This window comes from Nelumbo nucifera, chromosome 3, assembly GCF_055504915.1.
Source record: "Nelumbo nucifera cultivar China Antique chromosome 3, China Antique-T2T, whole genome shotgun sequence".
Classification (NCBI taxonomy): Eukaryota; Viridiplantae; Streptophyta; class Magnoliopsida; order Proteales; family Nelumbonaceae; genus Nelumbo; species Nelumbo nucifera.
Window position 1 is genome coordinate 9,813,783 of NC_142651.1, and position 66,218 is coordinate 9,880,000.

A 66,218-nucleotide genomic window follows, 5' to 3' on the forward strand; every position below is an offset into this window, starting at 1 on the left:
CACTAATTATATATTTATTAAATTACAGTAATTAATTACTGTAATAATCAGTAGATTCCATTAATTACTGTAATTACTGGGTTGTGAGCTCTCAAGTGGGAATCTACTCGCACAAATAAATTCCATTTATTGCACAGACAGAGAATCCATTTTCTATATATATATATAAGGTTTATACATAGTTAATATTTTTATTTAAATAAAATATTTACAAATTAGAAGTTCAGAAATAGTTCATATTTTGATACTTTTTAAAGCTTACTTTATTTTAAAAGAACAATTAGAATGGATTCGGTTTTGAAGTTTCAATAATTGGCTTGGATTCGAATGCCATTAATTCATCGAGCATGTATCCGACCCGATTAGAGCCCTACGTAGAAGACCTTGTTTGGTCAGCCATGTAAGCTCTGGTCCACATTGCCTTGTGGCCCATCTTCTATTCATTTCTTCTACAAGTAATATTGACCATTGGAACTACAAAATGGACTTTAATCATAGCCAATTTGTCACATTGAGATTTGGCCTCCGTCCATTGTTGCAGTTGGGCTCTTATTTAATTTCACACTTCAATTGAAGACGAGGATTTTAAGTGATAAATCTTAGCAAATTTCAGTTTGTACAAAAATGAGTAGAAATATATAAATAAATGTAAGGGTAAATTTTTCAAACTATTCTTATGGTTTAGTTATTGATTAACTCTATCCTTACTATTTACATATTTTCTTAAAGTATTCCTACTATTTATGACAATTGACATTATCATTAAATGTTCACAGTAAAAAGGAAATATCTAATCTGTCCATTATTCCTCAAACTTTCGAAATAAAACCCAATTGATAAAATTTTTGAAGAAAACTGATTCATTATGAGTTTCTTGTAGAAGATGCTTTTTCAATGGGTTTGACCTCTGATGCTGGAGCATCAGCTTCTGGCTGCCATTAATGCACCCTGACTAAAGTGGAAACGGATCTCATCTACTTAGGCCGAAGATCCCGGAACCGTTTCATGAGACCCACGGCAGCTCAACTATATAAGGGTATCAACCCCTCCAGGACCCAAGTACGCATGATTATTTGCTCACTAGTACACTTATCATTCAACATTCAGCTCGCAATACTAACTTAAGCATTGAAGCGACCTCGTCGTGTTAGCCACCCCGGGTTCTCTGAGCTTCACTGTTTTGCAGACCGAACCAACTTGTCACGTAGCCAAGTTCTAGATCATCCTCCAGTTAGGAGCATCCCGATCGCGCACCATCAATACTCTCTCTCGATCCCTCATCTTCTCACTTGGCAACATACATAGGTTTCGCTCCTAGTCTCCATGCCCTGAGTTATCTATGATAAAAGGGTATTTTTGAGATTTTAAAAAAATTATTAGTCAGAAGGTGTCACATATTAATGGTCTATAACAAAGAGTTAATGGTAGGGGAGATTTTAGACAATTGTCAGAAATAATAGGGATACTTTAAAACAATATGTAAACAATAAGGATATAATTAGTCAATTAATTAAATATAAGGGTAGTTTAAGAAATTATCCCTAAATCTAAAAGCAAATTTCAAGACTAAAATCTACATTGACCTTAGGTTTGCTTCAATTTTAAATATAAAAACATCGGAAGAAAAATTAATTTCACTTTGGTTTTTCAATATAAGGAAACAACTGCAAAACCAAACCCCGTTACAAATTAGACTCAATAGTCAATTCTGCATTCACACTCTTACCAAATGCATCCTTATTTATTTGCACAAAACTTCAATTTTTTTTTATTCCACACACACACGTATATAAAGCTCTTGCATGTACATATTTATTTGCACTCTTCCCAAACTAAGCCGTAGGATGAATGGGTCTGTGGGGTTGATCTTTGTAGAAGTGAACCCTAGCGTGATTAATAATGTGATATAAAAAAAAATTAAAAAGAGAACAAAAAACTGAAACAGTAATATTAAATTTTACTTATGTTTGGTTTGAAGGAAAATGCTGGGAAAAGAAAGGAAAGGTAGGAAATTTTTTACAAACCTTGTATAGATTTTCTTGTTTGTCCCTTTCTTTCGCTTTGCCATTCCATATTTTGCTGGAGAACTAGTCGTAGAGTCGATTTTGCTGGATACAAAGTCAGCTAGGCGTAAATACAATGGTATTGAAATTTGCTGGACACAAAGTAGCCGGAGAACCGGAGACGTAGAGTCGATTTTTATACATAAAGGTGGTCGGTGAAAGCGCGGTCTATAACAGTGACAGTCAGTTTAGGCGCCTCTCATATCCTTACGTGGGGTTGCTGTCTCTCTTATTGCGAGCGAACACAAGGTCAAAATGTGGTGTGGGCCAATTCCGGTCCTTTCCCCTCCTCATTCGCTTTGCCATTCCATATTTTGCTGGTGCGCGCTGGTAGTCTGAAGCCTGTTTCTTTCTCAATCTTAGTCAAGCCTTTCAACCTCCTCCGTTTTGTTTTTTTCTGCCTCTTCTTCATTCCTTTTTTTTTTCTATTTAAATAGAAGGCTTGTTAGTAATGTTGATCTTGTTCTTGTCGTTGTTGTTGTTCTTCGTCTTCTTCATCTATCTTCCTGTTTATTGTTTACCAGTTGCTTAATTTCTTCTTTTCGGTGTTCCTGTAAGTCTGCTACTGGATAGATAAAAGATTTTGGCCAGAAGAACGTTAACAGAGGGAAGAAATGAATACTTGTGGTGGATCAACTAAACCCGACCGTAAGACTATTGAGAGGAATAGAAGAATTCACATGAAACGCCTCTGCTTCAAGCTTGATGCTCTCATCCCCAAGCACCAGAACGTCTATAGGGTACTCTCTCTCTCTCTCTCTCTCTCTCAGCAAATTAAAGAGCATACATGATACACCATTGTAACAGCCCAAAAAACAAGAAAGATGGATCGAATTAAAAATTGGCTATAACTCGCGTAATTTAATTTCGTTTTAATTAGTTCTTCTTTTGGATTCATCAGAGTTGTATTTGTCATCACCCCCTGTGGAGATCTTCTTCGATGAAGGTTTGAGAACTACTGGGTTTCAAAACTCTTTTTTCTATTACTATTATATTCCGTAACTACTTAATCCTCTTTCAATGTTTTCTCCCCCGGTGAGAAGCCCGGCTGGGGGTGGGGGGTATTATCTTCCACACCAATTCTATTGCAATTACAGCCAATTTTCAGAAATCACAATCCAACTTCTTTTAATGCGACATAAGATATTTAGTAGTTATTAATTGATTAATGCAATGGATGAGTTCCACAAGAGCAATCATGCTTAAATCCATCCGGTATTTTGTGTTTCAGGATGCAACCAATCAAAGAGATCGGTTGGATCGTGCCGCCAGTTATATAATGCAATTACGTGAAAGAATAGAAGAACTGAAAGAAAGGAGGCAATTAGTAATGTGTATAAAAGGAATTAATAGAAATATGAGAGATTCCATGAAAATCGATGATGTGGGATTGCCTGTGCTTGAACTTAGAGACTCGGGTCCTAATCTTGAGGTAGTTTTGATTAGCGGGTTGAATAAAAGCTTCACGTTTTATGAAATAATTTGTGTTCTTGAGGAAGAAGGAGCTGAAGTCGTCAATGCCAGTTTCGCTTGTGTGGGAGATAGGATCTTCCACACAATTCATGCTCAGGTAGTTTTTTGAAGTTTAACAGATAAATAGATATTGAGAGCTAACAAACTAACGAGGTTGTTTTTTGATTGTATCTTGTAATTCAGGTCAAGTGCTCTAGAGTTGGTATCGAAACTTCAACAGTAAGTGAAAGGTTGAAGGAGGTGGTTCATTCCATGAATCCAACATCATTTGCCTCTGGTAGCAGGATGGGAGGAGAGTCGGGAGACATACAAGATGATCAACCAATACGAATTAACTAGCAAGTTTGATGTGATTATGGAGCTAATTAAGTAGCATGGCGATTACAGACTGTACTGAGTTTCTTCCCCGTTAGAAAGTTGTTCAGGAACCGTATCAGTGTCAGTCGTCTGGTCTTTCAGATGATTGTCAACAACTTTAGTAATATAGAATATATACCAAACGGGTCAAAGTCGTCGCCTGGATTAAATGATAAATGAATAAAAACAACATATAATCGATTTCTGATTTCTCCCCTTGCCAACAACTTATGGGAATGTTATTGGATCACGGCAGTGGATTCGCAATTGAATATATTCCAATGTTAAAATTCCTTGGGAGTTCAGCTGACTACCTGGGCTGACCATTTCTAACCCCACTAATTAAATATGCATGCACAATTCGATCATTATCATCCGTGTTTTCCATGCTCAAATACAATTTTATTTGTACAGTGCTACTGAGCCATACACAACCTAAGGCTGCATGTGTTTGGAGTGTGGATAGTGCAGCAAAAGGATAAGTGAAAGCAGTGGAGCCAGGAATTTTCTCTTGGGGGCTATAGTGGTTTTTTTTTTTTTATATTAAGCTAATTATATATTCTTTTAAACTTGTCCTTTTTATACGTACACACCCCCGTGCCAAAACGAAAGGCATCTGCAAGATTACAATAATACCCCTCTGTTCAACTTTTTCCCTCGAATCAGAATTTGAAAATAGGCATATATATATATCCATCGATTGATGGTCGAACAAAACTATCGGTGGGTCATGGGATAAATCAACATGTGAGAGGAGAGAGAAATAAACCAAGGTGTTTCTATCGTACAAAAACAGATAATAGAGTAAATGGTCGGTCATGTTTAATTTTGTCGTAGAAAACAAAAATGATGCATGGGGATTACTTCACTTTGTTCTCTACAGTTGACTTGACCGAATATATTCATGTTATAAATAAATGTGTCTGATGGGAGAAAATCCGTGGAAAAAAAACAAAAGTTTTCAAAAGAGTGTTTTTGATAATGATAGAGAACAATTAATTAGGGTGAACCAGTCTTGAACCAACCCTACCCAATCTGTTACAGGGTAGGGTCTGGTTCCAAGTCTTGGAACTAACTCCCACCCAGGCTGGTTCTAAGGCTTAGGGGTTTATCCTATTCAAACCAACCCAATGGACTAGCCTTGGTGGAACCGATCTTGTCGGAACCTGTCTTGAAATAAACCCCATAATGCTTTTAGAGATGTGAAGATTTGAATCTAAGCATTCATGGTTACAAAAGTCATCATCTCACTTGACCATTGAGTTATTTAAGTGATTTGATTATTTGTTTTCATTTTAATATTTGAATGTATACAATAAATAGTGTAAAAGGTAATATTTACAAAATTTAAATTTAATTTATAAGTTTTTTACCATATAATGATAATCTAAATACTAAGTTATCAAATTTAATTAATATAGATAATATAAATTTTAAACTATATATTTATTTAAAATCAAATTTTTAAAGAATATGCTTTTTTCTATGAAGGGGGAGAATAAAAAAAGTACAAGTGCCACGGATAGACCCTGGAATGTAATTGACCTCAAAACCACCAATAAAAGAACCGACTCTCAAACCAACCTTCAAAAACCTGAAACCAACCCTTATAATATAGGTTCCAGTTTCTGCCATAAAATCAAACCGAATCGGCCATGTTCACCCGTAATAGAGAATAAGATTGAATTACATATAAAATGGAAACAGAAATTGAGGGTAAGTTTACGATGGAGAAAACCTTTGGATCTTAATATAAATTTGCCAAATATATATGGTTCTGCCTTACCTTTTTTTTTCCTTTAATGTTGCATTAAAATTAAACAAGCAGTGTGTGATAGATAAGTATTCACTTGGCATCCTCCTTTTGACACTTGTTAGAGACGTATTGCTTAGTTCAACAAGTACGGAAAAAAATATGTTGCAAATCCCAATTCAAATACGTTACATGTAAGCTAGGCGTTTTTGGTACTGATAAGGGCGAATTTGGCCCTCCAATGATATTGTGACACATGGCACCTAAGAACAAATAGGTGACACCCGAAACTGTTTTGGAAACAACTTGCCTTAGCCAAGTTGATGGTATCCCACCTGGCGGCTTGAGCGCGGCCTGGCACATGCATGGCCTAGTGGCCTGACCCTGGTGCGGCCTGGCACAGGCACGACCTAGCGGCTTGGCCCTGGCGCAAGCTGGCAGCCTAGCACAGGCACGAGTTGGTGACCTGGCACAAGTGCGACCTGGTAACCTAGCCCTGGCGCGAGCTAGCAGCCTGGCACAGGCATGAGCTGGCAGCCTAGCACAAGCACGAGCTAGCAGCCTGGCACAGGCGCGACCTGGCGACCTGGCCCTGGCACGTGCTGGTAGCCTGGCACAGGCATGAGTTGGCACAGGCACGACCTGGCACAGGCAGGACCTGGCACAGGCACGACCTGGCACAAGCACGAGCTGGCAGCCTGGCCCAGGCGCGACTTGGCGGCTTGGCACAGGCACTGACCTGGCGACATGCGAGACGTGCTCATCGACAAATTTGGCATGCATATCCTAACTCTCCCATGATCCTTGGAAGTTGGCCCACATGTCGAACGATCCGGAGGGTGGTCAACGTGCATGGCGGTTACCTCCAGGAATCTTGAACCACTTAGACGACCTCGTAGAAATCTCGGATATTGTGCGTTAAGCCCATGCCAAACAATGCCTATATAAAGGCACCAACCCCAAGGGCAAGGGGAGAGAGCAAATAAGCAAATAAGCATATTCTAACTCTCATACTTCATGATTTTTAGCTCACAATCTACTATGAGAGTACTGACTTAAGCATCGGAGCGACCTCACCGGGTTAGCCACTCCGGGTCCTCTGACATTTGGTTCCTTGTAGGACTTTAAAGAGCAAGGAAGCTCGTCACCTAACTTGCCCAGCTTGGCACCTGGTCAGTTCGGCACCTGCCCGACACCTCACAGGCAGCTCACCACTAGGTAGTTCACCACAAGGTAGCTCACCATAAGGCAGTTCGCCACAAGGTAGCTCACCACAAGGCAGTTCGCCACTAGGTAGCTCGCCACTAGGTAGTTCGCCACCAGGTAGCTCACCACCAAGTAACTCATCAAGGTAGCCCACCACAAGGTAGTTCGCCACTAGGCAATTTGCCACAAGGTAGCTCACCACAAGGCAGTTCGCCACTAGGTAGCTCGCCACTAGGCAGTTCGCCACCAGGTAGCTCACCACCAAGTAACTCATCAAGGTAGCCCGCCACAAGGTAGTTCGCCACCAGGTAGCTCACCACCAAGTAGCTCATCAAGGTAGCCCGCCACAAGGTAATTCGCCACCAAGTAGCTCATCAAGGTAGCCTGCCACAAGGTAGTTTGCCACCAAGTAGCTCATCAAGGTAGTTTGCCACCAGGTAGCTCACCACCAGGTAGTTCGCCACTAGGTAGCTCGCCACCAGACAGCTCGCCACTAGAGAGCTCCACTTCAGGTACAATTATCAGATGTAGAATTAATTGACATGTTTACCGCGTGTTCTTTTTTTTTACTTGGTTTTGTTTTCAATTATATGGAGATATTAATAAAATATGTAATTCTATAAGGAAAATTATAAATATTTTTTAACAAATAAAGCTAGGAGAATAAAGAGTTTTAGTTAGACTTTACCCACCCATGTAGGAGTGATCATTTACAATCTGGTCTAGTTGCAAACATATTTCAAACTTAATATATAAATTTGGGTGTTTTTTATTTTTATTTTCTTATATTTGAATTTGAGTTGAGATATTTAAATTTTGTATTTAATTTCCATCATCAATAAAAATAGGATTAATAGAAAATATTAAAAATGTGCCTAAATTTTTCTATAAATTTTTTGTATTTATTTTTATTTAAAACTTTTTGTTGTTTAATTATAACAAAATGAGTTGATCCGTTTTACCCAAATGTTTGAATTTCTTATGGACCACTTGGATGAAAGAATAGTTGTGTTCATGGGTCATTTGAAAAAACATGGATATTGTTAAAAGTATTGGATTTAGGTCTAATTAATTGATTTTATTGATGAAAAAATACCTTAAATATAGGATTTAATAAGAGAAAATAGCAGTTAATACCTTAAACATAAGGTTTAACGAGAGAGAATTCAATGAAGTGAAAAGTAATAGTTCAAATGACCTTACAATTAGAGAGTGACCAAATTTTAAGATAGAGGTATTTTAGTCAAAAAGAAAATTTCCACATTATCCTACTTTTAATAGTAGTATATATAGTATAATAAAAAACAAAATCCAACTACCATTCATATTTTTGTTCTTACTAATAATTAGGCACATGTGTTGAATGTGAGAAATTTTTCTTCATATTAATTAATTGAATTTTAGGTATGTCATAGTTAAGATAGAAATTGAAAATTAACAAAGGTAACAATATGATTAATAATAAACTTAAATGCTTATAGAAAATAACAATTATTATTATTATTGATGTAACCGTTTTTGGTCACGTACCATTTTTTGGGATGTGTAAAATTTTTTTTTGGCTAAGTACCTCGTGTTTGACCTGGTGGTGACGTGCCTTGGTGATGAGCTACTTGGTGGCGAACTTCCTGGGGGAGAACTGCCTGGTGGCGAACTGCCTGGTGATGCTCCCTGGTGGCGAACTGCCTAGGGGCGAACTGCCTGGTGGCGGACTGCCCGGTGGCGAACTGTCTGGTAGTGCTCCCTGGTGGCAAACTGCCTGATGGCGAACTGCCTGGTGGCGCTGCCTGATGGCGAACTGCCTAGTGACGAACTGCCTGATGGCGAACTGCCTGGTGGCGAACTGCCTGGTGGCGAACTGCCCGGTAGTGCTCCCTGGAGGCGAACTGCCTGATGGCGAACTGCCTGGTGGCGAACTGCCTAGGGGCGAACTTCCTGGTGGCGAACTACCCGACAGTGCTCCCTGGTGGCGAACTGCCTGATGGCGAACTGCCTGGTGGTGAACTGCCTGATGGCGAACTGCCTGGTGGCGCTGCCTGATGGCAAACTGCCTGGTGACGAACCGCCTGATGGCGAACTGCCCGGCAGTGCTCCCTGGTGGCGAACTGCCCGGCAGTGCTCCCTGGTGGCGAACTGCCCGACAGTGCTCCCTGGTGGCGAACTGCCTGGTGGCGAACTGCCTGGTGACGAACTGCCTTATGGCGAACTGCCTAGTGGCGAACTGCCCGGCAGTGCTCCCTGGTGGCGAACTCATCACTTGACTTGCTCCTAGGCGGTCAGCAACTCAGAGGATGGTGGAGCTCCCTGGTGCAGCGCTACCCGACTACCCCCCACGTGAGGTGATTTTCTCTCCTTTGTAGACGGCGGGAGCTGAGGGACCTGCGGGAACTGAATCAGAGGACCCGGGGGCATTTTCCCGGCGGGGACTCTCCGATGCCTAAGTTAGCGTTCTGATTACAGAGGGCTTGGAGAGAAATGAGAGAGCTAGAGAGCGGGGGTTACCATACCCTTTTTCTCCCCCCTGGCTTTGGGGGTCGGAGTCCTTATATAGTGGTGCCCTCGCGGGTTAGGTGGGTGAAAAGCCTTCAAATGGTAAGACGTCATATCCCGTCAGAACCGGGGTACGGTGATGAACTCCTCGAGGTTGTCAGGCTGGCGCTTGTGCCAGGCGGCCAAGTCGGCGCCCGGGCCAGGTTGTCAGGTCGGCGCCTATCAGTCGACGGGTCGGTGTCCGGGCCAGGTTGCCAGGCCGGCGCCTGTGTCTGTCAGCGGGTCGGTGTCCGGGCCAGGTTGCCAGGTTGGCGCCTGTGTCAGTCGGCGGGTCGGTGTCCGGGCCAGTTTGCCAGGTCCGCGCCTGTGTTAGTCGGCGGGTCGGTGTCCGGTCAGGTTGCCAGGTCGGCGCCTGTGTCTGGGTCAGGTCATCAGGTCGGCGCCTGTTTCCGGGCCAGATTGCCAGGTCGGCGCCTGTGTCCGGGCCAGGTTGCCAGGTCGGCGCATGTGGCAGGCTCATCCGGCCAGGTCGCGTAGGTTGCGCCAGGCCAGCCAGACCGGTGCCCGGGGGGGGGACCAACTTGGTAAGTTGTTGCCTGGGGGCTTGACTAGTTGTCACGAGGTGCCACGTGTCGCAATTTCACTGGAGGGCCAAATCTGCCCTCATCAATTATTATTAAATTTGTATTCCATTTCTATCATAAATAAAAATAACTTTTATTTTAACAATTATTTTTATTTAATATGATGAATATATAACATTAGAAATGTTTTTGACAAAATTTTGTACTTTTTCATTTTTAGTGTTTTATCGTTTTTAAATATTTAATATTCAATTATGACATAATGGGTTTCTTTGAAAAGTTGGATCATTAACCCACCATCTAGATAAGAAATAAGCTTTGCTTTTAGATTAGGGCAAACTATAGTCAAAGTGCGCTATATATTTAAAATTAGGCTACAAGTTGGTCCAAAAACCAACAAAACTCTAACAACTGGCTCTACATTTCTAATTATAAAACCCCCATCATGTCAGCAAAGGCTTATATGACTATTGCCAACATGAGACTCTTAATCCATGTTGGACACAACAAAAAGCTTATACCGAAATTGCCCTTAATGTTGGGTGATATGGAAAATAAAAAAGGGTTTTTAGTTTATCTCTCTCTCTCTCTCTCATTCCCACGGTCATCTCTCTTTACTCAATGATTGTGTGATTTAAAAATAAATAAAAATGGTTATTGGTTTCTTTATTTACATTCTTTCTATCAATTTCTCTTATTTTCTCTCTACCTATGGTTTTTCCTCAATCTCTCATTTTCTTTCTCTTCCGCTCCCTCTCTTGTTCTTTTATTTTATTTTTTTATCTTTCTTACACACTTATATGGTATTAATCAAATCATATAAAAGAACATGAGACCAATTTGATATGGTTCAAAAATCATTACATCAATTTAATAAAAATTCACAAGAAACTCTTGGCTATGAATTTTACACCAACTTAATAGAAATTTATAACTTGATCATGGGTAAATGTGTTTAAAGTTATTGTAGGTAGAAGATCGGAATCACTATTTACACCATATATGATGCATTTACTCCAATACAAATGAAATTTGCACAAGTAATTGGAGCAATAAGTATTGACTGCCCCCTTGTGCTATATGAAAGAGATAAATAAATAAATAAATAAATAAACTGAAAGAGATGGTGTGACTCGCTCCAATCTTTATTCAATGTTCAAGACAGTATATAACCATAGCGTGGCTCCAATCCAATCTACAATAATTCTTCCCACCGTAAACACAGAAAATATTCTCAATTAAAATGGTTGTAATCTTAGTGGCTAAGAGATCCAATATGCTATTCATGTAATTTCCAATTATAGGTATATATTTCAATTCTCATTTCCATCCTTGTCCATTATCTCCTCTTACTCTCTTATACATTGCAGTCAGCCAGTCATTCAACTAGTATAGTAAAAAAATAAATTCAACGCCATTTTTGCTTTTGGAATAAGGAATGAGGGGAGGCTTGGCCTTTCTTTCCAATCGCACATAAACATGCTTTATGATTTAATTCACTGGTCGGTGAACGCGGAGATAACAGTGGCCGGAGTCAACTCGGTAAAACTCGGTAAGCGTCTCACGTGCGGTTAATAGTATAATTTTATATATTGAACGGTTGACCAAGAACAACAATGTTTCGTAAACGAGTTGGTTTGGTCCAACCCGTCTTTGAATACGGCATGCCTGACATATCTGTTGCATCATGCAGGCCCCTCCCTCCATACTTGCCATTTCCCAAAGTGAAAGAGAAAGACGGGTCTGCTCAACCACTGTGACCCAAATAGAAGAAAATGTTTGTGTTGTGCGGCTATAAGATTTGTGACTAGCGTCTTGTTTCATTATTTGTGGTCAGCAGATACAGAGTCGCCGGGCTTCAGCAGGCTTCTTCCTTTTCTCCCGCAGTCTGAGACTCTGAGGGGCCGTATGAAACATAACGAATGCTGTGGGCCAGTTCTCACTTCTCTCACTCGCTTTTGAGCTCTTGACCTTTTATAAGTGGCCACTGCCCACTGGCCAGTCCTCACCAGATCTACTCTTCTTATCCTTCTCCTGTTCCTCGTTAAATAAGTGGACTTAGGAAAGTTCATCGTCCCACTCGCTCACCGCCTTACCACTTAATTAATTCAGACCTCGTTCCGTTTCTTCTTCACTTCTTGTTCTTTTGTTCAATACTTCAATTGATGCTTCTGGTGTGAGAGAACTTGGAGGAACAAAAACAGGAAGAGATGAAGCAGCGTCGTCGAAGTGAATCGGCCAAGCTCGATCGGAAGATTATTGAGAGAAATAGAAGAATCCACATGAAGGGTCTCTGTTTCAAACTTGCCTCTCTCATCGCTAAGCACCATAACGCCTCTAAGGTACAATTACTTTCCTCTTGCCTCTTGCCTCTCCGACTGGCTGTACAAAGTATATAAGACTGATAATTTCTTAAACCCGGCCCTTTTGTATTTCTCAGGATGCATCGTCGGAAGGAGACAAATTAGACTTAGATCATGCTATCAGCTATATAAAGCAATTGCGAGAAAGAGTAGAAGAACTCAAGGGAAGGAAGCAATTCACAATGAGCATCAAAGGGATAAACACTGACTTCAGAGACACAATGAAAATCGAGTTTACATTGCCCATACTCGAACTTCGAGACTTGGGTCCCAATCTAGAGGTCCTTCTGGTTAGTGGGTTCGACAAAAATTTCCTATTTTATGAAGTAATTAGTCTTCTTGAGGAAGAAGGAGCTGAAGTCGTGAATGCCAGTTTCTCCTGTATTGGTGATAAGATCTTCCACACAATTCATGCCCAGGTAATTAACTTCTAAATTCGAATTGCTTATCATACTTTTTTTTTTCTGAAGATAGTTAAAGAAATTCAAGCTTAGGACACTTTTGATACTTTCAGGTCACTAGTTCTGGAGTTGGCATGGAGATTTCAAGGGTACGTGAGAGGTTGAAGGATTTGGTTCTTTCAATGTTGTCTACATCTTTTATTAATTAAATCCGACTATAGAAACTGCCTTACATAGCAGCATAAAATAGGGGTGTGATAATCTTGGGCAAGGCGATGGGCAGAAGTAACCGATTGTGATACGGTTGTAATTAGTTGATTTGGGTCCTATATATAGCCCACCCATGAAGCCCGAAAAAAAAAACGAGGATTATTCATCCCATATTACTAGGACAGTTGAACAGGACAAGCAAAGACCTGATCAATTAATCAAATTTATGAACGTTTAGAGAGAGATCTTGTAAACATTTAGGGGCGTTCATCAAACATGTATGATTTTATTTTTCAAAAATATAAACAACTGCAGCTTCAGCAAAATTATATATTATCTATGCTGAATTGATTTGTTTATTTATTGTCTTTTAGTGGATAAAATAGTGATATGATATGATATATCTAGATTCACATCTATCAAAATAGTGTAGACTTTTTTATTGATTTTAAAATATGCAATAAAGGTTCAAATTTTCAATAGGATGGGGTATTTCAGTTTGGCCACTTTCAGGGGTAGGCATGCCTAAAGCCGACCCCTGAAACAATTTTGAAAAAAAAAAGACTAAAAAATTATAAAGTACTGAAACACCAGAAATTTGCATCCCAAGCCTAGGCCAATTACTATATTCCAAGCCTGGCCTGTAATATATCTACATAACGTGGGTATTATACAAAGGCCCAAAGGGTCGAGTCCAAGGCAGTGCAAAATACTAATTCGGGCCAATCTGAGATGCACCCCTAGTTGTAGGCCCAAAAGCTCGCCCCAGATTCATGTACAGCCAGAGCCAGACTATGCCCCCCTGTATATTACGGCCTATTTCATTATTACCCCTTGTTTCAGTCACACCATGGTGGGACTCAATTTGCACCGTACATGTATATATATATATTTACTTTTTTCAAATTGAGCCTAAAAATAAACAAATAAACAATTCAATTCTGCCAATTCAGTGTTTATCAAATGACCCCTAAAACTTATCAGCTGATCTGAAATGGTTAAACATGCCTCCAAACAGGAAGCTTGGACTAAGTTTTTAGAAATGCATTCTGAAAATGTGAAGTTTCGCAAAGAAAATAAACAATAGTGTCATCATAATGTTATCCTAGCTGATCCCAAGGGTTATTTGCACATTCCACAAAAATATAGGACCATTTAAACCTTCAACTCTTTCATATTTTTGTAGTTATAGCTTGATTTCTTTCACCTTTGCACTCCAAGCTCATATATGTCCAAACAACACTTAAACAGATTTCCCTGAAAAAATATTGAATGGAAATATTCAATATACATTTTAAATGTAAGTGACTAAATGCATGCATGATCTATTAACCATTTGAAAAATAAATAAATATAACTATATTTTTTTTTGGGGGTTACAAACATAACTGTATTAAACTATTATAAAAATATACAATGCAAAACCTTATATTTTGTATGTATTTTGTGTTTGTACTCTTTTCAAACTGACCCGTGACGTTGACACTTGATACAATATTTTTGAAGATCTATTTCACTTTTTCAACACCTGTATTATTCATGCACTACATTTTTATTCGTCTTGGTGCAGGTCGTAAAAGTTATTTTTAATTTTGTGATGTCAAAATTATACTTTACAACTTTGCACATGTACATAGCACAAGTCAGTATTTTAGTTTTATAAAAGTCCAAGAATTAACCTTTGAAAATTATGCTATTTTTAGTGAGTTCGGATTTCTTGCACACACAAATTCTGCCCATATTTATGATATTTACACATGGAGAACATCTCATCCTCTGCATAGTATTATGCAAGGGGAGATGTTTTCAATTCATAGGGGTAGTGTGTTATGAGTAGAGGTGGGCAGGAGATCCGAGTCGTTTTTACTACAGTTTAACTATATATATTGGGAGATATTCTAAATGTAGTACTGTAGTGAGACATGAATTGGTGTGGGTAGGACTCAAAGCAGGATATGTATAATGAACTGGCCCTGCCAGAGTGCCAGGGAAAGCTTGTGGTTATGCGAGTTTGATCTAACGCCTCCTTTATTTTAGGGACAGAAATGACTACTACCAAATGGTACAGTTTAACTATTGTCCGAACCTTGAGTTCTAAGTTAAAGCCTTACACTTTTCCTTTCCTTCTCTTAGGCATGTATACTTTTTTTTGACAGGTCTTAAGCATGTATACTTTTGTCTCTCTTTTGATGGGGTTGGGAGAAATAACCTGGGGCTTGTAGATTTACATCTCATTGACATTGTAATAAGTTTACTAAGATTATGTCTAATTTATGCTGCTTACGTCAAGTTTGGCCCCAGACCATGTTGTCAAGGCTAAATTTGAAAAGAGTACTAATACAAATATGTAGAGTGCAAAATTTTGTATTTTGTATGTATTTTCACTATAAATACTTGTATTTGTACTCTTTCCAAGCTGAGTTTAATTGTTCAATTCAACCACAATTCATGGGTGGAATAAGGAGGATTAAACACAAGATTGAAAAGGCTGTATAAGACCACCGGCTTATGAAAGACCATAAACCCAGTTGGTCCAATTTAAATCAAATTGGACCACTTCAGTCCAGCCCAAGATGGTAAGCCAAGTCCTTAAAAATCTCATTAAGAACCGAGAAAAGAAAATAGTATACATAAGGGCCCCATGTCCAAATGGGGACTTAGGGCCTGGATGCACCACAAATCCACAATCCAATCTCTCTCTCTCTCCACCAACATTCCGTGTCATTTCCATCTCCTCAAACCTTCAGAGGCTCAACTATTGCCTCTTGAGATCCACTTGCTTGAAGTTTGTATAAATTATTGTAAAAATAAAGGGAAAAGAATGTATTATTTATCTATACTATATAAAGTAGATACTTAGTTTGGTTCAATACAAATTATAAAAGTTAAATTCAAACATCTTATATTATATAAAATAGATGTGGGTCATTAAAGCTAAATCCAAATGCCATATGTTATACATGCTTAATAATTTTACACATGCATGCCTAGCAAGTGTTCTTACACACTATTGAGTCTTTTTTTTTTGGAATCAAAAGGTATCCATTCATTTACAAGATATTTTGCAAACCACTTTGACATATATAGTTACTCAAATTCTTTGAAATGGGTGACTTTGATGGCCGATGCTATTTTGTCAAATTCTTGACTTTGTTTGGGAAGAATGTAAATACAAAAAGGTGTCCAATGCAAAAACAAAAAGGTGTTCAATGCAAATACAAGGTTTAAAAGTACCATATATAAAATGCTCCACTGGAACATTTTTATATTTGCACTCTTTCTAAACTGAACGTCTGAACCTAGACTCAACAGCTTTCCCTCAACTTCTTTCCTTTTTCTATCAAAACAAAACTTTGTATATTTGCATTCTTTCCAAACGATCCCTCTGTAATTCTCTACCAAGTTCTTGCCCTCATGGCCTGGGCTCAAGAGATTGTATGGGACTTGTTGAGATCTCATGTTTTTCACATACTTTACAATTCTTAGCCTCATGGAATATAAACCACCCAACCAAAGAATCAGAGCTTCCTGAAAGTAAAACCTTTAATAAGTAAGAACACAACATCCAGCCACATATTAGGCATATTTTCTGTATATGTATATATATTAAATTCAAAGAGAGATATTTCCAATGTAACAGATTGGATGTATGTACTTTCAGAGCATTTACAAAGTTTTTGCATTTTTGGAGATCTTGTTTCCCAATAGGATGGTTTCATTCAATGAATGGTTCTGATTGATCATATGGAATGCACTTCAATGGTGCCATGGTGTTTACATTGGAGACCAAAATGCAACCAGATGGGCCGGAGACGAAATCATTCACTGGGCTGGCATGTTACTATGATGATAGGCTGCCCAGCCCACACTACGTGATTTTGTCTCGGGCAGGCCAGTTGACTCAACTAAAATGTATACGTTAAACGGTTAAAGTTCTATATGTTAAGTTGATCGTGTAGACCAATGAAGTGATAGACTGCGACTGGGGCCGCCTACTATTAATGAATAAATGATATGCTCTCTTTTCTTGAGATTTTACTTCCAAATCTAATTAAATATCCAAATTAATAAAAGACCATTTAGTAGCAATTAATTAGGAAAAATGCTAAATGTTTTTATAAAGTTTTAAATAAATATCATTTAGGGGACCAGATCTGCTCCTCACAACTGGCGCCTCACACGCACATCCTACTATGCATTGGGAACATCTCCCGTACTTATCAGTAAATATTCACAGGAGATGTTCCCAATGCACAATTCATGTGCATGTGAGGCACCCATTTGTGAGGAGCAGATTCCGTCACCATTTAGGGAGCGCTTTCCTCCTCACACCACTTGTAGTCATGCATTGGTAACATCTCTCTATTTGTATATTTTAATTCATCAAAGATGTTTTTTAATGTATCACTCTAGTGTTGTGAGGTGGGGATGTGAGGACCAATTTTGTGAGAAGGAAATCTGAATTCTCAGTTAGGTCAATAAACAAAACCTATGCGAGAGGTTGTCATCTCGGTTTCCCTCTCAAGGTTTTATTGAGTCTTCATCCTCCGGTGATCCCCTCTCTTTACTCCTCCAGGAGTTGGAAGACTCCCCACACCTCTGTTTCTATCTCTTTGCTTTCCATTTATATTGAGTTGTGTTGTATATTTAGAGTTAGGACGCCAACAAAATATGTTTAATACATCATCTTACACCACACATCTCATACATGGCGGGTCTCACTTTTATTGCAGGAAATCCAACTCCGTATGTCATTTGATTACAAGGATCATTTTGTCCTGCTTGCACATTCAAATTGTTCTCAATCTTGCATGGACCATGGGTGCACTATGCAGTATGCTTTATTGCTTGGTCGTGTTACTTGGCGTGTTCTCTTATAGTCTCAACAGAGTTTAGATTATGATATTTGGATGGAGGTGGTATCTTTTTTGCAGGCTAATCACCATTGATGTTGGTCAATAATGGCAAAGGCAATTACCATCGTTTTCTCAGTAGGTGTTTGGCATCAATTCCATTTCTTTATAAAATAACATTACATCAGCGTTACATCAAAAATCCATTTTTTGGAAAAAATGTCTACTGTTTGGTTAGTCATTTTTTCAAAAAACATTTTTCTAAATCATGTCTTAAAAACCAAAAAAGGTATGATCTTTTGGTATTTTCCCATTTTTTCTATTTTTACTAATAATAGTGGCATTGAAAAAACGCCCATGTAATGGCAATAGCAATGGTACCAAATAAAAACCCTAAGAAAACATTTTCCCAAAAAACATCATATTTATACAAGATGTTTGATTCTATGGGCATTTATTCAATAAACATTGTCACATAGGCTTCACTTCATCAGTTCCTCTTTTTTGTTATCCTGTATGCATTGATAATGGAAAAAGTGGACTTCAGTTTTTATGTACGTCTACCATTTGAGAAAGTTATTTTTTAAAACTTCTACAAACAGTTAAACATTTTTTCACTATTACATTAATATGAAGACTAATGGTGCCTAGTGGTGCTTAATTGTTATAAACAGTTGTAATTATTACCTTTCTCAATTTTACACACAAATAAAATATAAACGTGGAATAAAAAAATGTAAACGAAACCAAACACATACACAAATCATTTGTAAAAAAATACCTATGAAACATTGATTACAAGCACCACTTCATCAAATGTCAAACCAAATAAGTGTTTCGACCGTTATTTTGGAAAAGGGGCAACGGTGTCAAACAGCCCCATGGTTGTTAGGTAATCATGGTGGCATTTCATGCGCTGTAATTTGAATTTCATTTGGGTGGTTGTCTTGGATTAGATAAGGTATTAATTACATTTTTCTTCCCGTTTTATCGTTGTACATATAATTCCAATGGCCGTTATGGGATTTTGTTGACTATCATTAAAGTCATATGTGGGTTGGTCGGTTGCTGTTTCCATTGTAGACCCAACTATTTAGGTCACTGCTATTGGGCAATGCGCATACACGTAACAGAAATTTAATTATAACTAACTATAAATCTATAATAACTACTTATCAGAATCATTTTTATTATCAAAAATATCAGAAGCATCTAAATCCCCACCCTTCTTTCTTTGCCTGTCAAGGCGAAAATATTCTACTATGGAGCACGGGGAGAGATTAGGGGTGATCAAGAAAAACTGAAGAATCGAAAATTTTGATTAATCGAATCGAGCGATATATATATATATATATAATATATAATATATTATTTATTATTTATTATATAATATTTTATATGTATTTTTTATTATATTTATATATTTATTTATAATATATTATAAAAATAAAAAACCAATAAACTGAACTGACAATGAATCGACCGGCTTCAATTCAATTTTGATTATCGATTTTTTAAACATCGGTATTTATATTGATGCCATGTGACATCTTAATGTAATCAATGGCATGTATACGTCACATGGTAGCATAATATTAGACCTGTTCATGGGCCGGGCAGGGTTGGGCTCGGCCTGGGCTTTTACTCATCATTAATGGAAATATGCTAGGCCCAAGCCCGAGCCCGGCCCGACCAATGGGCCTATAACTTGGGTCCGAGCCCGGCCCTGATAAAAAGCCCGAAGCCCGAGCCCGAAGTCCGACCTAATAAAAAAAATTATAATTTTCCCTATTCAAATTAGAATTAAAAATTCATATGGTTTTTTTTCCTATTTAAATGAACAATGGGCCTACAAAATGGTTTTTTTTCCTTTCTTTTACGTTTTAAAACACAGTTTTACATTCTTAAATCAAAAAAATTATTCAAATGGACATAATCACATAACCCATTTTAAGTCTAATTTTAGGTCGGGCCAAGCCGGGCTATTTTGACAAAACCCAAGCCTGATTTGAATTTATTGCGGGCCGGGCTTTTTGGCCCGAATTTAAACCCGCGGGCCTATAAACATGTTCAAGCCTGTTCGACGGCCGGGTCAGTCTATCGGGCCACCCGGCCCATGAACATATCTATAGCATATATAAATTACCCATACATTTGAATGTAGTCATTGACAAATATATATATATATATATAACACATATCATTTGATTGTAAGTTAAAAAGAATAAAAATCTAGGCAAAAAATCATTTGCACTCGCATACTTTTGCATTTAGTGTAAATGAAATTGTATTGCAATCAAACAGGTATAGTAAGATTTTTGAAAGAGGTCAAAGTCATCTCCAAGAACAAAAGTGGCATTTACATAACTTTTTGAACATAGAGAGGTCACTAAGTTTATCCTAAAATGATTAAAAACAATTTAAATGTAAGGAGGTCTCCATTTCACCAAGGTCAAATTAGCCTTGATGTCCAAATTCAATCGGTTTATAATTGGTTAAGTTAATACAATATATATTCACATATTTAAAGTTTATACTATATATTAATATAGTTGATTATATATCATTAATGTAATAGCACATGCTATGATGACTAGTGTAATGAATTCTGATGAAGGTGCATATGGCATCCTCAAATGGCAACATGTGGCGCAGGGTAGATCATATCTTTGCCGTTCATTTGTAACTAATTCCAGGTAGGTTCAAGTATAAATAAATGGTGTCACTCCTTAGGTAAGCTATCTTGGCATTTTATTGTTCTTAGTTCTTTAACTTCCTAGTGATCTCGTCTTAGCTATCTTACTCAGGCTTTGTCCCACCTTACTTATTGCACCCTTGCTAATTTGATCGTCGGAGTCTCCGCTCCTGGAATAACACCCAGGGCCTCTGTTGTGTTTCTTCCTACATAGGTTGGACTTACAGGCCCTCAACCCATTCCAAGCAGCAACAAATTCCAATACTTTGATCTATCTTTTATCTCTCTAACACAATGAAGACAAACATCCTCATAGATATTAAGATATAATGAATATATGTTTTTACTACCATATTTTCAAGTTTCATTTAAGTTATTTTAGTTTATTTTGTTAATAATATTTAATATATTTGATTTTTTAATTTCATTTAATAATACTATTTCATGTGTGATTACAAATTTACTAAGAGAATATTTTATTTGAATTTGAAATTTTGAATATAAACGAATCAACTGATTTGATTTGATCCATTTCTTATAGCATTACATCATTTCATGGTCCCTCCCCCATGCATAGAGGTGTAAATCGGGTTGTGCCATCTATATCCTAGCACGCGAGCTATGCCAGGCATGGCACGATTGTGTGGGCTGTACTGGGCCAAGGGTTTTAGGTCCGTGGGTCGTGCATACTGTGCCACCCACAACATATATATTTATATACTATATATTATAATTATATAATAATACATAGTTTATAATAATATAAATAAACAATTGTATACATGAAAATTCATATAAAAAAATTTGAGATTTATTTTTCAATTTTTTTAAATAATTTTTTTGTAGTTTTGGTCCCATCCACGGTCCCATCTAGCCCCAAGGCTTAGCCATGAATTAGCCCTGTCCGTGGCACAGCACTGACACGTATGAGCTCGGGCCGTAAACCGTACCGGGCTGACCCCAAAATATCTAGGGGAGGAAGGCAGGCCCAGGACGGCCTGCGGTTCACATACTCCAAATTTCCGGTAAAGTTGCTTTTCCAACTTCTTCCTCTCTCATCTCTTTCCTTCGGTTCACAACTGACAACTCTAATCGCCCGCGCTCTTTATATACAGCGCTTCAACTTCCTCAATCCCCTGAGCCAACGCTCGTTTCACTGTTGTTTTCGAACTTCATCCTTCTCGCAGTATTCCCTCCGTCTGAAAAAGAGTAATCAAGCATGGAAGCTTTTTGCAGGAAAGAGTTGCCGCTCTCGGAGGAGCTCAGCTTTGCATCCCAGTACGATAGAAGATTTTCGAAGAACGTTCTTGATAACGTCCATGGAACCATCAATCTTGATCCGGTATCAGCATCTGAGTCCATCATCGGATTTAAATTCTTGATTATACGTTACATTTGTTTCACGGCTGCTTGTTTTTGCCTTCTTTATCCTTTTTTTTTCCCCTCATTTTGGCAGGATTGGAGTGTTTTTGTTTACGGTGCATTTAGATGGAATTTATATGTAGAGTTAGAAGATTTTCAAAGAAATGGAGTCTAATAAGTGACTGAAGGAGAAAAATAAACTTATAGGAATTAAAGCAGACTGTGAAAAAAATGAAATGATTCAGTCATGAACTTCAAGACTAGATGGAAGTACTCCATGAAAAAGAGTATTTAATAAAAAAAATAGAAGAACCCAAGACTGGAGAGTTATAGGTAGTTGCGACGTTGCGATCTATATATAAATGCTTTTGTGAATGAGATCTAGCGTTTGGCTTTTCATGGCAGTCTAAATATACTTCAGCTCATATGTTTAACCGAATCTAGTTCACTCTCCTTTTTCTTGGTAAGTTAGCTTCATGATATTTCATCCCTCCGTTTTCTTCTGACTGTTCATCATCCCTCTGTTCAATTCTGTCAGTAGTAACTTAGGTAATTCTGATATATTTCCCGTCGCTTTACCTCAATTAAATTGGGCGATCAACTTCACAAGTCTGGCTGCCTTCCTACGACCTTTCAGTTTAGATTTACATCTGTGGGTTGATGATGGACATGATTATGTCTGAATAGTATTGCTGTACTTCTGGTTTTTTATATAAATCTACACCTACATTCTTTTTATTCATTTATCAACAAGTACTCTTAACCTGGATTTCCAGATAGTTGGATAATTGAATTTGAGTACTATTTTCTGGATGGTTGCAGCTCTCTTTGAAGTTTATTGACACTGAACAGTTTCAGAGGCAAGTGTAATTACTAAAGTAATTTCTGATTGTTTTTCGTTTCTGTTTATTGTCTCAGTCAGTTATTTTAATTATACTATACCAAGTTACCAACCATCTGATGTGGTTTTGTTCCAAAATTGCAGGCTTCGTGATCTAAAACAACTTGGTAAGTTTGACTATCTTCTTTTAAGTCAACCGTTAGGAGAGAAGGTTTAATTTAGGTATGAATGCTTCTGCCACAGTTTTCTTACGTTTGATAAAATAGCATGATAGCAATCAAATTTGTCGTTGGAGGTTGAATGGGTTCAGCAACTGGAGAATTTTTGTCTTTACATTTATTTAACTTTGAATCACATTATTACTAGTTTAATTTAGGTATGAAGTTCCACACAGATAACTTCTGATTTTATATAGTACCATCTTGGTCAAAGGATCATTGTAGCACTATTTTGGTTATTTTGCAATAAGAAACAAACTTCTTTTATCTAATTGTTCCAATTAGTTTTGATGCTGGACCCAAACAATACCAAAGTAGGTGGTTCAGTAACTTAAGTTGGTAAAAAGCAGGCTATAATACCTGGATACTTGTACATGCCTAGCATACCGGTGTTGGATATGATACTGGATACTGTATAAATACTTCTAGATGTACTCTACAGCATTAACACTTTCAAAATATATAAAATGGTATGTTTAAACAAATTATACTATAAAAATCTGCACATTTTAGAAATTTAAATAAATTTGGCAAGGCATAAGTCTTTGGCAAATGACATTTACAGCTTCAAAAACTAGATATAAATGCATGATATAAGCATATTAAATTGGACACCCATACTTGCATCTGTGTCTAAGATTTTATGAAACGGAGCGTTGTATCTTCTTTTCCTGCACCTGCATCTGTGTTTGTGTCTGAATTTGGGCATCATAGACCACAAGGCCCTCAATCTTTTTAGCTTTAACACTTACCTTAATTGTAATTGAAAAAGGGGGGTGGACAAAATTTAAGAATGTTTAAACATGTAAGAATAATAGCAAAGCAAACATGAAACTGATAAAAAAGATCCAATAAAGAATAAAGTAAAACTCAACTAGTGCACAAGGTGTCTATTGTTGAATAAAGATTGAGCCTAATGGAGTCAATATCATTAAGTTTCTATAGAAGTCAGCACCTAGAGATGGAGTATTGGAGTCAATACCATCAAAATCTTAGAGTCAGCACCAAATAACCAAACTGCAATGAACACAGTTCATATTCCACCCATCTCCCCAAAACAGTGTTTACTAGGATTTAGTATCTTTTTAAGATCTATAGATATTTATTTTCCTAATAAGCATAGCTGCATGGAAATACTTGTTAACAAAGAAATTATTCAAATCTAAATTTTTAAGGTCTTGTCTATTAAAATTTGAAGATGCAATCAATCTCTTTAATTGATTTGATTGAGAGAATCTCCTACTTAGCACACTTGATTTGGACAATTTTTCTAAAACATGCCCAAGTTCATGGGATATGGCTTCATTCACGAGCTGCTTGGGTGGGCCTACAATTATGGGCTTTGGGGCCCATGGGTCTAAGGGTTGGACCTTCTTCTGTCCCATCAGCCCATGTCTTCATGGGATATGGCTTCATTCATGAGCTGCTGGAGTGAGTAAAACTTTATAACATGTTAGGTTTTCATCAACTAAGGTGGCGTTTAGTTTGTGGTTCTAAAAAAGAGTGGTATGGTTAAAAAAATGTGCAATTTTTTTTTTCAGAAAATGACAATGCATTTTTTTGAATCGAGTAGAACAAAAGAAGCCGTGCTTTTCATGGTTTATTTCTTGAACTATTATGTGAGTATCAATTGTTGACTCATGTGCAAATGTAGTTTCACCACCATTTACTTTTGATCATACTATATTGCTGAGTAGGAAAATTATAACTAGCTATGTTGTTTTGTGAGACACACCATATAACTGCCACTGCAACCTGGGTGACCAGGGTTCAAATCTTGGAAATAGCTTCTCTGTATGTGCAGGGGTAAGGCTGTGTACATCTGTCCCTCCCCAGACCCTGCATTGGTGGGAGCCTCGTGCACTGGGCTGCCCTTTACCATATAACTGCCATGTCATGCTTACATCAATAAACCATGTTCCATGCTGAGAAAGCCATAAAATCTTGTGATAAAAGAATGCTTATTTTTTTTTGGTCCTGGAACCATGAATTGCTGGCTCCAGATCCGGCAACAACTTACAAAACAACAATTCCACTTGTGGTGTGTTCTAGAACAAGATGAAATGCGAAAGTGACCACAAATCGAAAATGCCCTAATCTATTCTTTTATCAACACATCGCCTACTTTCATATTTTTTTTGTTAGGCTCCGCCTACTTAATTCATGTCATGCATTCTGGGACCACTTGACCAATTTAGAGCTTAGGCTTTTGCATTGGGATTTAGGAAGATTGAAACTCAAAAAAGACAACTGTGCATGCTGGAAGTCATGTTTTGCAATCATTTCTGCATATTTTTATTTAGATCCATTAAAAGATAAATCAATTGTACAAACAGAATTCAGACAATTTTCTTGCAACAACTAATTTTGCACATGCAGTGCACTTAATACATCACTCTTTTTGCTACCATCAGAGTACAAAGGTTTCTTCTTTAATTCAGTTTTGGTTGGTATATACTTATCTCTTAAACAAAGTTCCATGCATCTTTCAGGTCTAACATACATGGTTTACCCGGGAGCTGTACATTCACGGTTTGAACATTCACTGGGAGTGTATTGGCTTGCTGGTGAAGCAGTTCAGAAGCTTCAAACTTACCAAGTATGGAACTGCTTCTACTTGCTTTGCTCATTCTCATTGCAGAATCAAAACATTATTGAAAATATTCTATCTATTACTTGTGGTGTTCAGGGCTTGGAGCTTGGAATTGATCATTTTGATTTTCAAACTGTGAAGATTGCAGGTGATTAACTGTACTTGCTTTGAAATTAGATCTTCTTGAATGATCTAATCCTGTCTGTTTTGTCTTTTCTGTTTCTGTTTATAGGACTACTGCATGATATGGGGCATGGTCCTTTCAGCCACCTGTTTGAGAGTGCTTTTCTTCCTCGGGTTCTTAATGGTGTCAAATGGTAATCCTCACCTCCTCCACAAAATGTGTTATTTTTCCCTATAAAATGTAATTACATGAAAAGGAGGATGTTTCCAATGTTGGGTTGCTATTTCAAGTTTATGTTTTCACTTAACACTCATGGTTGCAACACTTGTGAATTGAAAACTAAGGCTCTTTGTTGATGCAGTTACTGCTCTTTTCAGTTCAAATATTAGATTGCTGTTGCAAAAATGTCATCTACAAAGTTAAGAAGGCTTTATTATTATTGTTTGTTGTTATCTTTGGCAATGTACATAATTTATGTGATGTATTACTGAGACATGGAAGCAAAATTCACTCCTAGAAAAATCATCAGGTATTAAAATGACCGAAACTACCCTTCCACCATGTATTCTGCAATTAATTGGACCTTGGGAAAAACAGACCAAAAAATCCATCATTTTAGATTTTGCATTGTTCAAATTTTTGAGCCAAACTGCAAGATCTAGAAAGTGCTTTGTTTTCTCTTTTATCTTGCTATTCCACTTCCATCACCATTGAAAAGTAGCTTTGTAGATTATGTTTTTTTAGGGATTTATGGTCTTTCGGTAACTATATTATCAGCCCTTTCTGGCACTTGGATTGTATAATTGATAATAATGTAACAGTAACAATTGGACTTTTAAATGCCTCTTTACCACTATTTTGTTCAGAAATCATTGGTGTAATAATCCCCAAATTGGAAGGTACAAGCTGGTGGAAGTGAAGTCCTATTAAAATTTGAATCATGATGATTCTTGCAGTTTCTATTCATTCTTCTAGAAGATCTATTAGTATTGCATGAAGAAGATCCTACATTTTGGTAAGCTAGTCGAAATACAATTTTCAAAATTTCCCAAGGTGCCTCTCTGTCCATTATGTGGGTCATAAGTTCTTTTATGAAAGTTATTTGTTTAAACCTGTGTAAAATTACAACTTCACTGGAATTCATTTATTGATCTCTAGTTGCACTCTTGGTAATGTATGTTTGTCTTTGATCTTGTTGAAATATTTTACTAAAATGGGAAAACAACTTTTCGTAAGAAAAAAACAGTAGTTTCTTTGTGAAACTGTGTCATTGCTCATGTGGAGATGATTTTCACTTTTCCAGGTCTCATGAAGAAATGTCAGTTAGGATGGTTGAATACATTATTGATGAACACAATATTGAAATTGATCCTCAAAGTCTTAAAAGAGTGAAGGTAAGTTTATGCTATTAAGATTTCATATGCTGTAGTCGTATTCTCTTTGAAGATGGTATCTAATAATTTTCTTTAGCAGCAGTTTATCATTAGTTGTTCTTTCCATCTTTGATCGTTCTTTTTTCTATGTAGGCATGGGATACATTAAAACTCATTCATGAATTCAATTTATCTTTTATGGTAACCTTTCCATATCATGGAGTGACAAACTGCAGTGGTTCCTCAGAAATTTTATAATAAATATTGTAGCTACTCACCAGATTGAAAATTTGAAACTAATACAATAATGTAAAAATTGTTAGCATTCTATGCAAACTTTGTGCATTATCTTTGTTAAAGTGAACAGAATAGGGGTAGTTTAGTCATCTCATGTTTGTTAAGTACCTTGCTTATGTGGCAGTTTTATTAGTGATACTCTGCCCCACACTTAAGTAAGGGCAGTTTAGTCTTTGTAAATGTTATTAGAACCTAATAAACATTAGGGGGTCGAATGAATAGTGAATCAATGAGTTTCGACTAAACCCTCCTGTTCTCTCTTTCTCTTTTCTTCTTCTTCTTCATCTTCTTCTTCCTTCTCTCCTGGTTCGGGTTACTGTAGCTGCATTCGAAACATGGTATCAGAGCGAGGTTCCTGACCTGCTTCAGTTTGTAAAGCATCCCAGCTGTGTTCGTGACACCTTCTTCTTCATTTCTGGTTAGTTAATGGAGAGAACTGGTTCGCCCTAGGTCTGAGACATCACAGCTCGTTTCTCTTTGCTGCGCACAGTCTTCTTCATCAAGGAAAGTGATTTCAGCAGTGAATGGTTGGTTGATACTCTCAAAGGAAGGTTGGTTATCTAGTCCTTTTGTGTTGGTGGTATTTCTGGGTAGAAACCCTTCAAGAATCAGTTAGTACTGATGAGAACTTAGAGAACTAGGTTCGAATTTGCCCTAGAACGGGCTGTGTACAGTAGCCGAATGGTGTAGGGGCTGCTGTAAGTGGTTGAGTGGGTTAGGGCTGTTGCAGGTGGCCGAGTGGTGTAAGGTGTAATGCAGTGACCTTGCCGAGTTCTTTGTGGTTGTGTAATGCCCTCTTAAATGTGTTAAACAAGTCTGAACTGGGTGTAGCAGATTTGACTGTGTTATGGTGCACAACTTTTATTGAGTGGTTGTAAGAGGGCCTACATGTGATTAGTGAGTGCTAAATTGATGCTTATGTGGTTCGTGGGTTTGTGAAGTCAGCAGTAGTGTGAATAAGAACAAGGCGTGGGCTCTCTCTGTTGTATTTAGGGGCTGCAATAGGTGCTGATATATCAAACTGTGAATAACATCAGTCAGCTTGTAGCTGAGAAGTCAGGTTAGAGGCAACTGTGAAAGAGTACAATGGCAGCAATAGGAGATGGGTACAATGTTCAGAAACCTAGTGTGGTGGTTTCCCCCGACTACCTAGGGGTACAGATGACCTCAATTAAACTGAATGGGGAAAACTACGTTCCATGGGCTAAATCTGTGGAAGTTTTTCTCAAGGCAAAGAGGAAAGTGAAGCATGTAAAAAATGAGAAGCCATCGTTTAATTGATTCCCTTGACCATGTGAGTTTGTAATGAGATTCACTACTTATTACTAAGTTTATCTCTTTCTCTTCATGCATTGTTTGGCTTATATGTTTCTTGCAGTTATGGCACCACCCTTGATGATCCATCCAATGGTTGAAGTCTAGCAATGTCTTTGAAAGTAGTGGAGTTAAAACAGATTTTCTACCATGAGTGCAGTAGAATGTTGTCATCTTCTTCACCTACTTATATGTGATCAAGCACTGAATGGATTTGCACAGGCTACTTAGATTTTTTCAAATTGATAGGTTCTGGCATGAAGTCAAAATTGCTTCAAATGTTATCTTGCAATTTTATTGTTTTGCTCTGTTTATCCTACTAAAATCGAATATTAGTTTTCCTCTTTTTTGGTCAGCAGGATAGAAATTGAATGAGAATGGCACACTGGTAGCACGACCAAAAATAGCATTCCTTTTAAATGATAGTGACCTGGAATTGAAATGTCTACTCAGTTTCCTGGGTTACTTTGCCAGTGAAATTATCATGTTTAGGCTACTTCTTGGGTCTTAAAAATATTGTAAAGTGAATATAATACTATAACCTTGGTTAGAAAAGAAAATTAAAAGGAAAAAGCACAATCTAAATCTGAATTCTGAAATATCATGGTACTATATGTCATGGTGTATACATGCAGTTAATATGTGACATTGTGTGTAGGTCAATGCATGCACCATGACCTGTGATGTCATCCCTTGAATTTTAGATAAACACTTTACAGACTTTCTACATTTTTTTTATAGTAAAGTATCAATTCATCAAAAGAAAATGCAAGGCTAGGTGATAAGTTATCAACAGAGATAAAGAGAAAACTCCCACAGTTATAAGGCCTCCCACACAGAACATGACCACACCCTACATGTTCAAACCAATAGCGCACACATTCACTAAAAAAGTTGGACCTCATACATCTTGCACTAAATAAAGAAAATCCCAACCCTACGGAACCCACCATTTTTACAGCATTCCATAACCCAACTATATAATGATGCCTGCTGATCGTTGCCCATCAAAAAAATAAATGTAGAAAAAGAAGGATATTGTACCCTTACTTTCTTCCTTATGATATAGCACCAACCTTTCCTACATCAAATTTCACAAGAAATTTCTGTCACTCCCACCCCTCATTAACTGCAGCTCATTTCAAGCTCCTTAATTCTTAGAAGAACCAATATCTTTTGTACACTCTTTCTACATATTGGTGGTTAGTTGTTCCTCTCTTTCAAAACATCACTTCCTAAAGTTGTGGGGATCATCTGCATTGAAAGTGCTTTGCTGTTTACTAGTCTTGCTCCCACTATTTACAAGTGTTACATATTTAAACTTTCCAAATATTGGTTTCACTCTTAACTGTGCATAAAAAGATGCTTGGAGTAAAAATGGTATATTTTTTTGATCGTTAGTAAAAATGGTATATTTAATTTATAGGATCATAAAATTATGAACTTTCCTTTTTAATGTCACTATTATATTATTTTTATTTTCCCCATTTTGACAGGAAATGATTCTCAATAGCTCTGAAACTGTAGCTACAAAAGTAAGTCATTTTTATGGTAATTCTATTCGTATAGTTCTCTTATCATATCATATGGTTATGGCACCTTTTGGTACCTTATTCGATGCTTCACTGTCGAATAAAATTGTTTTATTTGTTTTTTCCAGAGCATGAGAGAAAAGCAGTTCTTGTATGATATTGTTGCAAATGGTCGAAATGGGATAGATGTTGACAAGTAGGTGGTATTTATATTAATGAATATCACTCCCTTTTCCCCTCATCCTAGAGGGATGCCTATACTTTTGGTATTGGTGCATGACTCATGCAGTGAGGACATGATTATTTTGTAGATTTGATTACATTGTTCGTGATTGTCGAGCTTGTGGTATGGGCTGCAATTTTCAATTTCAGAGGTACGAATTGGAATTCTACACAACCTTGCTAATTACCAGAAGTAATACACGTGATGACGTGAAAGTGGAATTTTACTTGTAACAAGTTTTGAACAGTATACAAATGCAGTAATGTATTATAAACTTATAATATTACATGTTCTGAATCTTAACCATTCAAGAGTAGCATATAACTTCTGAATAAAAAACTTATGACAACTTAATTCTGAAATCTTTGTACAAATATGAGGTTTCCCAAATTGCATTGAAACATATTGAAGATTCAGGGAAATGACAAGTTTATGATTTTGGTTTATTTAGAACCAGCTCTTTGTCCAATATGAAGATTTAACAGTATTTCCACACTATTCTTCAATTAACATGAAACAGCTTACCTTTTCACTTGCAGGTTAATGGAAACCATGCGGGTATTGGGTGATCAAATTTGCTATCGTGCCAAGGATTGTCAGTATTTGTTTGTTTTCTGGCACAGTATTTGTTGTGATTCAGTTTTCACATCTATTCTTGATGAACACCATATTTTATTCTTTTTATGTTTAAATTATTCTGTCAGATCTCACCGTTCACAAGTTATTTGCAACTCGTGCTGATCTGCATCGAACAGTCTATACACATGCAAAAGTGAAGGTATAATATGTTTTCATTTTTCACTACAGATATTTCCAAACTAATGTAAATACTAACTGTTTTCCCATTCTGTTGCTATGTAAAAGGTTGTTTGGTTAGAATTGCATGTTCTTTTTCAGGCAATAGAGCTCATGCTTGTAGATGCATTGCTAGAAGCAAATAATTGTCTAGGAATTTCTTCTCATGTTGACAATCCATCCGAATACTGGAAGGTTTTAAGAGCTCTGTTATGGATTTAAGTTCATATTTTATTCTTCCAATAGTCATAAAGGACTAATATCAAGTACCTTTTGGAAATTTGCAGTTGGACGATACAATATTGAAGACTATTGAAACATCTTCAATACCAGAACTGGCACAAGCTAAGAATATTGTTCTTCGCATTCGTAGAAGGGATCTGTACCAGGTATTGATGTTGGTCGACTCACTTTATTGTTGTCAATTTCTACTCACCATATGGACAAGGTGTGCTTTACCAGAGGGAATTTAATCTTGGGAGTACAAAAACCTTTTGAAATAAATATACATTTAATATTTTTTATTATTTCTGGAGAATGTGTTGTAGTATTTTATGTTTCTCTGTGGCAGTTTTGCAATGAGTATGCTGTTCCAAAGAATCAGCTGGATCACTTCAAAGATGTCACTCCACAAGATATAGTTTGTGCGCAGGTCCATATGAAACATTTTTATTAATTTTCTTTGCTCTAGATTGGTAATTCTCAACTTGGGTTCTCACTAATTTCATTAAGTGTAGAAAACTAGTAAAGTCTCACTAAGAGAAGAGGATGTTGCTGTTAGTAATGTCAGGATTGATTTGACTCGCGGAAGGCATAACCCTCTGGAGAGGTATTTGAGATAGCCTAATAATTATTGTGCCAAATTTCTGTTCTTTCTTCTGGAACCTCTAATTTCAGTATTTAATACTTCTTTTTGTAATGTATTTTATATTGCAGCATCAAATTTTACAAGGTACCAAAAGTTCACTTTCTTGAACGATCTACATGGTCAGAATTGAGATTTAATAACTTCATATTTCTATTGAACTATTAGCCTCTTATATTTCTTATATTATTTGGCCTCTTAACTGGAGTACTATAGAACCCAGCATGGAGGCTGAGCCACTTGTACTTATGCATCAATGGAGCAGCAGTTCAACCATCTGTGTCAATGGGTAAAACCATGATGTCAACATTGTAAACAATTAAAAAAATCACACAAAAGGTAACCCACTGAATGGGTCAGGTGGGTCAGTTGTTCAACCACCTAGGTTGACAGGTTGTTGACTGAGTCAACAGTTTGTTGTAATATAGAGGGTTAGAGGTTGTGAACAAGGTCTGTGACCGGGTGACCAGATCATCGGTCCAACTGGATGGGTCAATGATGGGTTGAAAGCACTGTAAATTGGTATATTTTCATGGTGGTTGAAGAATTTTAAACAAAATATTTTCTACTTCCTATGCTTCTATGCAAGAAACAATGAAAGATGAATGGCTACACCTGTAATTTCATTTCTAGATAGTTTTTATATGCTTTGTAGTTGGCCTGTGATGGTTTTGTTTAAGCTCAGATGCAATCATGCAAGTCTGACCTGGGTCACCACTGGCCAAACAACTTGGACCAAAAGTGGGTTGATAAAAGATGTTTGAGCTGGGTTACTAAATTCTCCCAGGTAAAAGTATGCTACTGTCTTTGAGTTGGCTAGGAGCCGTCTTCCCTTGAATGGTGGCATGCAAATAAGGGAGATGTTCTCAATGTGCAGCTGTAGTGTCTGGTGGGCAGGTGTGGGTAGGAGATCCAGATTGGGTAAAAATATGTTAGTGTCTTTGAATTGGCAAAGAACCATTTTGCTCTTTTGTATTCAGGTTTTGAAACGAGGTTACTAAATTCTCCCGGATAAAAGTATGTTGCTGTCTTTGAGTTGGCAAGGGCCATCTTGCCTTTTTGTATTCAGGTTTTGAAATGAGGGCTTATTCCAGCATGTGAGACCTATCTATGCCAGTTTGGGTGCTTGGCATAGAAAATTTCTTGGCTACCAAATGAGATCCTTTTATTCCATAAAAAGGGAGGGGAAAAGGCTTTTATTTCATGCACAACATTTTGAATGTCTTGTTTTATTTATTAAGTAATGGATTTCAATTTTCAAGTCCATGGTTTACAAGTTGAATCCATGGCTTCTAAGTTTAAGTCTTGTATCCTTAAGAACTACAAAGATGCACAAACCCATATGATAAAGGCCATCCTTTTTCCACTGATTATTTGTGCAAATTTCATAAACATACATTGTACTCGTGGGTAAGTTCACCTTTTTGTATCATAATATATTTAACAGCTTGTAATTTAGCAGGACTATGTCAGTGAGGATTCGTTCTCTATCCAGGATCATCGGATAAGTCATTTGCTGCCTGCATCCTATCAAGATATGATAGTGAGGGTGTACTCAAAAAAGCCTGAACTGGTCTGTAAAAGATGGCATCAGGAGTCATTCACGTATTTGTTGTTTGCTTTCGTTGTAGTTAAATGATGACTTTTTATTTGGGCATCTGTTTTACAGGTTGAAGCAGTTTCGGATGCCTTTGAAAACTTCCAGTTGAAAACATATGGGACCATACCACAAGTACATGGAACGCCAAAGAAGAAATGCCGAGATTAATGGTTACCACTTACCACGAGCCTTTTGTTTTCATTTGCAACACAGATATAGGTTGATTTAGATCTCAAATAGAACAGCGAGGGGCATGCTTTATATGAAACAGCATCACGAGCTTTTTCCAACTTTCGAGCAAATCAGGAGCCGTCAACACAAGTAGAAGTGCCCCTCCCTCTTTGACGGGTTGACCCTGTAAATGAAGAAAAATGTATAGTCGATGACCATTCTACAGCTGTATCAGAACTCATTTTTGTAAAATGGATTCAATAGAAGCCTGGACGCAGTCATGTACCAAGCTGATTGCAATTTTTGTGAAGTGTCTCAAAATGGCTAGTCCTCATGATCGGGAGATTTGTTTTTGTTTTCCATGCATTGGAATTATTGATTTGCATTTCATGGCATTTGAGAAACTAAAGTCATCATTAAAATTGGAATAATGCAAAACGACAAAACAATAATCCTACAACCACTGTTTCTGCTTTCTGTACCTTTTGGGCTTTCTACGGGCTTTTTTGGGTTAGGAAAATTAAATAGTGGTAGTGGCTAACCAAAGCTGCTACCCCTAATTTTTGGTAGGGGTCCATGAGAATAGGGGTGTCAGTTGGACTGGATTTGGTCCAATCCGATCCAGTCCATCATTGGTCCATTTAAAAATGGACCGGACCAAATCTGGTCCAAATGAAATGCAAATGGACCGGTCCGGTTCAAATTAAATGATTTTAAAATTTACATAAAGCCCAGAAAATATAAAAAAAAATGCAGAAATATATTAAAATTTTCACAAATATATAAAATTGACGCTACCTGCCTTAAAGATACAACATCAAAGAAAAATGGGGTTTTCTGAGAAATTATGATTTTTTCATACATGATTTTGTTTTATGTGGTATAACTTGTGCTCTCAAATTAATGCAATGGAAAACAACATGGTTAGTACCTAGTAGACACGTTTCCTAATTTTCTTTTAATTCATTTCTCCATTATTGATAGTAGTTGCTCTGTCCACTTCCCTTTGTTCACATATCATCCCTCAGGACATGATATGCCAGTTTCATTTGCAGTTGTGCCTATAGAAAATCATGGGAGAAAGAAGATAAACAGAGGGAAGTGGAAAAGGGAGGGTAGGGCTGACTGGCTGAGGAGAAGACAAATGAGGAAAGGAGAGATTGGTTCCTTGTAAATGAAATGGAAATTTGCATGCCATCTAAGACAAGTTTGGAATGGTTAAAAATATAGTAATTTCATCTCTTACTGGATCTAATTCATTATAAAACCAAACATAAAATTTTCTTTATCAGCAGCTAATTATAAAAATAATATGTAATCTTTCTCATTCTCTCGTGGCCATAAAAAGAAAAAGAAATGAAGCAATAGATCAAGTCTAAGATAAATTAGGGCTTTTAACAGAAAGAAAAAAGGAATTATAACATCCTTACTTCGTTCAACATTCAATTGGCTTTCCAGCTGAAGATTCAAGAACTCAAAAAGTTCTTCTGCCCTATCAATGATCGAGAACTCTTGGGGAGAAAATGAACATAACGAAGAAATCCCACTTCCGAATATCAAAGAAGAAACATGATTATTGAGAACTCTCTCCCTATGAACACATTTGGAGCTCGTTGAAGAAAATGGAGTTGCAAAGGAGGCTCGAAGGAGAACCTCCATGAAAGTCTATGGACGAAGCTCAGAAAAAAATGATGGCTAGAACTCAAGGAAACCAACCGAGGGGTGGTATATATCTATTTCAACGATTGATAGACGCCGGAGACTCGGAGAGAGATAGACGCCAGTGAGAAATGTTGTACACACAGCTCAAGCAAACCAACGGAAATCGATTCTTAGTAGGCTGGAGAGAGAACCATTGGAAAAACCCTAGGTCAGTACACGTCGCCGATTGAGAGAACCATCAGAAAAAACCGTTGGAAATTAGGAGAGACAGAGTTCGCTTGGAGAAACCACAAGTCAGTAGGTTGGTTGGAGAATTGGAGAGGTGGAGTCCGAAATAAACTCGATCCTCAGACGGTTTGTAAACAAATCGGCCTCGTCCATTTCGGTCCACCAATTACTTAGGACCAGTCCAATCCGATGCAAAAGTATGGACCGTCCAATCTAAATGCGATTTGAACGGGGTCCAACCCAAATCCGGTCCATTGACATCCCTACATGGGAGTGAACAGAAGAAGCTCTGGCATATATTTAAGTTTTCTCGTTGTCTAATTCATTTTCGGATTATCTTCCAGGACCGGACGCAAAGGCACTCCAAACCAATATTCGTCTATCTTCTTTTCTCTGTCTGTGTTTGGATTGAATTTGTTCTCGTGTATATTATGACTATATGTATTGAATATTGACTATTGATTGTGACCGTGTTGCAGCGACCTCCGATCTCAACCTCTTGCTAAGATAGCTTTCTTTTATGAGTTAATCCTTCTCGCACGGCAGAAGGCTTATTAGAAGAGAAGGACCAGACTGGGGACTGGGGAGATAAGATGAGAATCATGAGATGGTTCAAAGTCACGGGATTTGCCCTTTAACGTGTTTGCTTTGCTTGTCTATTTTACGCCTTTATTGCACCACCTTTGAGTTGATAAATTCGAGACCTTTTCTTTCTTATTTTTTGGCTGGAGTGTATCAGTTGACAGTGTGCCAAGTGCCAACTGGTTCAGGTCTTGGCTGATTGCAGTTGATTGGATCAAATCCCGCTATCATCGCTTACAAGAATTGAAAGGGGTTATGAATATGAATAAAAATCTAGATTTGTTCCTCACAACACACTAACTCCACTACTTGAAGCCGCACATCGAGAATATTTCCATCCTTTTATGTTGTCATTGTTGTTATTACGTATGGTTGCTTGCCACTTACTGTGAGGTGCAAATCCAAATGGGATAATAGCATATAATGGCAATTTTTGGGTTCTAACATCAATACAAATAATATTTTTAAAATAACTTAAAAAAAAAATAGATAAACTTTTTAAAAATAATATTAATTAAGGATAAAATCATTATTCATCTTCTTCTTCCAATATATCTAACAGCACAGCCGCCTGCTACCCTCTCCGGCAACGCCTCCGCCTATCTCCGCCTGTTGCCGGAGGCGGAGGCAGAGGCAGATGAAACGAACAACGGGAATCGGGAGTATCACACCAACAATCGCCTCCGAGATCACAATTCAGTGACATCCAACAACTAAATAGACTTCATGCTTCTCATCTCAGTCTCAAAAGATCCAACCAGACGACCATTAAATCTAACTTACAGAACAGGAAATATAACTCTTGAAATCAGAGTAAATTCCATGCCAGTATCAATTTTAAGTAAAGCAAACCTAACGAATAACAGATCGATAGAACTACTGATTGAAAGGGAATGATACATCAGGATTTGAAACTTCACAGACTTCTTATTCTGAACAGAGTTTAAGCCTTTAACAGAAGAAAAAAAAAAGAAAACTAACGCACCATGGGCAAGCAAAAGCATCATTCGAAGAGAAAACAAAAACAGATAAAAAAAAGTTGCAGAGAACTGATTGATTCTTTCTAAGAAACTTCTAACAAATACATTAATTTAGAATCGCAAAAGATAAGTACAACTAAAAGAAGATAAATAACTAGTTAACCATAGATTAAGTATGTGAAATACGGTAGAGGTGGGTGTGTTACAAACTTGACTGAAGCTGGTTCGGCAGGGAGCTTCTTCACTGGCTCCGAGAGCCAGCCCAATGCCAAAAACTTCATGGCAAGAAACTAGGAGAAGAAACGGAAATATATATAAAAAAAAAAGAAAATGACGCAAGCAGGAGTTACCTAGGCAGATTTTGGCCTGACTGAGAACGATGTACACGGGAGATTTCAGTTAGCTCACCTCCGAACTGTTTTCTCAACCAACGGTGGCGAAACGGTTTGCAATCGAAAGTTTGATGGGCAAGGACGATCCCTTTAATTGTAAATCTCCTTCGAAATGGAAAAGGAGGATGGAAAAGTCAGATTTCCGTCGTTGCTAATGTTTCTGGTTAACCGGTGATGATGACCGAGAACAGAGCTTTCGAATTAACCAGTGATGAGGACCGGGAACAAAGCTTTCGTGGATTGTTTACAAAAAGCCTTGAACGGTGGGGTGAAGAGGAGAAATGAAAGAGGAAGAAAATGAAATCGAGCGATGATTGAGATATCAGATATACGCCGGAGTTGTGTGAGAATGCTGGGATAGTACTGCCGTTGGAAGTTCGGTGTTCTCGAAAAAGGTGGTGAACAGGGCCGGTCGAAGGTAGGTGTGGAAGGAGGAGAAAAAATGGGTAGAGAGAGAAGTGGCTTTCTTGATCGTTGGAGTCGACAGTGGGAGGCAGCTGTCGGAGACGATAATCGGAGATGTGCCGGAGGCATAATAGGAAAAAGTATGGATACACTGATGTAGATTTCTGAATTCTAACCCCCCCTACTACCAACCCATCATGGGCAGGAACATAGCCCCATGAAAATAAAAACACACACACACAAAAAAAAAAAAGGTAAAGCATAAAAAGTGGAGGGTATCTTTTGGCGATGTTTTACATTTTCCTTCCAATTGGAAGTTAATTTATCCATGCAATTCCTTCGAATTGCATAAAAGCTTGGTAACCAGTTATCACTGTTATTAAATATTTTTTATTTTTTGGTAAACACTGTTATTAAATCTTTGATTGTTAAGATGTTTTTTCCCGCATAATGTATTTTCGGTATCGGTATATAGTTTAAATTTTGAAAAGAGAAAAAGAATCATTACACAAACCTGCGGGGTAGCGGATAATTCAATTTCCGTTTGGATTGGGTTCGGTTTAAAGGTGTGTGGCAAAAACTCAAACCATTTATAGTTGGATAAAAAATGGATCCACCCATATCCAGATGACCTGATATATGGATAAAAAATGGATCATAGCCTTATTTTGGTGGGGGTGTTATGGGTTTGGTGGACGACGGGCTACTCTCTATTGTGTAGGCCATGGAACGAAAGAGAAAAATCTCATTGAAGTTTATTTTATGTTTTGGAGGTAAAATCATATATACATTTTTCATTTTATGAAGGATTAAAGCTGGCTAGGGTTTTGTACAATTCTAAATGTGATACAATCCTTGTTAGGGGTACTGATAGAGCTTGGATCTCCTGTCCACGTTTACCCACATAACATCACAGTCACACATAGAGAATATCTCATTCTCCTACATGATATTATGCAGGGCAGATATTTTCAATTCATGGGGGTAGTGTGTTGTGAGTAGATGTGTACAGAGTTCTCGTGGACAGGTGATCCAGAGTCCGATAATCCTCCTCCTTGGTGCATTATTGGTATACTGACAATTACAAGGCCCGTCCAAATCTCTAACCCACAAGAACCCTACCCACACCTATCCATAGGACACCACAACTGTACATTGAAAACATTTCTCATAAATGACAATATACAAGTATGAAAAATGTTCCCAATGCCACTAATTGTCCAGTGGGTAGGGTTCTTGTGGACAAAAAATCTGAATACAAGCATGGCTATTTGCTTATCATTGTGCTACTATTCATTGAAATACATTCCTGGGTTGGTACATGGCAATAAGGCTGCACACTTGGTGGCTTAACATGCTCCGTAAATCTCATATACGTGGTCTAAGACCCTTTCTTTTCTTGTTGCTTTCCTCCCATCTGATTGTATTGTTTGTACCCCCAAAAGAAATATGATTGTATTGTTAATTGAATGGATTTTGTCTTGAGGGTTCAAAAAAATAATGTCGATTATTTTGCTTGTAGCCGTTCCTCGACAACTTCTTTAACGTATGCCCTGCGTATAAGATCTTGTCATTAACCCAGTCCGAATCACCAGCCAATAAAATACATTTCAACAACCTATCAACACGATCTGACACCACACATCTCATACTCATTTTTATGCTAATCCCCCATCTCAATGTGAGATGTGTGGTGTTAGATTAAGTTGATGAAGTGTTAGAACGTATTTTATTGGCAGATCCCAACTTGTTATAACCACCACAAACTGTTATTTTTTTTTAATTATTTTTATTTGCAACTATGTCAAATTTGTGCTCTTAGGAAAACTGTTTTGGATTTGGCACCAATCACTCTTCTTAGGTTAAAAAAGAGCAGGGCATGGTAAAAAATGAAAATTTAATCCTTTTTCATCCAAATATGAAAGCAAATATGTACACTATATATTTACTCTTTTTTCGGTTCATAAATGCAAATACGATTCACATTTTAAAACGTTTTTGCATTCATCTTGTTTGTTTGAAATAGGTGCAAAATGTGGGTTCATCATTAAATGCTCCAACTATCTTATGCTCCAATGTCTTAATTTTGGTCAAAAAGTTAATTATCAAAAAATATGTATAGTGATGCTCTCTTTTCATAGTACAAAAGTGTCAGAAAATACATTTTTAATCTGATAATCATTACTTTTTTACATATCAAATAAACACTCGCAAATGCAAACCGGAGTACATAAATACTCTGATTCAGTGTTTATATCGCAAACAAATAGAGCCTAAGGCTCAATTTGGAATGAGTATAAATACAAATATATAGAGTACAAAACCTTATATTTTATACTATTTTATAAGTATTTGTACTCTATATATTTGCATTTGTACTCCTAAACTGAACTTAAGATGTTTTTAATGGGTTAGATGGATCAGATTAGGAATATCAATGGGGTTGGATTAAATATAAAATATATGTTTGGCTTAATTCGAACATATCTAGAGACACTGGTCCAAACCCGACTAAGTGAAATGGGGTATTGAGTGCATGTTTGGAATGGCTGAAACGCAATGCCTAGGTGGGCCTGCACATACAGCTCTATAAACGTTTGGTGAAAAATCCTTGTAGCTCAAATCGGCTGGTTCTTCACTCTTTAAAGTAATTAAACCAAGGTGTCATTTGATAAGTTTTTTTGAAAGATCTTTTGGAAGATCTGACAGTCAAAAACCATACTGGGCTCCCACAGACCGTTTGGTTGGAGGTGCTTCTTTCCACATGAAAACGAGACGAAAACAGGTGAGAAGCTTCATTTCTAACTTCCCAAAATAAATTTGGATCAAGCTTTTTGCATCTTTTGGGGGGGCGCAGTTTTTCAACTGCTAGATCTTCCCCCATTCAAACGTGAATAAACAAAAACACGGGCTGCTGAACTTTTAAATAACCAACAACCCACATGGAAAGATGCGCTAAACAAGGCCAAACTTATTTGAGGGCCCATTTGGCGAGTCTTTTCGCGTGGTCTTTTGGCGGTTTACAAGCCGTGAAGACCGAAAATCGGTCTATTTTCATTTGACATGTGGAAGATCTAGCTGCTAAAAGACAGGACGCCGAAAAGATGTGCGAAGCCCACTTTGGACTGATTTCGGGATGCTCCAAGTGAAGCTTCCTGCATCTCACGCTTTAATCTCGCGCGAAAAGACCCAAAACGATACACGAAAAGACGCACATATGCCAAACAATCTTCGGACTGCCCAGATCTTATGTCAAAAGCTCAATACGTCTTTTAACTATCAAAACTACAAAAAATCTTCTCAAAAAGACTTACCAAACGAACCCTAAATCTTCATCTCTCAAATATACCGACACTTTGGCCCATCTTATAAAAAGTGCCTCTATGTATACGTTCAACCAAGGCTATATTTACAAATGTTGCAATGACACTATGTCAACGAATTGGGTTTGGTGCCGATAAACCTTATCAAAAATTTTATCAAGGTTGATCCAGTTGGGTCAATGCAGGTTTACCATTTTACCTCACCCGTTGGCATCCTTATATTCAACCTAATTAATTCAATCATAAATACATTGCAGAAGGAGTGTATAATAATTGTTAGTCATAAAAAGTTTAACAACATATAGTGTTTGGATTTAACTTTTATAATTTAATTAAGATAAGTATGAAATTTATTTAATATAGATTTAATGAGAAAAAAAAACATTAAAAAACCATCGCAATAATAAGGAACAGATTTTATGGCCCCATTGTTTGGGAACAAGCTTGCTAAAGGGCCCAGAAATTTTTTAGGTGAAAAATTGTTTGAGCCCAAAAGAACCCCATGTGTTGGAGGGTAATGTTTCAGCTCAAAAATTCTAGCTACTGTGTATCTAAATCCTTTTTTTTTAAGCATGCAAACTTGGTTTAAGTGTTTCACCCTTAAGAGATATACATTGAGCATGTTAGTGATGAAAATTTGGCTTGAGGCAGATATAACAGAGCCATTAATTACGACGTATAAATTAATTCACAATTGGGTCAAAGTTCAGGTATAAGCCACCAATGCTAGAGGAGACATGGTAATGTTTATAGGGTAAAGGTGTAACGCATTCTCTCTCTATGGGCGTTCGATCTATGGGTTCGCAGCCCCTGCAGGCTGGGACAGGATGTTCATTTGGGGGCCCATTCAAATAATTAAGAGGGTAATAATGCGTTTTTCTAAAACTGCTTTAATCTCCTCTATTTTTGAGCTTTTCAAATATTTTCCATTACATTTCAGTAAAATTATACAAATAACCCCCCTTTCATTAGTTTGACCTGGATGGACACAATAAAATTACAGTGATGCTCCTATTATTTTTTCTTCAGACAGAAAAATACAACATTTTATATACCAACTTTACCCTTTGATAGTATTGAAGAAACAGACCCACTTGTCTCTCCGAGTTTATAAAACCACTCAAACCCCACCTACTTCTATTGTTTAAAATGACAGGTTTGCAATGTATGTGTAAAAGAGCTTTTTGGGTTGTTTCACTCCAATAATTGTCAAAAGCTAAAGCATTTGTCAGGGAGGTTTAAGTAATTTGTCATAGGTATTTTCCAAAGCCTATACCTAAGAGTATCTAAGTAATCCACCTTAGCTCTCTCATGCAACAGGTTTTAGGTTCTACATAAGAGGTTGTGAGCTTCTTTCACGGCTCAATTTAAACTTTGAAGTTGAATTTATTACCATAACTTTCGATATTTATATTTTATTATTTAATTAATCTATAAAGTACGGGCAGATTTCTGAATTCCACCGTAAAACTATAAACATCTAAAATGTCAAAAATCCTATTTTATACATCAATACCCGCCCATGAATTGGTATCAATTCAGAACCGATACCCACCCAACTGTATTTTAGGTCTAAAAATTCTAACCCTGGGTTGAACCGTTGTTCTCCCTTTAAATTTTTTATGCAATTATTATATCTATGGACTGATTACTTACAGAGAAGCTGATCCAACTAAAAGATGGGCTTGCCAAAGATTTGGTTGTCCACAGGGTCTCTCCATGACACGCATGAACTCTATGCCACAGTAATGATGCTGGATACATTGATGATGTGTGGATTAGCATAACATGCTAGTAAAAGAATTTTAGCTGTCTAAATTAAATTTGACTTCTCCTCATTTTCATCATCATCCAAGCCTTATCCCAATAATATTGCGCCAGCTACATGAATTCTATTTCAACAGTTTGATTTGTTTGTTGTCCATATCCATTTGTTAAATTATTTGGCATTTAAATCATTTCTTACTATCAATGTCTTTTTTTCTTTTAGGTCTACCTTTGTCCTTTTAATCCCTTCAATTTGTAATAAATAGTTTCTCCTTATTCCCTTGTATTATCAAAAAAAAAAAAAAAAAGATTGTTATTAATGGTTTTCTATGCATATGACCAGAGATCAACCATTTTAATATATTTTCCTTCATTTTATTACCTATTAAAACTATTCTTAAATTCTTAACAATGAGTTTTTTTTTATACACTCATTCATTTCAATCTATACATTTCTGTCACACTTATTTCTTGGATATGTTCCTTAATTGCCCAAAACCCCTCCCCATATGACACATTAATAAATTTGGATATTGTGTGCTAAATACAGGTTCATCTATTCCAGAATTTCAAAACTATAATCTATCCCATTATGATGCAGATTTTAGATTTTGTGGCAGAGCTTCAATCTCAACCACCTTTTTTTTGGTAATGGGCTTCACCGCTACACAACATGGGGTAGCCTTGTGGTTGTCATGTTTGTTGATAATGCAAATTACTAAAAAAGAAAACAAAAGAACAAAAAAAGAAAAAAAGCAATTTGTTGAATTTACTATTTACTTGAACTGAAGCCCTTTTTTAAGGGTAACTCCATTGTCTCTTTTAGAAAAAAAAAAAAGCTCCGTTATTGTCTCATTAGTTGTTCTTAGGGGATTCATCTAATGTGGAATATGAAACATAACTTATGAGATAATTACAATAAAGAAATTATTATCAAAATGCACAAATTATCAATAATTTACACATATATCTCCACATCAGTCTATTCAAGGTCAACAATACCTAATTAATCTAAACCCTGAGAGACGTTTAGATTTGGTTTTCTGCATTCCCACTTCATGCTTTCGACAACTTTTGACAATTGAGTGACCACCATCCAATTGGGTTAAGTTCTAACTCAAACAAATCTCTTACACAACTGGAATTAGACGAACGATTGGCTGTTTTTCTTCAAATTAATCAAAGTAATTAATGCCCCCTGCCTGACTCAACCATCATCCTTATCAACTTTTAGTGTATTTTTCAAAGTTCAAACTAAACTTCCAATGACAATGGCCAAAGAATTTAGCTGAGACCGTCCAGACCCTTTCCTTTTAGATAACATTTTCTACATTATCTCTATTAGATAAAGAACTGTTGAACCAAAATAAATGGATACATAAAAAAGACACCCATCTCCCCATATGTAACTTGTCCCTTCCATTTCTTTTATTTTCTTTTTTTTTCGAGATTTGACTTTTTATGGTACATCTCCATGTTAATGTTTAATTTGAAGAAGCATCAAGTCATGGCCTCAATTGCATGCAAACATGTGAATGGGGCCTTAGGTCTTTGTCTCTTAATTTTCATTCTTCCTCTCTGATTCATTCAACCCGGAGAGAGAAGGGCCCCTTTTGCCAATGGTTTTGTTATTTTTGGCATTGCATGGATGATGGACCTTTATGGGGTCTCTCATAGCCTATCTACAGATAGGCGAATGCGCTTTCCCTAGGTAAAGGTTCTGGGTTCACACCTCTTGTCCTCCACGACAAGATTCCACATATACTCTTATTATAACCTCCTCTGTCTGTTGCAGTACACAATCATGAATAATGCCTGAAGAGTGAAGAATTTTCCCCCAGATATGGCGCTAGTATGTAGCAATTCTTGGCTAAGGACTAAGGTGTGGTTTTCCCCTTCTGTCCTCCAATCAAGAAAGTGGAAACGACCCCACCCATCATGAGATCTTAGCCGTTCCTTGTCCCTCCCAATTGATATAAATAATAGCTTAAAGGCCTGATTCCTAAAATAACCATTTTGTTTAATGGTACAGAAGTAAAAACTAAAAACAATTGACCTGGATATTCTGGAATAGTTTTTTTTTTTATCCAATTATTTCCATCCATCACACTATCAAACTCAACCCCCACTAATTTCGATTAGTGTGTTGAATTGTATTGCTTATGGATTGATTTGATGGTCATGGTAGTTGGAATTTTGTAGTGTTCAACTTCAACAAAGTAAAGCTATGCCTACCAAAGAAAACAGATTCAAATGTAACTACACAAGCCCAATAAATAAGGTAAAAACATAAGAGTAATCTGGTTCTATCTCTAAACAGAAGAAAAAACTGGGATTTCATCATATTTCAAGCTTAAAGCTATTATCTATACGGAGATCACATTCACTATCCTATCCAACCTCCATTTGTTTTCCAGTATCAACGGAAGGCAGCTTTTAAGGAGATTAGTTGCGGAAAAGTACATTGACCGTGAACCCATCAAATGATCAACCATTCAACCTCAACCTAAGATAAAGACTAATATAAGAAGAGAGAGAGATTATAAAGAAGGAAGAAATAGGAAAATAAAATAGAAGAGGAGACCGAGGTGGGTCAGAAACACACGTTGTGTTCAGGCAATCCATGTGCCCACATGGATGATAGGGAGAGAGAGGAGAGAAGAGGAGAAGAGAAAGAGAAGTGGAACTGTGCAACAGAGAAAGAAAGAGAGGAAGAACACAGAAACCCACCATCCCTCTTTCTCGTTTGCTGCAACTACAACAACAGCAGTTGCTCTTGTCTTTCTTTGTTGTAGAAATAGATAGAGATAGTTATAGTTAAAGAAGAAAAAGACTGATTTGTTGTTTTGATTGGGAGACATAGTAAATACATAGGAAGAGAAATGAAGGAGAGCAGTGATGGGTTTGTTAGGGCAGATCAAATTGATCTGAAGAGATTGGATGAACAGCTAGAGAGGCATCTCAGTAGAGCATGGACTATGGAGAAGAAGAAGGAGGAGGGAGAGAAGGAGCGGGTCACTAGGGAAGAGTGGGAGATCGATCCCAGTAAGCTTATTATAAAGGGTGCTATTGCTCGTGGTACCTTCGGCACCGTTCACAGAGGGGTTTATGATGGCCAGGACGTCGCAGGTGAGAAAGCCCAATCCCCCCTCCCCTCTCCCCAACCATGCATACATAGTGGTTTTCTTTTCCTTTTTTTTTTTTTTTCTCTGTAAGTCATTGTTTCTCCTTGCTTTTTCTTCTTTTCTGAATATCTTATTATTATTTTTTTAATTTGTTCCATTTGTTTTTAACTTAACATCTTTAATATGCTCATTTGTAGTTCTTCTTTTTGAGTTTTTTGGTTCTTCTCTTTCCTTTTCATTCTGAGCTGCTCATTGCCTTTCTGCTTGGTTTCAACTTCCTTTCCCCCATATTTTTCTTCCTCCGGCCTTTTTTCCTATGGTAAATTTATTTGGATTTATTCTTTCTATTTTTCTTTGAATTTTCTTGTCTTATTGGATTTGCATTTGGACTTATTTCACATTTCTGCTTTTATTTTATCTTGTTCCTGTGGTTTTTCTTTTCCTTCCACCCCCCCCCCCCCCTCAATTGAGCATTTTTATAAGATACCCAGTTAGTTTAATTTGGTTTCCAAAAAGAGTAGACTTTCCATCGCTGATCCAGTTAAAGATTCTTAAAGATTCCTCCTAGAGAATTCCTTATGTGTTCTGTTCTGACCTGGATTTTGGTTTCATTAGGCTTTTGTGAGAAGCCTCCTTTGGGCCCTTGTTTGGCTTAGTGGTAAAGGAACCATATTGCCATTTGTTGTTGTATTTTTTTTTCTCATTTTCTTAGCTTTAATTTTTTGCCCTTCAATCATCTTCCATTGGAAAATGATCCAATTTCTGTTGATTCTCGTGGCATGGTTAGTATCTAATGCCTGTGAATCTAATCTTACTGTACCTGTAGTTCACGAGAGTGGGTTGGGTTGGCAGGTAACTGGACTACTTTCCAAAATAGTCGTGTTTCAGTTTCCTTTTCCCGAACTTTCATGTGAATCTGGCTTTTGGTTCACGCTTGTCTGTGTCCATCTACAATGTGGATAAACTCACATAAAATACATTTGAAAAGTACATTCAGTTGGTTTTAGTGAACGATATAGACTGGCTAAGTTACAAGAGGTCCCACACTGGATCTGTGATCACAAGCTAAAACTATGTAACCCCTTATTAAATTTGATTTTGGTGTGAGGCAATCTATTATTTGATTTGATCTCAATTTAAGGTGAAGAGCCTTTCTGCTGCCAGGGCTTCACTCCTTTGTTTATTTGGTTATATTTTTTAGCAAAAAAAAAGAACCATATCTGGTGCATGTCATCCATGTGCAGCACACTACCTATCTTCCTTCTATCCTTTCAATTTTATCAGATATCTATGAAGGGATGAACATATTTTTTTTCCTAAATTCATATAAATATCTATAATTTCAAATTTAAGAATGTTTCACTAACAGTAGGGTTCACTCTGATATATCTTCAGTTAAATTACTTGACTGGGGAGAAGAGGGCCAGAGGACAGAAGCTGAAATTGCCTCACTGAGGTCGGCATTTACCCAGGAAGTTGCTGTTTGGCATAAGCTTGATCATCCAAATGTAACCAAGGTTAACCATCTATTCTTTGAGTCTTTCTTTTTCTCATTTTTTAATGTTCCGTGGATTGCCTACAAAATGTTTCAGTTGAGGTGGTTGGTGTTTGAGTTAGCATTACAAAAAAATTAAAACTAACTTCATAGTTCTGTAATAAATTGTTGATGGGCTATCCTTGGATATATCAATATGATATCCTATATTATGCCTATCATCAGGACGCATGTCTAAGTTGCAGCTTTTGAGAATCTGGATACAAAAAAAATTCTAAAATAGTATTCTCCAGTACAATTGTATATTTGTAAAGCTATTTTGAAGTGATCAAACCTCTGTGAGTTGTGTAGTACAGACATTTATAAAAAAAATAAGACTTGAAAACAAATCAGTGAGTCTTCATCCTCATATTTTCCTGTCATATAATCCATTCTTGAGTGTGTGTTAGAAATGAAGAATGCTTGAAGCTATTAAATGATCTAGTTAGCTAAATCATAATTAATGAGAATGATTAGCTTAATAATCCGAGCATAGATTTTTGTCTTAAATAGTGAATCATAGTACTATATTCCTGTCTTTAAACCTATCCAGTCACATGGCACAATTTAACAAAACTATAGTGGATGAATATGGAAAAGAAATCGCTATCCCTACTAGTGCATATCTTTAGGAGAAGTGAACGCATCATTAACTATGCTTACATCATCATTGTCATTGCCATTCTATTTGCTTGTGTTTCAACATGATGTCCTTATAATTTTTAATAAACTCTGTCAAGATGTTTACATGTACCACTTAATCATTTCATTGGGTTGCTTTTCTAAACAATTTTCTAGAATTCAATGCAAGTAAAACCAAGAGTTGCTTCCTTTTTTTATTTTATTAGTTTTGCAATCTCAAACTGATCTGATTTAAGGCTGCAAATGTGGGAGGAGTTTTGATCCATATAATATGATCTGCTTCCAGAGTTGGTCCTAGAAGTAGATCGAGTATTTTCTCTAGGTAGCTAGCAATCCCACTAAATTGTATGTTTAGCCTGTTATCATACTCTGATTCCAATTTTCCAGTGATATATATGTTGTTTCTTGTTTTTAACCTTTTTCATGTGTTCTCGACAGTATGGAAATTTTAACAATATGAGAAAAGAATGACTTACAACAGGATGCTTAAATATGTAGTTGGACTAGCCATGGCTAACCAACCTCAACTTTCTATTTTTCTATTTATACATCAGTGTGGTATGTTTCCCCAAGCAATTCTTCCGAATCTGCCCTAAGATTACCCCTTGTTTTGTAATTGAACCAGCCCAAGTTATTGGCTGTTGTTTACACCCATAAGAAAGTGACAAGCATCTCTATTAGCAGATGCTTGATTTCCTTCATAGGATGCTGGTATTGCCAAGAAGCCTGCTTGTTATTCCTTAACCAGTTTACTATCCTTGGAATCCCCTTCCACTATCAGGTTTCTGAAATTGAGTAATTTGCCCTGTCTCAAACATTGTAATACAAGTAATTCAGCTCTTTGGAATTAGGGTTGAATGCTTGATTTATTCAGTTAAAAACTGAACCAAATAAACCAAAATTGAAAAATGAAAAACCTAACTGAAACCGAATTACAGAAAAATTGAAATAACTGAAACTTAAATTTTTTGTTTGTTTTGGTTAAAACCGAATTTCATTATATATATATATATATATATTATAATGAAATGCAGTTAATATTTTTTTTTCAGTTAACCAAATTTGCAATTCTGAAAATCGAATTAACCAAACCAAAATAGCTGAACCAAAAAAACTAACCAAATAATGCTCAGCCCTGTTTGGAATCCCCAACACCTATGGGCCCTGAAAAGATTGCAAGTATTATTCCATTGTTGTGACAAACTACTCCTATTCCTACTACCAGAATTGCCTGGGTTGGTCATGGTAACCCTTCAAAATCTAATCCAACTTGATTAAGAGCTGGTGATTGAGGAATAAGCCATGGTCTACCACCCTCTTAAGATGTCATCCATAGTTTCTTGTTTTTAACTTCTCATGTTCTTAAGTTTCCTATTTGCGGAAATATGTAATTTGGCATGGAGTAGATTTTGTCACATATTGTTGGGAAATGTTTTATCTGAAGGGTTGATTTTGCAGTCCTAATGTTCAGTACATGAATAGGGAAGCACATTCAAGAATGTTCATGTGATATCGCCCTCTATTATCAGTATAGAGTGGGCAATATCTGTTTTTCATGATTCTCATGATTCATCTTCTATTGGATGTTTCTCAGATGCTGACCCTCATGTTTGTATTCATCTCTTTGCAGTTTATAGGAGCTATAATGGGGGCATCAGAGCTTAACATACAAACAGAAAATGGTCAAATTGACATGCCAAGTAATGTTTGTTGTGTTGTTGTTGAATATCTTCCTGGGGGTGCATTAAAGTCCTACCTTATAAAGAACCGGAGAAAGAAGCTAGCTTTTAAAGTTGTTGTCCAATTGGCCCTGGATCTTGCACGAGGGTTAGACTCCTTTACATCTTGTTATTTTTAACTATTCAAAGCAGTCAGTTTCATATATTAATTTTCATGGATATTTAACAGTTAAGGTGTCTATTAGCAATATGTAACCTTTAATTTGTCAGAGCGACTCTCTGAGAGCAGAAAATTGACAAGGATTTTTTGTCCCTCATTGTATAGGTTGAGTTACCTTCATTCAAAGAAGATTGTTCACAGAGATGTGAAAACAGAGAACATGCTTCTAGATAAGACACGGACTGTAAAAATAGCTGACTTTGGGGTTGCTCGTGTTGAGGCTCAAAATCCTAATGATATGACGGGTGAGACAGGGACCCTTGGTTACATGGCTCCCGAGGTACAAAAGTTAGCTCATCTACAGCAAAATTTACCTTGCCAATTTATTATGTTATTTTATTTTGGGAAAGTTCCCAGACTGCACCAATCCAACCCCTGTTTCATGGTGACGTAAAATTGGTAGGCAATGCTCAGCATTTATACCCAAATTGTGTTTTTGGATAATTACCATATTGACCTCATGCATCGGACATTTTTAATCTTCACTTGAAAAGATGCCCACAAAGGGGTGTTTTTTCCAACATTGCTGAGGTCTTTTAGTCCCAAATTTGCCACATGATGAGTGGATGAATTGGTGAAGTGATGGTCATTCTTGAAAAACTCCTCCAGTGCACCTATCCCTTCAATTTCTTGCTTTCTTTTTAATGAGTGGTGATTTCTTTTATCTGTTTTGAAGCTTCACCAGACACCAATTGATTTCCTACATCAGTGACAAGAAATGTCATGGATTGAATTTCTGAATTAGATATAATGTGTTTCTAACCTATCACCATTGACATAGGTGGATGCCTGCATTTCAGGTCCTCAATGGAAACCCATATAACAGGAAATGTGATGTTTACAGTTTTGGTATCTGCTTGTGGGAAATATATTGTTGTGACATGCCCTATCCCGATCTTAGCTTCTCAGAAGTGACATCTGCTGTTGTCCGCCAGGTACATAACATAAATGATCCCTTCCTTCTCCAGCCAATGGTTAGAGTCCAACATATAATTTAAGAAATCATCGAAAACTATACTTGAAATTGCAGAATCTGAGGCCGGAAATACCACGCTGTTGCCCAAGCTCTCTGGCAAATATTATGAAGCGATGCTGGGATGCAAACCCTGACAAGCGGCCGGAGATGGATGAGGTGGTGTCCATGTTAGAGGCCATTGACACATCAAAGGGTGGAGGCATGATCCCCCTTGATCAGCCTCAAGGTTGTTTGTGCTTCCGCAAGTACCGAGGACCCTGAGAAAGAAGTTCTTCCTTTAGAGTAGAGAAATAACTAGGAAACTTGATGCATATAAAGCTCAGAAATTCCTATTTGCATTCAAGGTGAGAAAAGATGAGAATTCAGAGATGGAAAAAAAAAAAAAAAGCATGGTGGTGTTATAGGCTGAGAAGCCCGGCAACATCTTATCTCTCCCATGGGAGGATGTAAAGCTTTCTTTTGCTCTTCCTGCTTTCTAATTGTGTGTATTTAAATGGCCAGTTCTAGGGTGGACTGGCTCTTCCACCTGTTCTGTAAGACTAGTCTCTGTGTTTTCAATTATTATCGTGATATGATCCAACTCAACTGGATACTGTAATTTGGAATTGTTTCCGGTTTGGGTGGACCAGACGGCTAAATCTAGGGACACTGCGAACCAAAATCCTGAAATAGTTATTAGTTAACGACTGCTACCTTTGGAAATACAAGTTACCAAATTCGGCTTCTTCAAAACTGGATCTCCCTCCATCAGCTTTTACAGCTTATCCACTCTACTGTTTTAGAAAAGAAAATTTCCCGTGATGCATTCCACTGTGTGTCCAAAAAAACTTATAAATGTGCACAATCTCTTGTTTGCACCACAGTTTTAAAAGCAAATTTATTAATTTATAAACTCCCATCCGTTTGTGAGTCTAAACTCTACAGTTTTAAATGCGCACAATCTCAGCTGACCAGTGATTCAAATGATTATGATCATGGTTTTGAAAACTGCACCAGTCCGGATGGTTGGACCAGTTGATCCAGGAACCGGTCAGGTAACCAGTTTTGTTCCACCCCATAACGGTCCTTGAGTCAAAAACCGTTGGTTTGATCAGTAACCTGCTGATCAGGTGGTTGAACCATCGACCACATTGGTAGCGGTTCCGTGTCTAGTCTGGTTTTTAAAATCCCCGTCTTGTCTTGTGTAGTACCTTCCGATTTATCAAAAATTTGTACCACTCTCTATACGGCATTAACATTTAACAGGGTGTGTGACTGTGTTCTCACTCTTTTTTGGTCATCTTAAGGTGGTTTGACTGGTGTTCAGTGGTGCCCGTGTTTAAAAATTAAAACCACGATATAAATAATTGTCAAATTGTGCATTGTGTGTTATGTGCTAAAACACCTTGTTTTCCCAATTTTCAATATTATATCTCAAAGTACAAATTTTGAGACTTATCACCATTGGATAACAGGATAAGGTTCAAATTTCAAAGTATCAAGCTCAGCTCACTGATACTCAATTTCAGTCTTTCTGTATATTAAAAGGTGTTGTACAAGTTCTCCATGGAAAGAATTGAATTCTCTTGCTTTCTTACATAATTCGTAGAGTTTGCAGGTTAATCAAATATTACTCCATCTTGCAAGGTTCATCAGCTATGTAAAATGCTACAAGACATTTGTAATGTGAATAGAAGATGAATTCAACAAGTATTACCCATGAAGAACCGGTTACTTAAAAAAAAATCTCGTCGTTTAAGAAAAATAGTAAATTGCTAAAATCTCCCCTGAAGTTTTTGACCATCTCTTAAATCTCCTATGCATTTATTGCAATTACCTCTCCTAAACTTTCTGACACAATGGCAAGTAGAAGTAGACCCCCTTTGTTAAATTCCTCTATAACAAGAGGCACTAAAATGTTCAAAATTCCCATGCAATTACTTTTTATCAAAGTGTTCATTTTCCAAATTTTCTCTTCATATCAATTGTACCCAAGCCCTTCCAGTCTCTTTTTCAAATTTGATTTATTTTCTAGATTTTCCCTTCATATCAATCGCTCGAAGGTAAAACTGCAACTTTATGCTATTTTTGGTTGCAACGCAAATAAATTTGCACTAATGCAAAACCATGGCAGTGTAAATGATTTGAGTGTAAATTCTGACCTATTTTTGTTTCAAAATTTAGCTTATTTTGTTTGATTGCAATATAAATAAAATAAATTAAGACATGAAGCAGAATAAAGTAAAACCCAAAACAAAATTAAATAATAATGTACATTTTTTTCATTTGCACTCCCATGCATTTGTACTAATGCAAATAAAATTGCACTACAACCAAACATAGCCTTAAATTCTTTTTTTTCTTTTGTTGTTTTTTTTTCCTGTAGAAATCAGCCTCAATATATAGTAACTGCATGGGTATTTTGGACATATTGTGCCTCTTAGAGGATTTTAACAAAAGGAATCTAATTGCAACTGTATCGTATCGGAGATAATTGCAATGACCAAACTTCAAGTGAGGTTTCAGAAATTTACCCTAAAAAAAAAGGAGTAAATGATCTTTTTTCACATTAAAGCCATGTCTCCCCTGTTTTAGAAAAATTTTAGAAATTTCATGACAACACTAATGGCATGGTCCTATATACTGTGAAAAGAACCCTCTCTGAAAGGAGACAAAGCTGAACTCAAGTTACATGTTTAGAATCTCTTACTACTTCTGAGGAACTTCAGATCATCCGTAATGGAAATCCATATGTTGAAGCGGCATTTGGTAGTAAGCAAAAGGGTTCTGAGTATATAATATATCCTTTTTGGATGTTAATGAGAATTCTAATGTGCACTTTCAAAATTGCACCACCAAATACCCAATAAGTAATAAAAGAGAAGCGCAGCAAAAATATGATGGCTATTCATTTGTACACAGTCAATGCTAAATTTCTAATCCAAGATGAACAGTAAAATAATAGCCTATAAAGGTTCAGACGAAGTCTCGTTATTTATTTATTTATTTATTTTCTGTATACAAGGCTCAAAGTGAGGTGCGTGCATGTTAGAACTTAGAAGCAAAGCATGGAGTTTTGAAATTTTCAAAAAAAAAATAATAATAATACATTAAAATGTAAGCTTGAATTAAAGAAATTAAATGTTTTAAAAATCCTGTTGGCTCAAACTAAACTTCATAAAAATAGCATTATTCAAAATGAAACCATAGAAGTGAAAGTAAACAATTATACATCGTAAATTACATCAATCATCATCCGAACATTTAAGTACATAAAACTTTGTTTGCATTAGTATAGGTACTTAAGTAGTTAATGTAATGTTAGTTTATTGAAAATAAACTAAAAATTACACTTAGGCCCAAAAAAGGGGATTTTGGCAAAAATAATGAGGCAAGGCACCTTTAACCCTTGGGATACATAGATATCAAAAAGTTATCCAAAAGAAAACAAAATCATCTCAATCGTGGACATTTTAATTGGAAAAATCTATGTTAGAGGTTCTATTTATATGATCTAATGCTTTAAGATATTTGAATAGGTTTTGATTTTGTTCATTTTAAAAGTTGGTAGACCATTACTAATGTACAAATGGTAATAAAAGGTGATTTAGAAGTTGATCAACTATTTCAAAGATGTGAATTCACAAAAAAAAAAAAAAGGAAAAGAAAAAAGAAAAAGAAGAGTTGACAAGTATTCAATCATTTTGTTTGCAATGCAAATTTGAACCAGCACAAATTCCACATTTTATTTTTGAAGAAAAAATGAACAAAATTTGCAATGCCCCTATTGCAGTAGTACAAATGAACATGGAGTTTGACTACAAACAACAAGGAGCATTTTTTTTTTTTTCTGCAACTTCAAATATAACAGAAATGCGGCAATGCGAATGTTATTTCCCTTAAATCGTCAGTCTTTTTCCCCTCATTCCACACTAAGCACAGCTGTGCAATCAAACCATATTGTGCATTGCACTGCTACTTGAGAGCTGCACTTGAGATGACTTCTTCTCATTCTGATCACCCGGCTTCCAGTAGCAAAAATACAGAATTAGTTGGGCTGCACCAAGCACAGCTCCCACGCCATTGGAAATCTAGAAGAAGAGCAAGTTTTCTGTCAACCCTTTTTTTAAAACATTTAGATAGACAAAACAAATGAAGATATACATCCTATCTCCTTTGGAAACTCTCAGCAAATTACCTTTGATGTGGAAAAAAATACATAGTGTTATTTATCTGTTTTTGGTTGGGTAATTGGTAAACAGTAGTAGAGATATATTAAATTGAAAGGGAAGCAAACGAAACAAAAACTATAAGTTGGCATTTACCAAGATGTAGAGGTCGAAACGAAGGAGAGCATAAATCAGCCAACAGATTCCATTGGAGAAGCTTGCCATCGAAATAGAGAACGGCATATATTCCACACTCTTAGTAACTATAACCGTTTTCTGCTCAATGAAAAAAAAACATCGATGCATAATTGCGTATAAAAACAAATTAACATTCATGGAATGCGCATGAGTTGATAATTTTTCCATCAGAAAATAGATATACATACCATGATGGTCAAGGGCGATCCATACATGATAATTCCAAAGACGATACAGATGGTTCCAACAAGCTTCGATCTGTCATCGTAGGTATGGAGACCCAGCAGCGTGCCCAAAATTATTGCCGATATAAACACTAATTCCAAGAATATAAATCCAATAATCTTCAACTGCACAACATAAATACAAACAAAAACAAAGATTTAATTTTAAGTATGGAAAAACCTATGATGCCTAAAAGAAATAATATCGGAAAATCTTTGACGTTTGACCCTTGTGAATTTGGATGAAAATTACTTGTTTTATAACTAATTTTATAATGTCTGTTGATTGATTATAAGTTTTTTTCGATACAGGGTCAACTTTGGCTATTGGACCCAACAGCACAGGCTGTTGAGACAGTTTCTGGGCTGAGTATACGCCCATCCTTTGATTTTTAGTAAAAATAAATTAATATTACTTATTAATTATGATAACGTGACATTCCTAAAAATTCTCTCAACATCCCCCAACAGCTAAAGTTTTTTTCTGCTAAAATACACTAGTTGTTGAAAATACTCTTGCCCTAATTCAGTATTTTATTGACCAAAATGGCCTTTTCTTCGTCTGAAGTCTCGAATCGCTGGAACGTCCGTCGCATTCTAGCGACGATGGTCACCTGATTCCCTGTATTCCACCAACAACAGCAAATAACAATCTGAAAGGTGTTCAGGACGTGTGTAAAATCAGGTATACGGATCTTGACACGCGTATGACGAAATGATAGGTTAGTGCAGGAACTAGGAAGTGTAGGCAATTAAAGTGTCGGAGTTCCAAACTCGGCGGGAGAATGAAGAAGCATTGATCTAGTTTCTAGCCATGTCTGGAACCCGCCACTTTCTTCTAGAGCCTAGACGTAAAACAGGATTAGGATTGCAGAAAAAGTAAAAGCAATGCCTAACGACGTCGGTCAAAAGCGATGCTATCGCACAGACATTACGAATCAATAAGCCAAAAGCAAGCAAGCAAGCACCAGATCTATAGAGAAGTTTGTGTTGTGAAAGCTTACTCTGTTTTTCTTGTCGGCGAAGATGAAAAACAAGGTGAGGTAGATGATCTCCAAGAAGAGGCCGATACCGTTGATGGTGAGCACGAGAATGCTGTGAGGATGGACGACCGGGGTACCATAGAACACCCACAGCATGCAATTCATTATCGTCGCGATATATGGCATCGGCGAGAAATCCCCAACCGACTTTCTCTTCAAGATCGTCACAAACGTCGGCCTGTGAAATGCAGCACGCATTATATTGTATTCTAAAACAAATCCTTCTCCAATACAGAGAGAGAGAGAGAGAGAGGGAGAGAGAGAGAGAGAGAGCCTACGCAGGCGAGATGAACAGACCGAACGATATAACATTTCCTGCAAAGAAAACACTATTAGAAAACTCTTACATTGTTTTAAAGAAAAAGACATCAGATCAAGCGGAGGTTGATATTACCCAGAAACAAGACGAGCATAAAACATCGAAAACAAAACGTACAAGAAATGGCATTGTATCTTGAAGGAAAAATAAATCATTCGCATTATCATTAATCGAAAGAGCTACTTATTAAGAAAGAAAAGAAAATAATCGTTGAAAGAAAGACAAGATCAATAATCTTTGCAATTCCACCACACGTTCAAATCGGCCGGGATAAACAAAAAAACAAAGAAATCCATCGAAGACAAGAAAAGAAAAGGAAGTAGAAATCTCTTCATCGGAGACATTAAACAAAAAAGTGATTTCATCAATAAACATGACGGGGTTTGGGTTTGCAATACCAACCGATGATGCCGACGACTATCCGAATTGTTTCAGTATTGACCATTGTCTCTCTCTCTCTTTCTCAGGAAAAGCAAACGAGGGGGTCAAAGAAAGAAAAAAAACTGAAATTAATTAGGATTTACTGGTATGAGAATGCACGATCACGAGAATGACAGAGAAATGTACTTTTCGATTAGAGTTATGGCGTAATAAAGGTTTACTTTTCAACTAGAATTTAAAACAGGAGAAAGAAAAAGAAAATAACTGTAAGAAGCAGATTACTGTGAGTGGGATAGTGGAAAAGCAATCAAGATTAGCATTTGATTCCGATTGTGCTTTCGGTTTCTTGAGCATTATATACATTTTAGGAAAATTTTGAATTCGAGTCTATCTGAAGAAAGCCTGGCGGGACGCAAATAGCGAAGTAGAACTGGCGGGTAAAGCTCTACAGTTTCTCTCTCTCCAAATGCACGACAACTGTACCAGCTCTTTTTCGACAGTTAATGCTTCTTGTATTGCCACCATGTTCGCACCTTTTATTACGACTACTCACTGGCGTTCTACATGTGGTGCATGTACGATGCTAATCCTCCACGGTTCTACTCGTGATACAAAAGCCAATTATGATGTGCAACATACATATTCCTCTAGCTCGGTCCTCGGTGTATATCCTCGTAACTTAAATTTGTAATTTTAAGTCGCTTTTAATTAATTCTTGTATTAATATTAATATCCACGAGTTCCAAAATTATGGTGGATTAATGATTCCATGTATATACTATATACAGACAGACACTTTGAATAATTCTTATTTCTTAATCCAACTTCTAACCATTATTTGCAATTCCAATGACTACTATTTGGTTCCACGTGGCAAATGTGAGAATAATCAGAACGGATAATACAGTTATTCATTAAAAGATATTCGCAAAAACGTTTGTCATACAAGTTTGGGGTGCGGTTGAATTAAAATTTGGTTAGGTTTGGATAGGTAAATCACGATTTTCATGCCATCAGTTTGAATCCAGGTCATGTTTAGGATTTTGGCCCTTGACCCTGACCCGATCCCACCATCTAATTTATACAATTATACTCAGTCCAAGTCCAAGGGCAAATAATATATTCTAAATTAATGCATTTTCTAAAAATTCAGATATGCTCACAACAAATGCTTCCATCATTGTCTCAACTCCCAAGAAGTTGCTCAAACTGCAAAGACTCATTGGAATAGAATTGGAAGCATTTTATTGGTTACAAATAGTGTTTTCGAACTGCCATTCACCTGGATGGTTGGATTGTTTGGCCCCAAGAATCGTTCAACTAATTGGGTCCATTTCATCTTTAACCTGATCCTTAGTCAACCATCCATTGACTTAGGTAATCAAATTGTCAGCCCGTTCAACTTGGACAATGGTTTTTGGATATTTTTTATTTAATTATATTTTTTAGTTTTTTTTGTATTTCTTTAAATTGGAATAGGTTGTTCATTTGAATTATATGATCAAACTGCTAACTCAGAAACTGGTGGCCAAAGTGATTCTCGTTCTAGGTTGGTTTTCAAAACCTTAATAACAAATCCCTACCCATTTTCTAATCATGTTTTTCAAGTTCGTTTGAAAATATATTAAGGCCCCGTTCACTTTTCAGGAAATTGCTTACCCCAGGTATCCATGTTCTTTTACATTTCGGGTAAATAAGAAAATGACCATTTTAGCCATAAAGGAAACATGATTAAAAGGACAATTTTGTCCCATCTAAATGTTGGCAAATTTCCCCCAAGTGGAAAAGTTACCTACCCAGGGAAAATAAATTTTCCGTAGACCATATAAAAAAAGAACATGGGTGTCTTGGTCAATGGAAACCAACTTTCCCCCTCTCAAATTCAAAAAAAAAGAAAACGGCCCCTAAAATCATTGGTTAGATTATCCTTGTATTTTTCGAAGAAATGGATGGCTAATAATCTACAACTAATTATTAGGCCTTGTTCATTCATTAAAAAGTGGAAGAGAGTAAGTTGGTAGGTTCTACCAAAAAGAAATCAACTTGTATTTAATTTCTAGGTCTCGTAAAAAGAACGATTTATGAGCAGCTCATTTACCTAGAGAAGTGCATTTCCCAAATAAATCATTTACCAAGACTCAAACGAGGCCTCAATGTGGGGCAACGGTGCCTACCCGGTTCTTTTTTCCTGCTATCAAAAGCATAGTTAATTTAATTGATTAAAATATTGCTATACAAGAGGGAGGAGGAGACCTAATCCTGTCCCCATATTGGTCCATCTGAAGACACCAAGCAGCTAATTTGTGAGCCAATATGTTAAATTTCTACTTGAAAAAAAAAAAACAGCAATTCGACCATAATCTGAAGCAAACTTCTTTTGCATTGATGAGTAAATACCTCCAGCTCCATGAAGTATTCATGTGTGATATCACAACCAAGCAGTCCCCTTGCACCTATATTTAAGGGTGTCAATTGGACTGGATTTGGTCTAATTCGAGCTGGTCATATATGAGTCTATTACAAATGGCCAGGCCCAATCCAATCTGATGAATACTTTGAATCATTTTGGTTGATCCAATTCAACATCTGAACTGTTTAAACTATTCAAATTGGTTTTAATTTAGATTTGTTCCAATCTGAACCTGATCCATTGATATCTACATTTTTATCTTCTCTCAATAGATCGGATATTGATTCAAACTGGCCCAATCCAATATAAATCCATTGTGGATGGACAAGGTCAAATCCAATCCAATAAATCCTTTGAAGTCTGAGCTATCCAATTCAATATCTCTTATGGTATGTCCAATTCATCTTTATGTTAATAAAGACACAAAACCCGGCTACTTCTGCATAAGATGCCTCTATTCCACTGTAGGAAATTCCCCTCTTCTGTACAATAGGAGAATCAATACTTGAAAAAACCTCATTAAAGCTCAATTTGGAAGAAGAACAAATGCAAATATGTACAGCATAAATACATACAAAATAATACAAAATATAAGGTTTTGCACTCTACATATTTGCATTTGTACTCCTTCCAAACTCAGCCTAACAAATCTTGTAACTTGAGCAATAACCCATAGGATTGGCATGAAACTCCCTATGGTCTATGGCTTATACTGTGTTCGAGTTCAAGAGAACAACTTCCTTATCCACATCGACACTGAATCATCCTCTTGAACTTCCTCTTTCTCCAATCTCCACCCAATAATTTCCAACCAAATGGCATTAATTAGCAAAAGTATACCGAAACAAGTGTTGGATAGATTCATCAGCCTCCCCACGCAATACACAACTTTTTCAATCCCATCACCCCTTATATGTTATTATGCAAGGGAGATGTTCTGGATTCACTAAAATAATGTTTTATGGGTAGACATGGATAGAGTTCTTACTATGAATAAGAAATCCGGATTACAATCTATTTACCTACCTAACTATCTACTAACTTCCATAAAATCAGATGCATGCGTATATAATTCCGCCTTCCAAAATCTCTTCAACTACGTACAGAGTGAACATGCATGAATGTTTCATTTCACAACAGATGTCAATGGGCCGGATTTGGGTTAGACTCCATCTAAATCAAAACTAACTTAAATTGATTGGACGATCCAAACTTTGTGTTGGGTTTGAGTTAATCCACATTTCATGGTCCGATATAATTAGCGGTCTACATTTAGAAAAATGGAGGTGCATGACCATGCAAAAAACAATGGGAGGCTTGGGAGTTAGAAGCATGGATACTATAAATAATGCAAGCTTACTCAAATTGACCTGGAAGGTGGTATCTCAAGAGGAAAACCTGTGGGTTCGTGTCATAAAAAGCAAATATTTGAAAAATGTAAACTTCCTACAAGCAACAAAAAAGAAAAAATCCTCCTGGACTTGGCAAGCCATATATGGGCAAAAAGAAAATATTTTTTCTTAAGGCTGCGTTTGGAAACGATACAAATAAAGTATAAATGCAAATATGTAGAGTGTAAAACTGTTCATGCAAATGCAAAGTTGGGCTAATTTTGTATTGACAAATTTATTTTCCTATCAAATAGGCTATTAATTGCAATGGACGCAAACACGAATTCTAATAAAATATATGCCTTTTTTATCAAAAGTCCAGTTGAATACAAACTTACTCCTTTTTTATTGATGTACTTTTACATCTCATTATCGGTTAGAAAATGCATTTTCTGTTATTTGTCTGTGTAAATGCATTGTTATCAAATACATACAAAAATGAATCAGAGTATAAATTTGCCCTGAATCAGGATTTAAACTCCATTTACATAAACATAGCCTGAAAAGGGAATAAGATGAAAAATTGGAAACTGAGGCAAATGTAAAGTCTGGTTGGATAATTGGGTCCAAAACCACCCTATCATAGAGGATAGAGGGATCCTTGATAGGGATACGGTGGACATGAACATGACAGTAGGAGAGCTGATAGGCAGAGAATCAAGAACATGGAACAATGATAAACTCAATCAGCTTTTCTCAGAGGACCTAGTAAAAAAAATCCAAACAATAGCCATTCCTAGCAGTGAAAAGGAAGATGAACTAGTTTGGGAGCCAACCCCAAATGGAGAGTTCAGCATCAAATTAATCAGCATATGCAATTCTAAAGAGGGGAGAGGCAGAAGAGAATCCACTAATAAGGAAATGGCATTTGTCAAAAAAAAAAAAAAAGACAACCTTATGTGTCCAACCATGATAAAATTCTTCCTAGGGTTGGCAATAAAAAATAAATTACCGACCAAAGCATTACTGTATGACAAGGGATCCTCATTGTCTCACCAAGGAGCTGAACGGAAACAGGATCATATCATTATCGAAGGGGACTCCAAACTTACAATTGAAGCGCTTAAAAGAACAACACAAAGAACTTGGAAAAGTCAAACAATCCTCGAGGAATGGCGGAAGATAAAAGGAACTAGGAGACTCAAGGTGGGATATTACATCCATGCACGATGCACGTGCACAGAGAAGGTAATAGAGCAGTGGACTGGCTTGCAAATCAAGCTCACTGTTCAAGGCTAAATGGTTCGAGACTACTAGTGGCGGATTTCAATTCCGTAATTCTACAAGACTCTTGGTTTTTCGTCTTTTCGATGGTTGTAATTCCCTTTCTATAAAAAAAAAAAAAAAAAAAAAAATCAATTAATCCACAAACCGACTGAAAATCAATCGAAGGCAAAAGCTTTGAACTTCAGTATAGGGTATAGGTTCTCTCTTGCTTCCCACCTTTTTTTTCATTTTTGTCATTCTCTAAATTTTGACATTTTGTGTGACAATGTCGGGGAATTGTTGAAGGATAGGAAGTAAAATGAGGGGTGAGGAGAGAGAGATAGAAAGTATCGAAAACGTAAAACGTATCACAAACCAATTTTAAGAAACTTTTTAAATATACTTTGGTGTTTGGCATTAATGCTGATTATTTCTTACCAACTTTTCAAAATTTGGTATTTTTTTTTTAATTGGCAAATTTTATTATTTGGCATCACTTTTGCATGTAAGCCGATTTCTGAGAAATTGGCTTCAAGTCTCTGTTTGGTACTAATTCTCAAGGGCTGATAATTTTTGTATACCATGTAGGATGCTATGTCATCCTCAAAAAAGTTGGAACCAATTAGAAATTAGGAAATCACAAAAAAAAAAAGGTGATCCCTAGAAAGGGTTGATTTCAAAAATCAATTTTTGGCTGATTTCTTGAAAATCACCAAAATCGGTCAACTAAACAGAAATTTTAACACCGATTCTTCTAACGCTAATGTGGATCCAACATGGCAATAATTTTCAAGAAATTACCATTCATGCCAAACATCACCCTATTTGCTGGGGAGGATGAAGCAATTCTATGGCTTGGGCGATTCATGTCTGGACATTCTACTTTTAAGGGCAAAATAGTAAAATGAGCATTTATTACGGGTTGGAAGAACACCACAACACAGAAATTCTTACACTTTAACAGGATCTAAACACACACATATATATATATATATATATATACCCCACCTTTTAGGCTTCAGACCTAAAAAATAGCATTTTGATATTTTGCACATCAAACTTTAGTTATCAAACACCATCTTATAGTTTGAATAAAAGAGAAACAACAAAAAATTGAAAGAAAATTCTTAACAAATTTTCTAAAATTTATCAAGAACGACTTTCTTTGTTTCTCTCTTATTTTCCATCTAACCAAACACAGCGTCGAAGTAATGTTTGTAAAGGACGTTTTGGCTGGTCTCATTTTGAAAATAAAATTTGCAGTGTACCATGCACTATATTATAATAAATAAATAGGCCGGGTTGCATTGATTCCAATTTGCAACAACTTTGACAAGTTTAGCTCCAGCTCGTACTGTGGACTGTTGTATTAAAAACTTCAATCCTTTAATTAACCCTAAGTCCCTAACGCAACATTATCTTCAATCTGGTTCACACCTCAAACCAAACCGGATTTTCTTTCCAATACTCTCTACCCACACTTTACCTGCTTTGAATTGCAACTATTCTTATATCATGAGATGTGTGATTTCAATGTACGGTGGGTAGGGTGTGGGTACAGAAAATGAATATGAATAGAAAATCTGGGCTCACCTCAACCCAATTGCAAAACTTGGTTGGGATCGGGATCGGGTTTAAGAATATTTGTACAAGTACGAGCTATCATACTAATGCAATCACAGACTTTATACTCATGACATGGATTCACTTTATAATATATATTCTTGGAAACCATCATTTCAGATGGGCTCTGCATACCTTTCAGTCTAATGCACGAAGGATATGTCCACTTCTTTCTAACTTGTAAGCACTGGGCGACAACCATGGGAAACTTCACAATCAAGTGTCGCAAAGTGTTTTCCTCCTTTTTCTTCTCACAGTATAGATAATGATCAAAAAAGATATATAGAGTATTAAATTTGTTGGGTCAGCTTAAAACGTTGGACAGGTGATAGGCCCTTAAGGGTATGTTTGATTTGAAGGAAAAGGTAAGAAAAGAAAGAGAAAGGTTGGAAAACTTTTACAAACCTTATATAGGTATTTCTGTCTTTTCCTTCTTTTCTTTCAAATCAAACATAGCCTAAATCTCCATCATGACCACCAAAAGATGAGACCTTGATATTAAAAAAAATTTCCTTTTCTTGATCCACAGATAAGCAGTCCATCACCGAATTTTCTACAGCGCTGAGCTAGTTAGTTGGTGCATTGTTGTCCAGTAGGGTGCATGATTTGTTTCAGCTCCAAAGACTTATAAAATCATTCTGTATTTCACAAGCCAACATCTCTGATTCTCTCTCTATATATCTAGTCTAGTCTTGGAGAGAGAGAGAGAGATTCGAAGATAGGTGTGTATGTTTGACAGTCATAATATTCGTCCAATAAAACGGAAAGAAGCACTATCTTATCATCTTATGCTTCAACTCTCTCAAAATAATCTATGCAGACACGGCCATATGGGTGTCTATATAAAATACGCACTCTCTCTCTCCAAAAAAGGTCTAATTTCTTGCTTTAATTTATCTTTATCCTCCCATCAACGCCTTCAATTAATCCTAATCCTACCCACAAATTCCCCACTTTTCATTAAAATAATACCCCCGTTTTCTTAATATATATATATACATATATACATATATAATTGGGTGCGTGTCTTTCATACTCCAATCCATCACTAATCAGAAGATTCCGCCACGAGAGTGATTCTTCGGTGCAAATTTTAGTGAGAAAAAAGCTCTGAAAGATTTGTTTATGTCCATCAAAAAGATTGTATTCAGCACAAGCTGGCACACCAGCCCTTGGAATTGAATGTTGGGATTCGTGTGTGAGTGATGTATGGAATGAAGAGAGTCTTATATTGAAATTGAAATGAAAGAGAAGTAAAGAAATTTACACCAAAGAGTGGCACATAACCTAACCTAATAGTTTAGGCTTTGGATTATCTGTCATGTTCATCTTTTGTAATATCTATACTACTTAAAAGTACGAATGGCGTCAAAAATATTTCTGGAATTTTTTTAGTATAAAATTTACCCTTTTACATTTAAATTTATTGATAAAAAGTGAGGGTAAATAGGGTAATTGGTTATTGATATTAAATGAGTTGAAAAAAGGTAATTTTATGATATTCAATGCATTCAATTCCCTTTCAATAAATCCAATATTTAATTTATTAACTTGCATTCATGTTCAAGGAATCTTATATTTAAGTTATTTTTGTTTCTTCTCATCATTAAGTTTTATTAATTAAATCCATACTTAATAAATTAATAATTTCGATAACATAAAAACTTATACTTTTAAAATCTACCTATAAAAAATAGAGTTTTCATCTAGGTGGTGGTAAGAAATTAAACCATTTTGGGTCAAATGGGTTAAGTCATGTTACAATGATTAAATAATAAAATTCAAAAATAGATGAAATCAAAAAACAAATATTGGGAACATTATTAACATACATATTAAATAATAATAAGTATGATAAATGAGAAATGTTTTTATTAATGAAGGAAATTGAATGTAAAATTTAAAACCAAATGGAAATAAAAATATTTTCCTATTCTCTCTCATTAAATTCTATATTTAAGATATATTTTTCTCATCATTAAATTCTTTAATTAAATCCACAAT

The 66,218-nt window shown here is 36.6% G+C and overlaps 5 protein-coding genes and 1 long non-coding RNA gene across 16 annotated transcripts; 4 read left to right on the forward strand and 2 right to left on the reverse strand.

The window, feature by feature from the left end:
- The first annotated feature begins 2,394 nt into the window (after window positions 1-2,394).
- Window positions 2,395-4,120, forward strand: LOC104593221 (transcription factor bHLH162-like). 3 transcript variants are annotated; one of them, XR_016083765.1, is made up of 5 exons: window positions 2,395-2,803; window positions 2,965-3,009; window positions 3,295-3,633; window positions 3,720-3,937; window positions 3,976-4,120. XR_016083765.1 is itself a non-coding variant. In XM_010252983.3 (4 exons), exons 1-4 carry the CDS (start codon window positions 2,678-2,680, stop codon window positions 3,873-3,875), a joined length of 666 nt encoding a protein of 221 aa, XP_010251285.1. In that variant the 5' UTR covers window positions 2,396-2,677; the 3' UTR covers window positions 3,876-4,120. The 3 variants fall into 3 exon arrangements, 2 of the variants coding, with proteins under 2 accessions (XP_010251285.1, XP_010251286.1); XM_010252983.3 differs by having other exon boundaries at window positions 2,396-2,803; window positions 3,720-4,120; XM_010252984.3 differs by lacking the exon at window positions 2,965-3,009 and having other exon boundaries at window positions 2,412-2,803; window positions 3,720-4,120.
- Window positions 4,121-11,933: 7,813 nt separating this feature from the next.
- On the forward strand, window positions 11,934-15,496 carry LOC104593222 (transcription factor bHLH162-like). Its single transcript, XM_010252985.3, has 3 exons — window positions 11,934-12,268; window positions 12,367-12,708; window positions 12,804-15,496. The coding sequence occupies exons 1-3, from the start codon at window positions 12,137-12,139 to the stop codon at window positions 12,897-12,899; spliced, it is 570 nt and encodes a 189-aa protein (XP_010251287.1). The 5' UTR covers window positions 11,934-12,136; the 3' UTR covers window positions 12,900-15,496.
- Window positions 15,497-21,449: 5,953 nt separating this feature from the next.
- Window positions 21,450-34,066, forward strand: LOC104593223 (uncharacterized). Of its 9 annotated transcripts, XM_019197004.2 has the most exons (20): window positions 21,450-21,473; window positions 21,564-21,790; window positions 22,633-22,670; window positions 22,796-22,818; window positions 25,362-25,468; window positions 25,559-25,610; window positions 25,695-25,779; window positions 26,890-26,980; window positions 30,067-30,105; window positions 30,231-30,298; window positions 30,414-30,476; window positions 30,865-30,920; window positions 31,030-31,103; window positions 31,190-31,315; window positions 31,408-31,509; window positions 31,692-31,772; window positions 31,858-31,949; window positions 32,057-32,072; window positions 33,448-33,558; window positions 33,655-34,066. In XM_019197004.2, the coding sequence occupies exons 2-20, from the start codon at window positions 21,668-21,670 to the stop codon at window positions 33,751-33,753; spliced, it is 1,446 nt and encodes a 481-aa protein (XP_019052549.1). In that variant the 5' UTR covers window positions 21,450-21,473; window positions 21,564-21,667; the 3' UTR covers window positions 33,754-34,066. The 9 variants fall into 9 exon arrangements, 8 of the variants coding, with proteins under 8 accessions (XP_019052549.1, XP_010251288.1, XP_010251290.1 ...); XR_734549.3 differs by lacking the exon at window positions 21,450-21,473 and having other exon boundaries at window positions 21,517-21,790; window positions 32,057-32,107; window positions 33,655-33,794; XM_010252986.3 differs by lacking the exon at window positions 21,450-21,473 and having other exon boundaries at window positions 21,517-21,790.
- Window positions 33,764-35,749, reverse strand: LOC148800948 (uncharacterized). The gene is made up of 2 exons (XR_016084037.1): window positions 35,187-35,749; window positions 33,764-33,940 (listed from the first exon to the last, which is right to left on the reverse strand). It is a non-coding gene; the product is annotated as an uncharacterized LOC148800948 (long non-coding RNA).
- Window positions 35,750-45,630: 9,881 nt separating this feature from the next.
- Window positions 45,631-51,856, forward strand: LOC104593224 (serine/threonine-protein kinase 52-like). Its single transcript, XM_010252989.3, has 6 exons — window positions 45,631-46,224; window positions 47,616-47,737; window positions 50,027-50,223; window positions 50,401-50,575; window positions 51,096-51,230; window positions 51,326-51,856. Exons 1-6 carry the CDS (start codon window positions 45,978-45,980, stop codon window positions 51,530-51,532), a joined length of 1,083 nt encoding a protein of 360 aa, XP_010251291.1. The 5' UTR covers window positions 45,631-45,977; the 3' UTR covers window positions 51,533-51,856.
- Window positions 51,857-54,970: 3,114 nt separating this feature from the next.
- On the reverse strand, window positions 54,971-57,918 carry LOC104593225 (bidirectional sugar transporter SWEET5-like). Its single transcript, XM_010252990.2, has 6 exons — window positions 57,606-57,918; window positions 57,163-57,199; window positions 56,846-57,062; window positions 55,806-55,967; window positions 55,576-55,695; window positions 54,971-55,341 (listed from the first exon to the last, which is right to left on the reverse strand). The coding sequence occupies exons 1-6, from the start codon at window positions 57,646-57,648 to the stop codon at window positions 55,201-55,203; spliced, it is 720 nt and encodes a 239-aa protein (XP_010251292.1). The 5' UTR covers window positions 57,649-57,918; the 3' UTR covers window positions 54,971-55,200.
- Between the last annotated feature and the right edge of the window lie 8,300 nt (window positions 57,919-66,218).

Bases quoted from the DNA above. Each gene is read 5' to 3' on its own strand.
- LOC104593222 (XM_010252985.3), top strand. From the start codon at position 12,137: ATGAAGCAGCGTCGTCGAAGTGAATCGGCCAAGCTCGATCGGAAGATT. The intron at 12,269-12,366 runs GTACAATTACTT...TGTATTTCTCAG, and splicing joins AGCACCATAACGCCTCTAAG to GATGCATCGTCGGAAGGAGA. The intron at 12,709-12,803 runs GTAATTAACTTC...TGATACTTTCAG, and splicing joins TCCACACAATTCATGCCCAG to GTCACTAGTTCTGGAGTTGG.
- LOC104593221 (XM_010252983.3), top strand. From the start codon at position 2,678: ATGAATACTTGTGGTGGATCAACTAAACCCGACCGTAAGACTATTGAG. The intron at 2,804-2,964 runs GTACTCTCTCTC...TGGATTCATCAG, and splicing joins AGCACCAGAACGTCTATAGG to AGTTGTATTTGTCATCACCC. The intron at 3,010-3,294 runs GTTTGAGAACTA...TTTGTGTTTCAG, and splicing joins GGAGATCTTCTTCGATGAAG to GATGCAACCAATCAAAGAGA.
- LOC104593223 (XM_019197004.2), top strand. From the start codon at position 21,668: ATGGAAGCTTTTTGCAGGAAAGAGTTGCCGCTCTCGGAGGAGCTCAGC. The intron at 30,106-30,230 runs GTAAGTCATTTT...TGTTTTTTCCAG, and splicing joins CTGAAACTGTAGCTACAAAA to AGCATGAGAGAAAAGCAGTT. The intron at 30,477-30,864 runs GTACGAATTGGA...TTTCACTTGCAG, and splicing joins TGCAATTTTCAATTTCAGAG to GTTAATGGAAACCATGCGGG.
- LOC104593224 (XM_010252989.3), top strand. From the start codon at position 45,978: ATGAAGGAGAGCAGTGATGGGTTTGTTAGGGCAGATCAAATTGATCTG. The intron at 46,225-47,615 runs GTGAGAAAGCCC...ATATATCTTCAG, and splicing joins TGATGGCCAGGACGTCGCAG to TTAAATTACTTGACTGGGGA. The intron at 51,231-51,325 runs GTACATAACATA...TTGAAATTGCAG, and splicing joins CATCTGCTGTTGTCCGCCAG to AATCTGAGGCCGGAAATACC.
- LOC104593225 (XM_010252990.2), bottom strand. From the start codon at position 57,648: ATGGTCAATACTGAAACAATTCGGATAGTCGTCGGCATCATCG. The intron at 57,063-57,162 runs GTAGGCTCTCTC...TGCATTTCACAG, and splicing joins GGTCTGTTCATCTCGCCTGC to GCCGACGTTTGTGACGATCT. The intron at 55,968-56,845 runs GTAAGCTTTCAC...TATGTTGTGCAG, and splicing joins TCGCCGACAAGAAAAACAGA to TTGAAGATTATTGGATTTAT.